Source organism: Nymphaea colorata, chromosome 7 (genome assembly GCF_008831285.2).
Source record: "Nymphaea colorata isolate Beijing-Zhang1983 chromosome 7, ASM883128v2, whole genome shotgun sequence".
NCBI lineage: Eukaryota > Viridiplantae > Streptophyta > Magnoliopsida > Nymphaeales > Nymphaeaceae > Nymphaea > Nymphaea colorata.
Window position 1 is genome coordinate 19,608,140 of NC_045144.1, and position 72,089 is coordinate 19,680,228.

Consider the following 72,089-nt stretch of genomic DNA (forward strand, 5'->3'; position numbering starts at 1 on the left):
GAAATCTTGTTAAGTACTTCTTGACATCTTGTATAGAAGAACATTTTCCATGAATCTACTCCAGCACATATATGTTAGAATGTTAATGTACTTATAAATTGCATTCTCAAAACTTTCAAGTCTAGAAAAGCACCATAATAATTGACAAGTCACAGAGAATTAGTTGTTATCCCAATGATTTGCGGTTACATCAACTAGAAATGAAGAATATACGGGTGAATCTGATGACTGAATCACTAAGAGGCAAATCAAGCACACTATACCTTCCACCATATGTATCCATATCCCACAGCTCCAATGACAAGGATAGGCATGGCATATGTACGAGCACCTGCAAACCAGACACAGTGATTATACTACATTGCACAACCACTTCTATGTGATTAAGATGTAACTTTTTATAAACATGACCATCCAAACATAACAAGGAGTTTGCACAATGAATTGATGGATGGAAAATTGATGAATGGGATCCTTAAGCAATACACGGCACCATAAGAGCAGGAACAGATAACTCTGGAAATGCACAGCCGTAAAGGGCATGAGTGTCTTGTCACAAACATATGTACGGGTTTTAAACGGCGATTTTTTTTTGGTATAATACGGCGAAATTGAAAATCTCGGCAGATTTTAAAAAGATCTTAAAAAAGATAATCTAAAAATAAAATGCAAAAGATGCAGAAAGAAAATGTAGAAATAAAGAAAGTGAATACATGCCCCTCCCCTAGTGCATTTTTTTTTGCATTTTTTGGCTTTTTTTGACATTTTTTCAAAAAGACAGGTTTTTTCGGCTGAGCTATTTTTGGCATATAAAATGGGGTTTCTTCAAAAAAGACTGGTTTTAGGTGACAATGCACGAGACCAACTAAAATATGGGGTGAATTTAAGTGCAGGCAAGATGGAGAATTTCTACCGGAAACCTCCAGGGTCCCAACTCCCGACCTCATTAGATCTGGAAATCTACTAATAAAAAGGTCCATTTTACAAAATTATGATAATCACAAATTGCTGGCACAATGAAAAAAAACTTAATTCTGCTCCTTATCACAATGTACAATCTTTCCTATATTTCATGCATATTGCAAAAGCAATTCTACTGCCCAATATGACTGGGTAAGAATAACAATCTCCTCCACATTTTAAATCAATAAATCCTACTTATAAAAGGTGAATAAGCAGAAATGCAGTTGAGAGTACGTATCATTCATCATTTGATAATTGATAGATGCAGCAAAATTGTTTGGCAGATAGAGGAATCTTCATTCTCAAATCCCTGTCCAGAAAAACCAACCTGATCTAGAACTTCCAGTTATGACCGTGACTGATCTTGAAGATGCAAACTGTTGAAGCTCTGCTCTTAGGCTATTTACCTGTGAAAAGCAGTACAATGGTGACAAGGTCATCCTTTCACTTTTCAGCACAAGTTCAATGACATATATCATAATGTATTTGGTGCAAGTGCAACGTGTTGGAAACCAATAACAAGAAAATTATCATATCAAGTCACCAAGTACAATCTTGGGATATACAGCAAAAAAATCAGAGTTGAATTGCTTAATACATGGAAACTTTCTAACTCCTGTTGCTGGCAAATAGATTTTAATGGTGATGAGGATAAACAGAACAACTATTTGCACCAGCCAACATTTCCCCTATAAGCTGTTTGACAGTAATATAAGTCAAACAATAGTTCTTCACCCGAACATGTTCAAGTCCTTCAATGTCAGATAGTATCACTCATGAAGCACAATCTTCCAGTTTAAGGACATTTTCAAATTTTCTCATGTTACATGTCTATAGTTTCAGAATGATGACTACATTGAGCCAACTTCCCTTATGCCTGCCAGTAGACCATTTTAACTTGGTCACTTGTCACAGTCAGAAAAAGTGTGATATGCACAAGCCAGTTCACTGAACCACTGAAGGAACCAAATTACAACAATTTAATGTGTTGGATTCAGAAAGCTTTGGACTCAATTTTGCATGGATGGTCTATTCAAGGAAACTGGCCAGAAGAGGTCCATGAGTCCATTCCCCATATAAGGATGCAGTAACAAAAGATTCTTCTCCACCCAGCTAAGAAATGCGAGTCCATTGTCCACATTAAAGTGTTACACAATTTCTCAGCAAATATAGAGTCTGTTGCTGCTGTTGGTACTCATGTAAAACATATCCCCAAAGAATTGGTTCAGTTTTGTAGTTGCATATAATTCATTTTCCGTGAAAGTTCATTGTTATTGATTATAGTGCTCAAGAAAAGAAATAATAGAACACCAAGCTCAGCATCAGCAAATTATATTTGGTAGGCAAATCAGCCATCATAATTTCGAGGAACAGCTATCTCAGTTACCAGAGGACCACAACAGCTTTTGTTCACTTAGGTCTACAGAATCGTTTCACCAAAGTTGAGTTGCAACCACATTTCACATAAGCAAGCAAAAATTACAAAACGTCAATGTGGAAAATGCGTATAAGATATAGAGAACTTATATTTTTCACTATTATCCATGGAAAAATATATTTTGGGAGTTCATGAGGCACTAACAAGGCTTCAACAACTATCCGTGCACCAGATATTTCTATTAAGGAACAGACATGTTTATAATGAAATTAAACGGTGTGATGGGTGGGTAGCAAATTGTAATCAAATTCTTAGACACAACAATAGCTCAGATAGGTACTTGTGCCATAAGAGCGTCATTTTGCGGTTTGATCTTTGAAGGTGGATCCTCCTGCTGAAGATGATTGAAGACAATCTGACAGATAAAGCACGAGTTAGAAATGCTGACAAGAAATGTCAGCAGAAGTTTGCTCAAAGTATAACAAAATGAAAACATTCTCATGGATTATGTAACAGATTTTGCAATAAGAAAGATAGATAAGGAAAACATTCTTATAGTCTGCCAGACGCAAGCGTGAGATACACACTGTTCCTGAAACATTTAGCTTAAATGTACAAATAAGATAATGACAAAAGGTTTTGCCTCGAGTATAAAACGATTGCATGAATCCCAAAAAAACATCAATGGACCAAAGAACCTAAATCCAAAAAACAATTAGAACTTGAAACCACCTCATCATTACGACTAAAAGTAGATGGCTGGCTGCATAGTTCTCAAAAGATACCAGTGACTAGGTCAAAGAACAAGGCGATTAAAGCTTCTACGAATCATCTTGCACAACCATAATTAATCCGTGATGGGTTAACTTGTTGACTCCCAAAATAAATGCAAATATAACGCCAAATTGTCTCCACCACCAAAATTTATACCTTCTATTGATGGGCACGCACAGGAATACAGCATATTATACCGATATCGAACCAGAGTACAAAAACCTCAGCCGTATGAACACTCTAAGACTCACGACAATGTCAGAATTTAAGTACTCCAGATCGGGCGCATTTTCTAGATACAAGTAAAAAGTGGTACCTTCAGGGCCCCAGAGAGAAAGTCCGAGACCTTTGAGGCTCCACCATCCTTTGCAAGAACTGATCCAAGAAAACCTACAAAAACAAATATACAGACAGAAGAGTAAGGTTCTTAGTTCAAGAGAGAGAGAAAGACTAACGGACTACGAGACAAACGGACTACTGCTAGTGTAAAAATTCAGCTTTGAAATCGACGAAGCCAACAACTCAATCAATCAAGAAACGAGGGGAAAGAGAAGGAACGGAGTTCCAAGAAACCCATCTCGCCAAAGCACCCCCAAAATCAACTAAAGAAATACATAGCATAGAATCCACGAAACAAGATTCCCCTGCCCGACGCCACGGGCGTCCAATCATAGAGAGAAATGAAAAAGGGCTTCACTGCCCCAATAACGATGGCGCAGAATACTAACAATACCATCGATCGGCCCAATCTCTCTAATGTCTCGTTCCTTCCCAGTACACGAAAAAGGCAGGCACCGGAGAGAGAGAGAGAGAGAGAGAGAGAAACCTGCTCCGACGATGACGGTCAGCTTGCCAAGGGTGATCGCCATTGCACCAATCACAACGCCGCCGCACCGCCCACCGTCTGTCTGCGTTCTGGGAGCATAGATGCGCGAGAAAGTAGAGAGAGACAGAGAGAGCGAGAGAGAGAGGAGGAGGCGCAGGAGCAGGAGCAGGAGCTTTGTCGTAAATATCGGTCTGCCATTCGTATCAGGAACCATGAAATCGATTCGTATCAGCGATATGGATCGTCTCGTGTAGGGATAATACGGTATGCCGGCTATAAAAACCATGGTTTTTAAGTGACCAATAATATTTTATTTTTTCGCTTAGAGAGTCGATTATATGATTAATGATATCAGCCTTTTTGGGTTATAAAACTCAATACTAAATCTTATATTTTTATTGGACATTCTACATTTATTTCTGTAGTAAGACTTTTATTCTACATTTATATAAATCAACATTCTTAATTTGGACCCATTTAGATAATTATTAAAAAACTTAAAAATTGAAAGGTAAATATGGAAAAAGGAATTTGAGGCTGAGTTCAACCTTACATGACCGCATTTGATTTGGAAATAGAAATTAGCATTTTGGTGGAAGTGCAGATCCAGGTATCCAATGCTTATATATTTGATTTATGTATTTTTATATTTTTATATGATTGGATACAGGGATGTCAATCAATCTAATTTGCATTCGCTATCCAACCATATCAACAAACCCGATTTGGATAAATCTGATTTGGATCTGATATCCAACCAATTTTTTTTCAAAAAAAATCAAATATATAAAAAAAAAAAACTCAAAGTAAGAAACAATATCGAATTCAAATTTAAGAAATGACTTCCAGATAAATTTTGGATTAAAGAAATATCCAATCAGATTTAGATTGGAATTAGATCGACTTTAATTTTAGTTGAATATTCTATATCTAATGTCCATACATTTTGAAAGCCTGGTTTTAACATATTGTAATGCAGTTTGGACTCGGTTTAAGAGTCAGATTTAGATACGGACGTGAATTTAAAAGTCGAACTTCCATCTTATTTGGATTGTAAATTTCTATCCAGACTCAATATGTTATAGACTTTTCTTCCTCATACTCAAATCCATATCTGAATTTGAATCCATAAAAACTCATATAGTTAAGAATATATCTGATTTTGAATATGAAATGGGATCCGAATAGAGCCGGATTCAGATTTGGTTTCAAGTAGTATCCACTTGGGATTTGGATATGGATATGGATACAGATTTAGATTCGGTTTTAAATAAATGTCCTACATGGCGAGTACTCCATACATTTTGAGAGTTGGTAATTAAGCAATCCCGATTCAATTGTGAATTTAAAACTAAAAGCCAGATAAGGATTTGGTAGTGAATATAAAAGCCAGATTCAATTGTTAATTTAAAAATTGGATTTGGATACGACACATACTTCATTTTCTACATTTGCATTTGAATCCAGATACATAAACATCCGATTCGTAGGAAATAATAAATGGTATATCCGACTCAAATGCAATCCAAATGAGATCCATCTGGGTTGGACTTAAGACTTTCAAGTTAACCAAATCTCGGGTTTGGGTCATTGACGAAATTGGTGCACATGGATGAAAATTACCATAATACCCTCATTAAAATAATAAAATGATTTTTTTGAAAAGGAATAGAAATTATTTTAAAAAGTGAAAATGTTATAACAAATTTTGAAAATGACCCCATCCTCTTTGGTAAAATACCCTCATGTAAAACAAATTTTAAATTCGATTGCATCAATTTCTTCAAATGTAGACAGTTGAATTAATTTCTACTCAATTGAATTAATTTCTTTAATATAATGTGTTTGATAAATGACTTTTTTCTAAATCAATTCTAGAAAGTTATCTACAAAAAAAATCATATTCTAGCCACAGAGTTTTTTTATAGAGTCAGAGCCAAAAATTTTTCATAAGAAAAGCCAAATTAAAGTTTTTGAATTTGATTAGAGTGAAATATCATTTTTCAAAACTTTATATAAAACAAATAAAATTTTCTAAAATTTATATGTAAATTAAAAAAAAAAATTGAGGTGGCGCCAGGTCCCATGCGATCCCTACCCTAGCTCCGCCCCTACATGAAGAGTATGTCTTGCATAATGAAAACTTGTTTGCTCCTATAACTAAATATTGGTTCTGATTCTTCTAATTGAACCATGCATCTTGTAGGTAACACAGCATTTGCTTGTTATTTTGTTACGAAGCAAATTTTGCTATTTTTAAATTTTTCTTAAGTCTTTTGTTTTTTTTAGTGAATTTTTAATATGTAAAAGTTAAATTTTGTGATTCCATATGTACCGTACAAAAAATTTAATTTGACGTGTATAAAGATTTTGAAAATTACATAATGACTCGACCACTAGTTGGCCTCCCTAATAGAAAGAAGAGGAGGCAAAGGTACATCCAAACACGCCGTTAAGACTGAGAGTGAGTTGTGTGCACCACTCGGTGCATGCAAGACATATACACCAAAAACAAAACAAAAAAAGGTAGGAAGTAGATTATGTCAGAAATTACTATAAATTTAAATGTCCTTTTTATTTTTTTTAAAACTTTTTTTTGATTTGCTCTTTATTTCTATTAATCAAGGGCATTTTAGTCTTTAAACATACTAGCACACAAAAAAATGTGCACCAGGATGTGCATATAACCATCAATCTTATTCATAGGTAGCTCATTGGATTGGTATAGGGGCCATGTCCCTTAAATTTTTAAAAATTAAAAATTATACATATAAATTAATACTGTAACTTATATAACAAAGTTGAAAAATTATATTTCAACTCTTTTGTTAAAATTTTGAAACTATAATTCTGTTCTTGCAACAAAAATTAAGTGTTTTTGGAACACTGCTGGCTATGAGAGGAAGCATTTTATTTATCTCGTTTTTCACTTCTGCCTCGCTTTCGCTTAATTCGCGTTTGCTTTCTTCGTGTGCTTTTGAGTTTTTTCACCATAATATTTCTTTAATGTGGCTTCTTAACTAGCGTGATAATGAAATTATCTGAGAGAGAAAAAAGAACATGGCCTTTGCTACTAGACAGTGTTTTTAGGATGTGTAGTCGAGGCAACATTTAACATTTTCTCATTTGCAAATGCCATCTAAGGTCTTAGTTATGGATCAAACTTATTCATGAAAGATGAGATTTTCCAAAGAAAAATTAAAGTTGAACGGCACTTCACATGCTTGGAAGAAGAAAAAATTGGAAAAGAAAAGAAAAAAAGATCTCCATGACTTCAGACAAGCATATGAATCATATGAAAAGAAGAAAAATTAACCCCAAATCAAACATGTCAAACTCATGCTGGTCGGGCATGTGTTAATAAAAGCTGGTCATCAGTTTGATTTCCATGACCGCTACACTTTTGGACTGCAAACAGTGGTACATACTACTCTCAAGTTGAAGGAAGTAACTATAAGTTTACCTATATTTCAAAGCAGCTCTTGACTCCGGACAAAGGGAGGGAGAGAGATTTCAACTTATTCGTGTATAAAAAACCAGATCAAATGGACTTGGATTTAGGTTTTTATTGAAGTAAATATGCACTTGGATTTGGATGTGAATACAGATTAGTTAGTTTCAGTTTTAAATAAATGTCCCACACCGTCGGTATCCATATACTTTGAAAGTTTTGTTATTAAGAAGGCCGGATTCAATTATGCATGTAAAATCCGGATACATATTTGGTTGTGAATAACAAAACCAGATTCAGTTTTCAATTTAAAAGTTGGATTTGGGATGTGCTATTTAAACCAAGATATATAAACCCCAACTTCTAAAATCAGTTGAATCACATCACATAATCAATTTGATCTTTAGCTTCTCAACCCTTTTTTTTTTTTCTTAAATGTTTACTTAGGAGGAAGCACCTTAAACCCCCTGAAGACCATTCTAAACTCTTATTCTACACAAATTTTGATTTTAAGATGGGTTGTATCCATTTGGTTAGGGGGTTGGATTAAAGACTTTTCAACTTGAAGGAAATCACGGGTTCGATACCTGAGATAACACATTTGACATACTTATTGGGCAGAGGGGTCATCAGGCCTACCAATGTCTAATCGTAGGGTGGTTTGTTCCGTAGGGTTGGCAGTGGTTGAATGAGCCACCTTGGATGTTGCCAGATATCTGATCCAATTTAATAATTTGTGAGATTTCACTATCACATCATCACCACCACCAGCATTTGTCCCACATATCTCAAGTCCCTTCAATACTTTCCTTCCTTCAAGATCCAGAGTATAGGGTTTGGCAAGATTCGAATAGGTGATCCGGTCCATTTTGATCCACTTATTATCGTTTGAGAAAAAAAGAATTATATGTCAGTCCATAATCCATATGCATTTGTTGAGTTTTATATCTAATTTAGAGGCAGAGCTAGAAATCTAAACTAGGGGCGTATGATGGCATTCCAATCCAATACAAAGAAGATAACAGACAGAAAAAAAAATATGGCCCAATACTTTTTTTTTTTCCTCTCTTTTTGTTTTGTATCTCTACGGTGACTAGATTGGATGGCTTAATAAAGAGGTACATGTTAAAATTTTTGTGTTAACTGAATAATACATAATTAGGTATAAAATTTTTTGTACGTTAACAAAATTAATGTACTTAAAAAAAGCATTAATTTTTTTAATATATAGGGCAAAATTTTCATTTCTTTAGGCAAAAGTTTAGACTTAACATAATTTTTTTGATTTACCATATTTGATTTCAAGTGTGTGAACGTACAACCTCAAGGGGCATAGTGTAGCTGGTTGGGTTAGGGACCAGTATAAGGTAGGTCTCTAGTTCGATTCTCGTGAACGCTATGCTCCTGTGCCTTAAGGTTGTAGGATCCAAGACTTAAATGCTAAGGATTGAAGGGGGGGAAAGCTAGTTATGGAGGCCAAAATTTTTTAAAGAAACTTCCAAAATTTTTTCAAAAGAGTTATAGATGCATTTTTTAAAAATTTTTAACGATGTCAAATTAATTTTTTTTTAAAAAAACGTTAACTGTAATGTTTTGTTCTGAAAAATCTAAGGGCCGGACATGGCCCGGCCTCATCTCAATTTAGGATGAGAGCAAACACTAGTTCCACCATATCCATGTCCTCCATTCAGGAAGTCGGTGGGTCATGGTAGGATAGCATCTACAGCCATGTGTAGCTCCGCCACTGGTTTGGTTCTTTTGGATCAACATGGAGTAGTGCTCTTGCTACGTCACCAAACATATTTATAATTGTTATATATCTTTTTACCTGTTTGATATACTTTCTTTTGAGATATTAGGGGTTATTTGGCGATAATAATACTCTATTACTATCTCGTGAACCTAGCCCAAAAAATGGGGTAGATACATAGAACACTATAACAAGTGTTTTATGAATATACTCTATTATTGTTGTCAAACAACATCTTAAAAGATGTTTGGTACTAGTAATAACAAGTGTTTTATGAATATATTTTATTTTTGAGTTAGATTAAGGAGACGATAATAGTATGTTATTGTTGCCAAACAACCTTTTAAAAAATGTTTGGTACCAATAATAAATTATTACCATCTAGTAAAACCGATCCAAAAATTTGGGTATGGAGATTCACGGAATCCTGTAAAATAGTGTTCCATGAATCTACTCAAATTGTAGACAGAATTACTGGATAATAACAATATGTTGTAGAGCTGTGACATCCATAAATTTACTTCAAAGCCTATGTTACAATGTCTCGTGTCTCTGCCCCAATTTTGAAGGTAAACTCATGAAACGTTATGTTACTGTTCCCATAGGCAAAAGACTCTTTAGGTCTCACTTTTTGCTGATTAATTTACTACCATTAGGAGGCTGTCTATTTCCCAAGCTTGGCTTCTTTCTTTCTATCTAAGTTTCCTTTTGTGTGGTACTTTACATTACCAAATTTAAAGCACCTGTAATCAGGAATTTCTTGTTTATTCACCATTGATTAATTTGGTCTTCAGAAAGATATGCTCCTGTTAATGTTGTATGTTTCCTTCATGATGTGTAATATTGTTTCTATATTTCTTCCTTGCCTTTTATTTGTTTGCCTGTCTTCGACTAGTAAAGACTTAGAATTCAAAGAGTTCAAAGTTCTTCATCTGGTCATCTGGCCACGGTATTGGACTTAAGACCTTGAATTTGACGAGGAACAAGAGCTCAGACCTTGAATTTGACCAAGAACAAGTTAAGGTACCTTAGTTATGGATCTCCATTTCCCTTGTTTCTAGTATAATCAGTATTATTTATAACTTGTACAACTATTACACCAATTGCCTCAACTCATCAATTATTCGCTAATAGGTCTTGTCACACACTAGAACCTATTGTTATATATCTTGATAACAGTTAATTATGAAGCTTGGGTAGGTAAGCTTTTTTCAAGGATCTAAATGGGCTGACTTCTGTTCGATCAAATAAATAATCCATATCTGATTACTAATTGGATTGGATTCAATTGCAGCAGCTTTATATTGGACCTTCGTGCACCCTGATTCATCGTACAAAACACTCCCTTCCCCATGCCCATCACTCTCAAGGTTCACAAAGCATGCTTCAGGATGTTTACGGTCTAGAGTAGGAGCGCACTAGGACATGACAACAACCACCACATGATTTGAACCTAAGTCCCTTAACCGTTTTGAAATCGTCTACCCTACGCCCAACGCTTCGATGCGACTACGGCTTGTCTTATGGCGTGCTATGTGCTAGGGGCTGGGAAGTGGGAGGGTGCATTTTCGCACCCCCAAGGGTGGGGCTGCCCACACCCGGGAATGGTGTTGGTCCATAGGACCGTGAACGGATTCGCCTCTGGCCTCTAGGCACGTCGGAACCGCATGAGTTCACCGGGGTGGAGCACGGTCTTGAAAGAAAAGGAGATTATAGAAAGGTTATGGATAATTAATATTAATGACATATAATTTTTGGTCAAGTAGGTACTAATGGCATACAATTGCAATTAGTTCTCACCTTTCAAGAAAGTCATGACCTTGAAGTAGACCGATTTGTTGAAGTGGACCGATTTGCTGCCTACTGCATTACAACCCCTTGAGGGATTAAATGAAATTCAATACAAGTTGAATCTCATACAAATATATATATAAACTATTTAATTACATCCCTAAGCTTACTCGGCCTTGCCATTCTCCTAACGGAAGCAGCAAGAGCACTACTAATATGTCTTGCTTCTTACAAACTATTTGCAGGCCTAATGAACGGCCATTTGCTAGAGTAGTCTCTTTTTCATCCCAAATTCACTTCAAGAAATTGGGTTTGCACCGTTAAGGGAAACATAATTATTTCGGAAAGAAATCTTATAATCAGATCTTTTATATACGTCTTCAGGAACAAAACCGGAAGTGATTTATTAGATTAATCCCAGCCAATAGATCGGCCTTCCTCTCCACATTGCATATGAGTCATTGTTCAATATTATTTTCAAATCAGAACTCATTGGAGCTCGTTGAGAATAGAGGAAGAGAGCTTGCTCATGGATTTTCTAATTTCCAGCAGTTAGGCAACAAATATTACATGGTTTATGTGAATTATACATGTAACTGCGCATACCAACAAGGCTAAATTTGATTGCTTCGATCCATGTTGGTGCAAATTAACAAAATAAAAAGAACAAAAAAATTGCAGGAACTCCGAAAGTGGCTCATTGGCAACAAGAACCAAATTTCAGCCTAACTTTGAAGTATAAGTCGACTCTTATTCCTAGTTACACAGATTTAAAAGATAAATATGCTTTGAGAATTGCATTCATATTGACAACGCTCTTCCACCAAGCTGAGAAGAGAGAACGCCTTTTAATTCTCTTTGTGCATGTTGCTTTTTCAGGAGATTTAGAAGTTGGCAAAGATCTGCATTTGGTTTAGGATGCTGTCGAAGCTGTCCATTGGCTTCTCGATTGGGTGCGTGTGGATTCCCTCATAAGTTGTAACTACGACCCCCTCGTCCTTGGATAGCCGCTGAACTTGCTTCTTCACGTTACACGATTGGTGAGTGCATCTGTAATAGCTTCTGCAAATAGATCAGAGAGAAAACCCACTGTTAGAGAGAGAGAGAGAGAGAGAGAGGGTAGCAATCTCCATGCAAGAATAGCCATTATTCACAATATTGTAGTATTCACAAGGGATTAATATGATGCAATTCAAATCTCTAGAGCTAACTGATACGTTCTTTCAGAATTTTACAAGAAGTCTGAGGTACCCAATTCACACAGAGACTTGAGGAATAGCATTGGAGTGACCTTCTTCAATATCAATACTTGGGCAAGATCAAATACCCAAATACGTTAAAGTAATTAAGCTCTGAGACGACCTTTAATCTGCATCTTGTTTAGTTCATTCAGTGTATGGACTTCTCTTTCAAGTACTTTCTTTTTTGGAAATGGAAGATTATTAGTTCATCAGTAGCAGAAAACATGAACTTTCAGGAGGTTTGCAGACAGTACTTAACAACTAATTGTAAGAGACTTTATTTTCTTTCTTTTTTTCCTCTTTCCTGTTTTTTTCCCTAATGGAATGACCCACGTCCGACTTTTTTTTTCTCACTTTTTCCTAATGGTCAACATTTGAAGTTAATATGTCATTAATGGTGCATAAAATTATTAAAAAAGCATGAAAATGGGGTCTCCTATCACATACTGTAAACATCAGACCTACTATCATCACCAACAAGCATAACCATCGCCCAACCAAGTTCCACATAAGGATGGTGCAATTGCACTTTCACCTCTCCGTCAAGATCAGAACTCAAATAAACTCCCAACACACACACAGATGGAGAGAGAAAAGATGGTAGTGGGAACAAATAACAGTGAAGTTGGTGATCAAAGATCTGACAGTATTTTACTTTTCCTAAAAGAAGAGGAGAATGAATGCCAAAAAAGAAATTATATACCTTGGAAACTTATTGTTCTTCACAGCCTTCTGACCATACTTCCTCCATCTGTACCCATCATCGAGTATGTCCACTTGACTTCTCGTCTGAAACGCATATCTTGGTCTCTTTGCCTTCTTCTCACCTTTCTTCTTCCCCAGTTTCAGATCTCCACTATTATCTGCCTCAACGGCATCGTTAAGCTGATCATCCTGTGAAGCCTTGATCTCCAAATATGGGCTTGGTTGCTCCGGTCTTAACCCCAAACGCCCGCCTGAACTCTGGTTCTGATCGTTCGCCGTGAAATTATGAGAACTCAACATCTGTGAGAAGGCTGGAAAAGGAGAAGGCGTGGCAGCGGCCGAGGCCGAATGAATTGGGAAGAACAGGAGGTTGTGATCAGAAGAAGGGAAGCCGTAGTCCTCCATGTCTCACAGAAGAGAGAGAGAGAGAGAGAGATGGGTGGTGGCGGGGGAGAGGAGAAAATGGGTGTGAAATATATAAATAAATTAAGGTGTGAGGAGGATAAAACTTGACTGAGGGCGGCTGGTTAAGGTTCTATTTCAACGGTCCAATTTCTCCGTTGCCACGACCGGCGAGTAGCGTAGACGGCACGGAGTTCTACAACAATAAAAATGTCTCCCATCAATAAAGAAAGGGATTTTTTTTTTATAAGGACAAAATAAAAATATGAATAAATTAAAAGATTAAAAGAACCTTTTTTTTAAGTTTCTAAATTACCATAATTTTTATTGTATTTCTATAAGGTGCATATTTGTGGATAAATTTAATGCCTAAATGGGCATCTGTGTCTTGTGCAAAATGATCAAAAAGTACCCAATTCTGTGGAAAGGACAACTCTTTTCTTAAGATAGAAAAAAAGAAATTGATTTCTTAAATCTTAAAATATTCATTTCCTTTTTGTAAATGACCTAAATACCCTTCACACAGGAGGTGGGTGTTGAGCATTTATGCAAATGCTATCTACCCAAATACAAGTGCAAAGTGGATACGATGTTGATTGGTAGTATTTTCCTTTTCATTTTAAGCTACATATCTTTTGTTTTATCAAGGGTAGCTTCGTCTTTCACAAAAAGGCAACTTTTTTGTTTTTTTTCCTTTCTTATCCTTATTGGCGGCTTCTTTGGCCCTTTTAATATGATTGACTATAATATTAAATTGGTATTATGAAAAATATAAGAGTGTTTCTAGAATTACATCAAGATTAGCATATATATTGTTGAGACACTTGTTCAACAATATACTTTATTTTGAAGCAGATTCATGAACATTTGTACTTTGTTTTTAATGCTAAATAACCCTTTTAGGTTCTCTTTACTCAAGAGACCGAATCACATCTGTTCTGATACAAGATAGAGCATACTTCATTTTGCTGCCAATTGGATTCAAATCAGCGAATTGTGACAACACTGGTGAAAGCCGGGCCGAGGGCGAAAGCATGCGCAAAAATGGGTTTTTGGATGCTAATATCGAGATAAAACAAGATATTCTCAAAATAGATACACGTTATCAACTTTGTGTTGTTTTAGTTAATGTTTTCCTTTGGAGAAGGTTATTATATTTTTCGACTAATTGATACATAGGAAATAGGGAAGGTTCAATGCTTTTATATATATTACATACTGTTGAGCGAGGCCAGCTTTAGTTCGCCAAGTTAGAGTTAGCTCACAGTGGTCTCTGCCTGTTTTGAAATTCAATATATATATATATATATATATTGTACGTACAAATCTATCTTAGTGATTTTAATTTGTGATGCACTATTGGTGCTTTAGTGGTTGTCTTTTTCGCTTCCTGCGCCACTAAGCCTGCTTTAGTTCGTGAACTTGATCGTGTTTTTAATTGGTGCCTCCAGTCGTGTCAATGCTCTATTACAAAAAGCAGAAGATATTCCCGCTCGCAACAAACAGGTTATGACTTAAGATTTTATATATGTATATATATTATGGGAGTTTAATGTCTTTATGTATCAAATGTTGCGGGATGGCTAAAATTTGTTCTAATCACAAAATCGGTATTAATTATGGTTGATGATGTGGTGATGGTTTGTAGTAGTTTTGGTTTTTTTAACGATAAATTTTTAACTTTTAGCAATCTGACAACTATCTAGCATACATCAGCATCGTCATGGAGCTTTTGGGTTTGCGAAAGAGGATGGTTCTCAACCAGTAAAAAAAATACAAACTTATGTTCATATATGTTCATACACATATACACACACGCACATACACACACAAATATACATACATATATGCATGTTGTATTTGAGATTGAAAGTTGCGGAACTCGACGGCGTGCTGCCGGAGCAACAGGTAGATGAAGTTTGTGACATAATTTGACTTGGATATATATTTATATCAAACTTGATGCATTCAATTTACATGTTCAGTTGGCTTAAACATACGTTTTAAAATCCCATGAAATGGAATATACAAGCTAAGCTTCATATAACTATTCTGATTTGATACTGGAAACCCGATTAATTGTTGTTTAGGTGAATATGAGGAAATCCAGAACCCCAAAAACCTTTGTCCCAAAGAAACGGGATTCCGCAAAGTAGAATAAGATTTTGAATCTAATGTCTTCCTACTAACCGCTTGGATTAATAACTTGAATCTGACTTCTAGCAGTTGATTTCCATGAGAAAAACAACATTTGATTAATCATCAAAACCCGAACATGGTGCATGATTTTCTTGTTGAATCTGATAGATAACTGATTTTGACAAACACTGGAGTCCAATTAGTTGTGAAACTTTCAATTTGTCTGATTACTAATCAAACCTGAACATGGATAGATTTTTCTTACCAAATCTGACCAATCACGCGTGAAAATTTCAATTGATTTTTGTATTTTTCAATACTTGAATCCGAATCGTATAGCGATGTCCGATCCGAAGTCAATCGGTTGACGTCGTTGCTCAATAATACGATTGTTGAATAATACATCTGAGTTGATTTTAGGTACTAACTTAACGTTTTTCTTCTTGAAAAATATGGAGCATGTGATTTGTTCTCGAAATGATGATATCACTGCTATAATGTCAGCCGCTTGCATCATCTGCCGACGTGAAAAAGAAAAGGAAAAAGTATGTCACGCTTTTACGAAATATGGTAAAAATTCCGTGGGAACGGATGGCGCATGCCAAGCATACGAATTATGAGCACTTTGCATGTATTTAGTGACACACAAGCCATTTGAAATGCATGCCGCTAGTGAACAACATGCCTGGCGTTTATTGCGTTCACACTAAGAGAAAGAAAGAGAGGGAGATTTTCCTAGAAGCTTCATAGTTTTGTCCGTTGGAACGAAACAACCGATGCTCTAAATGCATGAGATACTTTTTTGCAGTAAGCTTTTCCGGCAAGTACAAGTTTTACCGATGGTGGCAGACGTCGCTGAAACTTTCACAGTCGGATGTGGGTAAAAGGGGGAATCGTCAGTTTTAGTTTCACCGATGGTGGCGAAGGTTTGTCAGTGTAGTTGACGTCGCTGAAACTTTCACTGTCGGATGACCTATCCACCGGCAAAACCTAAATATTTAGTGATGGAGCCGCCCGTCAGTGAAAACCAACCCATTACTAACAATATACCCACCACCTGATGAGACCAAAGGCCCCTTACCTTTGGGGTCGTGGGTTGCATCAAAACCTAGGTAGAGTTATGATACATCTTTTAACTTGAGTGTTGCTGTCACGAGCTGACTCCTTCAGTTCGTGCGACTAAGACACACAAGGAACAGTTGCAATCATATGTTTTAAGGTTCAGAAGAACAACACCTACGAGAATCAAACAAACAATATGTCTTCTATACACCTGCCTCACAAAGTTTGCAACTTCTCTTGAGGCTTTTCAGTGCAAGCTCAACAACTGGATAGAGCCAAAAAGTTAGGCACAACTGAGTTTGAGTCTGGCTGAAGACCAAGTAGGCCTAGCTTGATCGAGTTCAATTTGGTTCGGAGCTTAAGAAAGCTCGAGCCATGCACCATCTTCTCCTTGTGAACTCAATGAGTTTATACCAGTTGCATGACCCGAGCCAAGACAAGCTAGTGTCGAGATTTTTGACTCGGCCGGCTTTATAGAGACAGTCATGTATCAAACCCCAAGGGTGTCCTCTGAATATATATATATAGAGAGAGATAGAGAGAGAGAGAGAGAGAGAGATTGAAGTCAAGCCGGCTGGAGCCGGCGCAGTCTTTCTTTATCAATGGGCTGTGAGTTATATATATATATATATATATATATATATATATATATATATAATATATATATATATATATATATATATATATATATATATATATATATATATATATATATATATAATATATAGAGAGAGAGAGAGAGAGAGAGAGAGAGAGAGAGAGAGAGATTGAAGTCAAGCCCACCGGAGCCGGCGCAGTCACGGCCCAACTAGCCTGACAAGTTGAATCTTTTTCATCCACTATTGCCTGGAACTCACACTGGCTAATTGAAAATCGGACCAGATCAGACAGACCATGTTCAGGTCAAGTTGGGCCTGACTTCCGTCAGGTGTCCTGCTCCCTAAGTTTGACCCACATGAGCCCGGTGTGGCTCCCAAACCCGATATCTGTACCCGACCCGGCGTTGCACACTCCTATTCCTATATAAAGGTGTAATAAATGGATCTGTAGTTCAGAAAATTTCGGACCTGTTGGATCCGGTTAGATGGGTATCTGTGGAAGGGAGATGGGTATGGCTCAAAATTTGGATCCAAACTAGGAATATGAACCCCAAAAAAGATCCACTGTTATTATGCTGTTATTACTCAAACAAAAAAAGCATTTTGGATATTGGACATGGAACTAGTCCGACTTGGATATAGAGAATTACATATGCGCCCACGTCGGGAACGGGCGAAATCCAATAAAGCCAAGAATCCGACCCAAACGTAACCCAGTTAAGATCACTGTTTGGCGCCACTTGAAACATGATCTAGTTCATGAATACCACCAACTTTTCAGCACTTTGTTTGCGATTTGGTGAGACAAAAAGCCAGACTTCTTTTCACTTTTAGCCATCTTCATGTTAATAAGAAGCCAAGCCAAGAAAGTTCCCGGAAATTGTGAGAAATTGGGTTGGTGGGAACTCTTGAAGAGCTTAAGCGCCACAAATATTAGCCAGATTTTAAAATTTTCTATTTTCTTTTTTTTTCTCTGGGCAACAAAAATCTCAATATTATGGCAGGACACACGCAAATTGTGAACTGTTCAAATTCTTGTTTATCTCCGATATTTTGCGTTATGTATATTTGATCCTGTTTGATAGAATTTATTTCCAATTTCAACATTTTTCAACGGTGTAATTTGCTTCGTAAGTCTAGCAAAATCTAAAATTTGGACAATCAAATCTAATAAATTGTAGTTGCCATATATCTTTTTTCTCCTTCATCAAAAATTATGAAAAGCCACTTAAAATTTAAGCAAATAAGAAATTACCATGAATTTTTAAAGCTAACAAGCGTGCGTTGAACGTTCGAGAAAATTTTTCAAAGATCTGCCTCTCGATAGAACATTAATTTTTCATACAATTTTTTAATACAACAAAATATTTTAGTGTTTTTATTATTTCACATCAAAAAGTAATGTTTCTATCAATAATTTTTTAAAATTTGCTCTCAAAAGTTGAGCGTCTACTTCCCAACTCGAAGTAAGAAACAATTTGATTTTGATTTGTCAAATCATAAGACAACTTACACACAGACATTTTTCCTGATTTTTCTTTTTCCCACAAGACTTGACTATTCCTCTCAAAAAAAAAAAAAAAAAAAAAAAAACCAAAGGAAAGAAATTAAGGAAGAAGATCTAGTGGGGATCTGTGAGCATGTTTGAAAAGTCATGCAGAAAAAGAAAAGGACATAGTAATGGCAACTATCATTGTTGGTGGAATATTCGTTTCCTTGAAGAAGATGACAGGGCATTCAGAAGATGGCATCTCCTTCTCCTTCCATGAAGCTTCCTTTCATGGCTTTATCAGTGCTCCAAAGATCTTCTGGCCTTCTGGATGATGGATCTTTGGACCATGGACTACTCTAGCTGTCTCTCTCTCTCTAGCTCTGCCGTCTCGGACCAGAGGGCATTAGATATCTAGAAACTTTGACCAAAACTAGATCCAGATCCACGGTAAAACTAATTTGTCTGAGATCTAGGTTATGTTCATGAGCATTAAGAGTAAGAGTCACGTCCAATACTGTGGTGCCGGGTCAGATTTTTCAAACATGGCTCGAATCTGAACGGTTAATCTTGGATTTGAATCTATATAGTAAAATCCTCAACATCGCGCAGCATAAGTGTCATGGTGACTACATGTCCTCAGTTCAATTCCTGTAAGTGTTGTTCTTTTGGACTGCAAATATTTACATGCATGACGCTCGAGTTGAAGGGTGTATCGTAAGACCACCTACGTTCCCATGCAAGTCTAGACTCGGTTGAGGATAGGAATAAGTAGGAAGCACTTGGACCTCTCACTCTGGTGGTGTGATCCCCTCCTGCTCATGCTAGATCATCAAAATCTGAATTTTTGTGTCTCGTCCAATACTGCGGAGCCGGGTCAGATTTTTCAAACATCGGCTCGAATCTGAACGGTTAATCTTGGATTTGAATTCATATAGTGAAATCCTCAAAACCTACCCCAAAAGGCATAACATCCCTCAACATAAGTGTCATGCTGACTACATGTCCTCGGTTCAATTCTTGTGAGTGTTGTTCTTTTGGACTACAAATATTGGCATGTATGTCACTCGAGTTGAAGGGTGTATCGTAGGACCACCTAAGTTCCGACGCAAGTTTAGACTAGGCTGAGGATAGGAATAAGTTGGAGGCGCTTGGACCTCTCACTCTGGTGGTGTGATCCGCTCCTGCTCGTGCAAGATCCTCAAAATCTGAATTTTTGTGTCCGATCAAATATTAGACCGATTTTTTGCAGGGGACAAGCTTAATTTTGAAAAGAATGATTAATTTGAATAATTTGCATTTAGCCGCTAGAATTGGAGGCAGAGGAAGAGGAAAATCAAAAGTGTTTTCATGCTTAAGAGGTATTTTGTTATATATCCCTCTAAATTTTGAGCTTTTAATGGGTTAAATTTATATTTTAATCCCCTGCATAGATTTGGATCGTAAATGCTATTTTTTAGGAAGAAAAGGGAGTCTTCTTTTCAGTTATCTTTTACCAATCTCAAATTAATTAGTTAGGCGATTCTTTTCCCATTTATGTTAGAAACTTATGCAAGAAAAGTTGAAACATATTTGCAAGACTAAGTACATCTTTTTTTTTTTCCGTTAAGGATAAAGTCATTGTTTTTATCTTGGACCGGATAGAAATAAACTTGAAGATATTTTTAATTGACCATGGAAAAGCTTAAGCCTACTATTAATAAGGTCTCTGGTCTTTTTATTCCTTTTTTTTTATACATAAATTAGAGTTACGCATAGAGATGTCAGCTGATCACACTGGAACCATATCTACTTTACCATATTCTATTTATTGGATGTTCACGCATTTGGATTCAAAATGAAATGAAGAAAAACCTAAGCTACATCTAAAATCATTTTTTTAATTCACACTCCCAATCCAAATATGACCTTTTAAATACAACCTGAACTGCATTATGATATGTTAAGAGTCCACTTTCAAAATGTTTGGAGATTCAACATAAGATGTTTATTTGAAATTGAATATGAATTTGAAATTCAAATGCAAATCTTACTAGAGGTTTATTCTAAACTGAAACCGAATCTGAATTAGATTGGATGTTATTTCTTAAACAAGAACCTAATCCATTTCTCAATTGGTTGTTAAATTATTTTTCAAATCCCACTTATTTTAAAGCAATTCGACTTGATGTCCAATTCAAATATGATCCATTGACATCTCTAGTTATGCAAACGCCTATCAGCAACAAGATGTCACATGTGTTTGTATTTACCATTAAATAAATTAAACACGAAAGTTAAGCATCCTTTAGCAAGAGTAGTGATGGAATGGGTGTGGAAAGAATTACCTTATGAGCTTTCCTTTTCCCTTGTCCAACAAGTTACAAAAGTCATCTGGCATGCAAAAGATCTTACATCTTCAATAAATGCACAACAATTTGGTATAATCAAATGGCAGTTTTATGTCACAATCTTCTTGTCAATAAGTGAATAGTCATACAACTAGATATCTCTGTCACTATGGGGCATTTGATGGCCTCATATTTGAGATCGGATGTGATTTGAGATCATCGAGAATCTCCATTTTGTGGATCTCAGGTCAGACCCTTTCCTGTCTGACCTCAAATTTGAGGCTTTAGCCATAAATTAAGAATCTCAAATCCTTTTTTTTTCATATAGTGGTAAAATCTGGTGTTTGTTTATTGTGAGTTTTACATAAAAGAGATCTTAGATTAGCCTCAGATCCGAGTTCTGAAGCTATCAAACACAGCCTAAATTATGAACTAATATCAAAGCAATATCATGATCATGTTTTTTTTATGACCATCTTTTCTTTTCCTCCCTAGTCTTTTAAGTTTGAAATTGCAAAAGCAAAAGTCAAACTCAAAAGGCAAAAAAAAAAAAAAACCTAATATTTTGAATGAATTAAGGAGAATAATTCTCCTGTTCCCACACAAATTTCTTTGGCCCCTAGAAACCAAAATGTTGTCATCACATAGTCTGAACAAAAAAAAAAAATGCATTCAACAACTTAACTAAAGAAGAATATCACTATATATAGTCCACGAAGATGTTGACACCAAGTAATTTCTGCCTGCGTGGCTAAGTTATCGATTTATATGTCAAAGTGATGTGAAAAAGTTCAACCAAGCGTGGAGAAGACTAAATGCAACTATGACTTTACAAGAAAGGAAAGCGTGTTTAGTTTTAGTCTAATCTAGCTTTATGAAATGATTTGAAAGGTATAGCATTAGCATAAGCTTAAGGGATCTCAACATGACTTGTTAATTTCAATGATATTTTTTGCCACCTAGAGGTCTGATGGCGCTGATTTGTCTAACGTCCGACATGAGGTTGGTTTGATTCTGGTGGCGTCAACCTTCTTCAGAAGCCAAAGTAGGCATATGCTCTAACAATAGAAGCATTAGTATTCTCAGGGGCTGTTTGACAACAACACATTGTTCCCCGTCCTATGAATCTGCCCAAAATGGATGAAAGATTCATGAAACACTGCAACAAGTGTTTCGTATATCTGTTCTATTTTCTGAAGTAGATTCATGAGACAATAACAATGTGTTACTATTACCAAACAACCTCTCAGGGTTTTATACAATCTGATGAGCTACAAAGTCTCTCGGTTTAGGTGATTCTAGGTGAAATTTTATTGGGAAAAACACTAGGGCCCTTGTAATAATAAGCTATCTCTGCCCAACTAACACAAGAACTATATTTCACATTTTTAGGAGATCAGGAGATGGGTGCCGAAACTGGGGACAGCCTTGATAGGGCTGGATTGAGATGGAGCCGGTCGAGCCGAACCCAGCCTGTTAAAAAATTATATCTTCTATGCCGGCCCAGCCCAGTTCTTAATAAAGGTGCAGAGCCTACCTCCAAGCAAAGGTTTTCGTTGGAACCCTTTTTTCTAGGGACAAGAAAATTAGTCAAAAGTTCATGTTGTCACTGTTTCAACTTATTTTCATTCAATAAATATACATCGTAAATCTTGATGATATACCTAATGTTATGTGTCCCACATTGTGAACAATAAGTTCACTCAGTTGATCGTAGGAAAAGCTTTACTATCATTATCTTGTTTGAAATGATACTTCCGTTCACACTCTTTCATTTTTTTTTTTTAGGCTTTGGTTATCTTAATTATCTACTTTCTTACACGTTAAATAATGCACTTTAGATGTTATTTGTCAAGCAAATTATGTTATTTGCTGAACAAGTGTGTAGGAAATGAGTTCAACTGTTCAACCTCTAATTTTTTCTTAGTCGTTCTCTTACTTTTTCTCTCTTCCTCTCATCTCTTCTTTGCTTTCCTACTCTCTCTATCTCTTCAGATGAAGCCCAAACGATTCACTTTAAATCTTTAATATATGAAGGTCTAGTAGCTACTTATTTATGTATGTATATAAGTGAGTGAATGATGAGTCAAGTTATCCAGAGTCATCCAACCATCTAACAGGGTCGATGTACGATTGAGAAAAAAACAAGGAAAAAAAAAGTGTGAATTAACACTAAATGATAAAAATGTCCAACGCCTTTTTCTTCTTGTTTTTCTCTTAACCATTTATCATGATAGATTAGACGACATTAGTTAGATTGCTGAGTGTATGTATGTATGTATATATATATATATATATATAGTATGTGTGTGAGAGAGAAAGAGTAAACATCATAATGAGGTCTTAGGTTTGGATCTTATAGAAGGGCTTTCCCTCTGCTGCCTTGAGCGCTGCAGACTTTGATATTTCATATCCAACGTTATCCTTGCTGTCTGCTTGCTTAAGCTGACCGAACAAAGTACAGGTAGTCAGAAAAGATAGTCCCTAAACTTATTATCTTTTGTTTTCTTCTTTTCTTTCCTTTTTTTTTTCAAATCAAATGCAGAACACCATGAAATTAATCAATCATTCAATCAGAATTGAGCTAGAGCCATGGGGTTGGAATAATATATTTAAATCCCCAACTACCCGGATCTTCTTTTCTTCCAATTCAAGCAAGCGAGGTGAAGAGAAGTCTCCGCATATTAGACTAGAGTGTTACTCTCAATGTCTAAACCTACTTAATTTCTTATTAAGAAATTAATAACATAAAAAAATATTTACCCTCTCTTAAGTCACAAAACTTTCATTCCAGAGGGTTTTGGTGCACTGATTAGACCAGCTGTTAGTAAGTATTGTCACCGACTCACCTATCGCTAGTGCACGCTGACACACGCCTAGGTTGGGTACTGGGACAATGGCATTGAGGTTTTATGCTCGGGCCAAGCGACTAAGTCTCTGGGCTCGGGCAAGTTAATTACTTGTCCAGTTGCGATGACATTAATGCCTTTTATGGGACTCTAATTGGAATTTTATGTTGGTCATGTCAAAAATATGAACTGTGGAGTGTGATGAAATTAAAGGTTTTACCGGACTATAAAGGCAAGTATTTTATTGGTAATTTTCAATATGACTTGCATTTTGCAAACAATCAATAAAAAGTATATATATTTATAATCAGGCATGTAAGATTTAGATTATACACATTTTAAAAGATGGATTAAGCATATAGATGACAAATTAGATGTCCTGAGTAAATTACATATGCAATATAAATTGACCAATTTTTTTTTTCTTTTTCAAATTAACGGAAGTCCACTCCAGGACCTTCGGTTGCATTTTTACTCTTCAATATTACCTACTATCACTAAGTTACATAATTGCACAAGGGGCATAACATAGCTGGTCGACTTTAGAGTTACAACGCAACCTCAACTCGATTTTAGTGGGTGCTACAAAGAGTGGCATGCAAGAAACTCGAGTTACAAGGTACAACATATAACTATTCAGGTTCTGAAGCAGCCCTAAACCATGGGAGCGGGGGAGAAGGAATATGGTTTTGTCTCTCAAGAACCACTAAATTTCACTCTTATATTTTCGAGTGACTTATTGGAAATCGGCGAGGCTGAAGAAAGATAAATGGCTAACTAATTACTACAAATTGTGATGACTAAAGAAAGGTAAGAAGGTAATCTAGTGGAGAATAATGTTGAAAAACACAATTTGCTGTTATTGCTTTGTTTCTTAAGTAAACTAATTAAACTTTAGTTCAAGCCTTTATTTCAAAAATTTTTCTTTTTATAGAAAAGTCTTAAGTGGTGACTGTTTTACGAAATTATATGCAAAAATAAGGTTGAAAATGCATCGAACTCTCCTCTTCATTCAAGTCTAACTGCTGCTTGCCGTATAAATGTAACTGAAGGTACTTTTTCCCAAGCTTCGCAACATGCATGACAAGCATAAATGCTGTACCATTATAACCACTTAGACTTTTTAATTAATAGGGATATCAATGAATCAGATTCAAAATGTATGTTTTACAATATCTGATTTTTCGAATGTTCATATATTCAGAATGAAAAAAATCTACACCCAAGGGCCAAGCCACGGTAGGGCCTGCTTGGGCTGTGGCCCCACTTCATTTTTTCTTTAAGTTTATATGTAAATTTTTTAAAATTTCTCTTGTTTTATTTATAAATTTTGAAAAATGATATTTCAGCCCTAATCAAAATTTAGAAACACCATATATAAATTCACAATCTGAATCAAACTGAGGGGAGCATACCTCCTAGCCGACTTGCACCAGAGATTTGTTGAAACACACGCGGCACCAGAGATATGTTGAAACACACGCGACTTTCGAAAGATACTAATATGAGATATTATAGGATATTAATTTGAAATTACTAAATCTAAATCGGAATTATAAGATCAATATGAATCTGACCATATATTTATTCAAAAACAAGTCCAAATCTGAGAGGATGCCCTTTTTTTTTAATCCGATCAAATCTTTTCCGGTTCTTATGGATGTTAAATTTTTTTCTTTTTTGTATCACGCTTTTTTTAAGCATTTCAATCAGGCATCTGATCTGAATCCTATCTGTTAACATCCCTATGAATTAGTATGCCTTCATGATCTCATTCATACACGATCTCGATCACACTTTCGCCATATGCATCCTTATTGCTTCTTGAAGAAGTTAAAAACATGTTTTTATCAACAATTAAGACTTAATGGGCCTGCATGCTGCTTGAAATACAGAAAAAAACACATTGAGCACAACTTTTATGTGCTTTCCTTCGCTTGGTCAGTATTTATGCAACTTTAGACTTCTTATTCCCCATAATGTAGAAAAGAGAGCAATCTGTTGTGTCCCTTTTGTAGAACTTGTCTCCATAGTGATATCAAATAATTGAGAGGTTTCTCTTCCACGGCGTGCCACCGAATCAACGCCATGATCGTGCATCTTTACCTCACTTTAAAGCCCCTTTCGGCAACCACTTTCGTGGAAAAAAGCTGAAAAGAATTGAGGTTTCTTATGAAAAATGTGAATAAGGATTTAAAAAGCATCCTGCAGTAGTCACATGATTTTCAAATTCTTGACGATTATCGGTAATAATTTGTTACCATTTTCTTCAGTTTCTGACTTTTATGAACCCTGTCATTCTATTGCCTAAGTTTTGGTTGGTGTCTTGACAGGTGTCACGTTAGAGCTTGCTCAGTGCCTTGAGTATTGATTGTCCAACTTGTTCGCATTCCTAAGGCTATGTTTGTTTACCGCCGATAGGGCTGTCCAACGAGTCGAGCTCGTTTCTTAAACGAGTTTAACTTAACTCGTTTCTTAAACGAGTCGAGTTCGAGTTAAGAAATGAACTCGATAACCTAAACGAGTCGAGCTTGAGTTAGGTGGCCTTGGCTCAGATAAAATCTGTTAAGCTTGAGAAAGAAAATATATAAAATATCTCATAAAATTATCAAGAAAAGTAGATTGCTCAAAAGGATATACACGTGACTGGTATATGTGGGAGGTTCCATGTTCAAGTCTATGTGCCGAGTTCGAGTTTTAAGAACTCGAGCCCAGTCGAGCTCGAGATATTGAAATCGAACTCCAGTCGAGCTCGAGTTTCATTCAAGACATGCGAGCCAAGTTCGAGCTGGCTCAACTCGGCTCGAACTCGCTCATGAACAGCCCTAACCGTGGACCTCAGCTGGATTTCAGGCTTAACCCTGAAATGTCATTTAACTTTGGCACATGTTAAGTCACATGTTTTCGTGATGAAACACCACTTGCTTAATTAACTTGAAGGTCCTTTTGGGGCCGTTTGACATTAGAAACATGTGGGTGTTCTATATATCTGCTCTAAAATTTATGTAGATTCATGGAATGCTTGTTCAAATATTCCATGAATCTATCCAATTTTAGAGCAGATTCTTGTAATACTCGCATCTTGTTCCTAATCCTAAATGGCCCTTGAAGGTCAACTCTTTTGCAGACTCCACTTAGGTTTGGACTATTAGACAGACAATCATGGTACACCAAATATGTATGGCCTTTTAAGTGAGGGTACTAGCCATGGGGTCTGCCGACTAAGTCCCTCGACCTGAGTGCAGTTTTGGAATGTAATAAATTGAAATGGTACTCCTAACCTTGCACCTCTAATGAGACTTAACGTTGGGTGCCTATGAATTCTTGATTATTAAATAAAACATTGATAATCAGTAGTAGGCTCATATCTGAATCTCCAAAGGATCTACATAAGCGCTCTAAGTTTTTACTCTAGTTGCTTTTGCATGTAAAGAGTTATTGTGATTCTTTTCCATGTCTTTGTAAATAAATTAAGAACAAAGAAATGTGAAAACTATGGACATATGCGTCCGTTTCACTTCCACAGCCACAACATTCTTAAAAAACACCTTTAGGCTGTAAAACCTCATAAGCAGAAATTGGTACCTCTGAATGAGACATGGGTTAGTTCGTATCTGTATATCATCACTCACCTTTCTCAATCTGTTCTTATCAATTACCTCATTGAGAGAAAGTGATTGTGGGTTACCCCATCATCAACCATGTAAAGCAATGAGACTTTATGGTATACCTACAGAACCATATATGTCAGCAAATTAATGGATGTCTGAGACGTGGGCGTTCAGCAAATTTCATGGAATTCACAATGTGAGTTTTATGTCAGGAGAATGCAGTGTGGTGCAAAGTAGTGAATCCATGTGTTATTTTTGTTGTTTCAATTAGTTGCAGCTGTTTTCTCTGTTCATCAGTTGATTCTGCAACTCGCGGAGGATATCTTTCTTATAGATGAGGTTTATAACCTATTCGAAGCTCGTCTTCTTGTAATCAGAATGTATGCATTGCCCAAAAGATCATGGTCAGTTTCCATTGGCATATCCTCAAATAATAATTAAATTTACCAACGCAAGTATGCTTTCTTTTCAGAAACTTCAGCAATCTATTCCTTTACATTCAGCAGAAATCAACCATACATGATTAAGTTTTCAATTAATTAAATACCAATCTTATCTACATGTAGCATGACAACTCCATCTGCAAGTTCCAATTTGATCAAGGATGTCCATGTCTAGAGTTCAGAACAGGTCCAAACTTAAAGAATATGACTTAGGATATATCAGGGGAGTTCTCTCTGCCCTAATAAATTATCCACTGAACGAGGAAGATATGAATATGCTCAGGCACCCATTGAACCATTTTGAATTTGGCAGTTCGGCAGTCTGTTGGAATAACTCTGCAGATCCTGACACTAGTCATAAACCATCTACTTCTTTCTAACAAAGTTCAGTGAACTAATGAACTCCTGCTTGGGTTTTGAAGGCATGAGAGATTCCAGAAACTCATCTGAGAAGCTCTTGTCTCCACAACCATACAGAATGAAGTTGGCGTATGCGGATCGGAACTAGTCATAATTAGCTCTGTATTCGCTTCCATCAGTTGCCCAGTCTGAGGCATCCCAGATGCTTGCGTACAAAGACATGGGCCTTGCAGGATGCTCCACACCTAGTGATTTTGATCTGGGGATGTGCCTTAGGGGGATGGCATCCGCCAGGAAGCTGTGGAAAGCAAAACCTGGAAGAAAAGGAAGTAATTAAGAAGAAGCCATTGTCTGATTGATACATATGCGACCAATATGCATGCATTGTTTAGCTTTTCTTTTCCTGCTGGTAATTTTATTTCTTGTTTCAAATGAGTGTTGGTAACAGCAGGAATTGAATACTATACTTCATACTGTAAACATGTATCAAATTTACTGACATAAGCTTTGTTGTGCAAGGTCATTCGGTGCATATAAATCGATCAAGTTTATGCCCTTACATGATCTAAGGATCTATCTCTCTCTCTCATGGCTTTTCTTAGCTTTCCTTTCCCTGATGGGAATTGTATTTCCTGTTTCAAATTGGTAACAACAGGAATTGAATTCCAAACTTCATACTGTAAACATGAGTCAGATTTACTGATATACGCTTTATTGTGCAAGGTCATTCGATGCATAAAAATTAATCGATCATGTTTGTGTTCTTACTTGATCTAAGAATCTCTATCTCCTTCTCTGTCTCTCATGAATTTTCTTCGCTTTTCTTTTCCAGATGGGCATTTTATTTCCCGTTTCAAATGAGTATGTTGGTAACAGCAGGAACTGAATTCCAAACCTTTATATTGCAACGATGTATGTCGGATCAACTGACATAAGGTTTGTTGTGCAAGGTCATTAAGTGCATATAAATCGATCGTGCTTGTGCTCTTCCTTGTATTTTTTCAGCTCCCTCTCACTCTCACTCTCACTCTCCCTCTCTCTCTCTTTCTCTCGTCTGTTATGAAGCATTAGCTCTTTTACAGCATGGAGAGCTGTTCGGCCTTTACGGATTCTAACTTTCAGACAGTTATGGATGTCACAAATCCTATTTGGATCCAACATACAACCGAATTGCATAAAGAAAATAGATATGAAGACTATTTAATGTTGTTCAATTAAAAAATCATATTAGATTTGGATTTAAAAAATAGCATCCAAGCAAATTCATATTTAAATCAAATCCAACAGGAGTCGGATTTACTGTTAAACAAATATATTTTATCTAAGTGGTCTCGTATATATATATATATATATAATAATAATAATAATAATAATAATAATAATGATGAAAAATTGATAGGTGTCAGATCCTTAGGTCTAGATTAGTAAGGAATCATCTTGGTTTGATATTTTCAAAATAGATGGTTGAGGGAAAATTTAAAAAGAAAAATTGGTAAGAAAGGCTAGTAGCTAGATGACTAAAATGATTAATCTTCGTTTTCTCGGAGAAATTATCCATTGTGCAGACGCCTCAGACAAATTATCCAGACATGCAAACAAAGGTAACCAAGTTGGTGTCGGCAAATGATTTACGGGACTCAAAAACCTTTTCATTAAGAACTCTAATCCGATACTGGAAACTCAAACCTTAGAGGCAAATAAACACTAGAAATTAATATAAAGTATTTGAGAATTACAAATGTTAAAGGTAGACATTAATTTGATGTGATTGAGAGAATGCAATTAGACAAAAGCACGGATACTAATATTTAATAGCCCTTGGAAGATATGTTTTATACTGTATCATATTTGACCAGTCATGTCCCAAGTTGACGAATTTTTCAGAAATTATTAGCACTTGTCTGACCCATGTTTGGATATGATTGGAGTCAAGTGTATATTATGGACATACGGATAAGTTCATGGGGAATGATAAATTCGTGACCCACTTAAGATTTTTAAAGTATGGAAAGCCGTAATTGCTTGAAATAAAGGTTAGTGTAGCTATAATTGTGTCTCAGACATTCGCTTAGTTTTGGGCTAATTAGTGAACTGGACAGCATGCTGTTTTGGCCCGCTCATGTACATGCACGCACACACATACATACAAAAATACATACTAATACAAAAATACATACTAAATGTGAGTGAATGATGATTGTAGAGTCACCCAACCATCTAATTAAAACTGTTCATATGAAACGGATGATGTTCATATGAAGCGGATGATTGAGAGAAAAAAAAATGTAAGTTAATATTAGATAACAAAAATATACATAACTTTTTCCCTTGTTTTTTTCTTAACAGTACGTTATGTTTTATCGAATGGTACTGATTACATGGCTAGGTGAGTCTAAAAAACTAGAGTCACCATTCGATCTTCTATCATATATATATATACCATTAAACTAATAAGAAAGAGAGCAACATGCCCGTAGGTGCCAAACACGACAGTGCTAAAAAAAAATATGAATTAATAGTAAATGATTAAAATGCCATACCTTTTTTTCTTTTCTCCCAACTGTTCATCTGGACTAAAGTAATGGCCAAGATTATTCTCTTAGATGGGTCTAGTTTTTAAGCATTAAGACATACTTATTTCTCATATGTTTTTTTGAAAAGATAATTAGGGGTGGAGCTAGAAATTGTTTATGAAGAGGCCAATTTAAAGTTTCTAAATTTTGACAAGAGCCAAAATATCATTTTTCAAAATTTTTGTATGTCTAATACAATTTTTTTGCCAGTGTATAGTTTTTTTCGTGTCAGTTAATGACGAAAAATGCTCTTGGTAAATATAAAAAAATAACTTTTTTTGCAAGAACAGCAAAAAAAAAAAGTTAAAAGACTATATCGAAAGAAGAGAGAGCTCGTGTCCCATCATTCCCCTCGTTCTCTATCATTCACCACATCCGGTCTTCCATTAGAATCCACCACTGTCCTTTCTTCTTCTTCTTAAAAAAGGCCAGAAAGAAGAAGAATGCTTTAAGGAGGAGGAGGGGGCGCACTGGTGCCCATTTTTGCCTTAAGAAGAAGAAGAAGCGTGCCCCTTTTTAACAGGAAGAAGAAGGGCAAGCCCTCTTTCGCCTTTAACAAGACCAAGAAGAAGGCTCGTTCCCTTTTCTGGTGAAAAGAAGAAGAAACTAAAAGGAAGATGCCAAATGGTCGATGCACAGGATTATATAATTATATGAGAGAACCTTACCATATCTGGACAGGATTATATAATTATATGAGGAAGCTACTTTCCGTGAATTATAAAGCTCATGTGAAATCCTATTAATCCATTAGGTTTTTGTAATTTTTTTAAACCTATAGATTTAATTTGGGTATTTTTACATTCATTGATACATGTAAATTAATAAAACCTAAAACAACCATTAGATAAAGTAAACAGCACCATTTAAGGGGGAGAATGAGAGAGAGAGATATAGCAACAATTAACTATATTTAGATCATTCCATAACAGCATAGATGACTGTCATTGACAAATCTCTGTAGTCATTGCTGAAAAACCCAAAACCACACACTGGCACACACACACACACACAGATAGGGACAGGCAGCAAACGCATGCAATCGCATAATCGATACTTCATCAACTAATTAGTTCTTCATATATATATTCATCACCAAACTCTGCAACATTCATTCATCTTCCTTGTCCTCTTAGAGCTCCAACACAAGATCTACACAATACCAACAATGAATCACAAAGCAAAAACCATTAGAAATGTTATTTTAATCACCACTCAATCATGTCCATAAATTGAAAACAGGGACAACTAAAATGATATAGAATAAATATCTACTAAATATAAATCGAAAAAAAAAACAAACTAATGAAGAAAAAGGATGCCAATTGTTATTATTTTTTTATTTTAGCAGAAACTGCCTTCCATGTAAAACCTTCGAGGCCATACCCTTATGTCTCCAAGGTTTTGGCTTGTTTCAAGACTTGGGTAGACTTACGGAACACCCTGCAACTTGAATGTTGCGCTTAACATTGTTTGCAATGCAGAGTAATAATGCACTCGAATGTGACAACGGCTACAGGATTCAAACCTTGAACCCCTTACACATAAACCACCTTACCAGTGGTTGCGCCATGCCGCTTGAAGCAAGGATGCCAAAGTTAAACTATCGTCTTTTGTAGCATTTTTATTATTTTCACAAATAAAGTTTGTTAACATTTTCTACAAAACTTGAGGTCTCTCTTAACATTTTAGTAACTATTTAAATTTTTTATGAATACCTTTGGTAAGAAAGACAAAAAATTAAGAAACTCAAATGTTCATAATTTCCATGGAAGTACAAATTTCTCATCTAATATACGAGAAAAAGGATCCAAAAACAAATGAATTCCCAAAGAAAAGAATAAGAATTTTTTACTGAATATATATGTACTTACAATCTGCGTCTGTTTTGATCCAATATTCTCTGTTTCCATTGGAGTCACTGCTACAGAGAGCGAAATCAGGGGGATTTGGCTGTCCCTTGTATTGCCGGATTTTGCCTTTTCCGGTGACCGGATCGACGTGTATGAACGTATCCTTATCATCCAGTATATCGCTGTCCTTCATGTGCTTGATGTCTTCCTTGCTACACTTCTTCACAGTGGTTGGACAACATTCAGATGGATGAACTTTCCGGTTGAACATGTGAAACAGCTGCAGAGATCATTACCAAACGCCTCATTAATGGTAATCCCTAACTTCAAACTAAGATATTGCATCGTATAAATTTTCATGGACTTTAAAAAAATTCATTGACCATCTCTTTTTTCTTGTGTATGATGAATAGGCACTGCTATGAACTTGAAGTTTTCTTATTTAGTATTGTAAAATAAATTGAAAATATAGATCTTTCTTTTATATTCGTTCCTCAATAAAAACTAGTTTTCTCGAGACATTTTGAAAACAGTTCATCTCTCTTCATTCACATACAAAAAAATTATCAGCAATTGGTTGCATGCCTCGTGTAAAATTAATTTTGACAAACTGAATGAGCTTTGACTTTATAAAAATTATTTAACATGCAGTAAACTGTAAATAAGTTTTGATAGGAGGCTATACATAGCCGGTTGTTCGGATGCTCGGACCTCTCAAACATACAACCTGGTAAGTATGGGGCAGCATGTATGAGAGGTGGAACATATAACCTGCCAAAGGATTTCAGATTTCCTTTCTCTCTCTCGCACATATAAGAAAATTAAATGGGGACTCTAGCTTTTGAGAGTCACCCAATCGTCTAATCAAAATTGCTTGATCGAACATGATAAGTGGTTAATAGAAAACAAAACAAAATAGTTATTGAAATTTCCATATCAGGTTCACATTTTTTTCATTGTTTTTTTCTTAACCATTCATCGGTTTCAGAGATGAACGACTAATATTAAATGGTTGGGTGACTCTCGATGACCAACGTAATTATTCCCTCACTTCTATACATGTAGCTAGTCAAAGAATTTCAGCTTCTCTCTCTCTCTCTTTCTCTCTCTCTCTCTCTCTCTCTATATATATATATATATATATATATATATATATATATATATATAAGAAACTGAAATCAGTATGCTATTTCTATGGTTGAATAATTATTTTTTATTTTGCATTATTAAAAACCATCACAAAAGTGTTTTCTATCACACAAAACTATGCAAAGCAAGTGATCATCGCAAAACAATTTTTAACTAACACAAAATAAAACAATAGTCATTTAGCAACATATAGAGATGGCTTATTTCAATACATCTATTAAAAGTATCCCAACCAAGAAAGAGGAAGCGGACAAAGGCCGTACTGCCATCCATACCCGCAGGGCATCACTTCTCTTTAATATTATTTTATGCAGCATGCTGTATTGAGTTGTCCGTCCAAAGATGGGCAAGCTCGTGAACTCTCTCTCTCTCTCTCTTCCTATATATATATATATATATATATATATATATATATATATATATATATATATATATATATATATAGCCAAATTGCATCCATGCTCGGATGCATGGCCCACCGCGCAGGTAAGCTGCAGAAAAAGGAAGCTAGAAGGAAAAAACAAGAAGAAGAAGAGCTTACTTTGTGGATCTTGTTTTCAGCACCAACAGCTTCATTTGGCCCGGAGTTCTTCCCGGTCCCAGTTTTCCGTTTCAGGATCTTCTTCACCAGGTGGACGGCCTTGGCGCCGTCGGCCCTCCCGGCCTTGCCGTCGGCATGCTCGCCATCGTCGGCCGTCTTGGTCTTAGAGAACAGCTCGCCGAGGGACACCCTGTGCTCCTTCTTGGCCGCGGGAGCCTTGTCCGAGTACTCGGCCTGATGCCCACATGCATCGACCTGGAGGTTGGTCTGGTGTGCAGCTGGCTCAGCCAGGGCTGGACCGACTGGCTTGGCATCCACATGGCAGCCACCAGACTGGGCGTCCTCGTTGGCCTCTTCCTCCGCAACCTTTTCCAGGTGACCGGTGGCATCTAGGCCGTGTGGGGCCTGGTGACCGGTCTCTTTCTCGAGGGCCGGGATGGGCTCGACCGGGTCCGCGCCGAGTGTGCCGATGGCTAGAAGACCATGGTGCAGATGGGTGAAGATGTCGGACAGGCTCTCTTCTTCCTCCTCCTTGTTATTGTTGATACCGTCGTCCAGGCCGAGGCCGGGGAATGGCTTCAGATAGAGAGCGTAGTGATCCTTTTGGATGCTTCCGGCTCTTGTAAACTGCGGCTTGCACTCATCTAGAGAAGCACGGCCTGTACAAGTTATTAAGAACAAAATTAAGTAGGTAAGATTTTGGCATACTAATAACCTTGCTTGATACCAAATGCTAATTGGTACACGTATATAATAAGCACAAACTGTGGTTGTTTGGGAGCGTGCGCTTGTATATATATATATATATATAAGGAGAGATGAACACAGAGAATTGACCTTCTACCTTCCTCAAAGATGAGAACAATTTTTAATTTGATGTTGAAAGTGTTTCCCTCAATCGGAACACACACACACACATGAGAGAGAAAGACAGAGAGACAGAGTGAGAAGTGTTGAATTCACGGTAACCAACATCTTGAATTGATAACAAAGCTTCCAAGAGCCAATATGATGTCAAGGCAAATTTCAATACAAAACAAAGAAAAAAAAAAAACCACCATTGCTGAAAGCTTTGAATGTGCTCAATTCAATGAGAAGACCTCGTATTCTACTAAGAGAGAGAGAGAGAGAGAGAGAGTACCAATATTGAAATCCTTGAGAGGGTCTGCATTATTCTGCCGGAGTTTGCGGTGCATCCAACCGAGTATCTGTTCAACAACAGAAGAAACGCGGGAAGCTTCATCATCCATCAACCAAAAAGACCAAGAGAATCACATTGTTCTCTATTTGCTTTCTTCAAGAAAAAGGGAAAGAAAGAGAAAGAGGAAACAATTGAATAAACTACTGCAATCAGGGGCGATCTGATCACCATCCGAACAGAATGATGACCCACTTACCCTCATTGAGCTCTGCTCTTCTTTCTCAGGTCACAGAATAAAGATCGGAGGAGAAGTGGGGAGCAGGAATAAGAGGAGGAGAGGGAGGTAACAGAAGTTGGTAGCAATGGAGGGAGGCAATGGAACGTGCTATGAAGGGGAGAGAGAGGGACTAGGCCTTTGGAAAGCTAGGGGGTGCAGAGGAGGGGTAGGCTAATAAGGGGAGGGTGTGGGGAAGATGGTGGTGGAATGAGGAGGAAGAAGCTAAGCGAGGAGAGACAACACAGAGAAGGCTCCAAAGAATGGTGCTGGAGTCGCCCTTGTCAGCATCAAATCATGTGTTTCAACAGGAGGGTAGAGAGAGAAGATGACTCCGCCAGTGGCCATTCCCTATGCAATATTGAGTCTTTTCACACGCATTATGCTTCATGCACGTGTGAGAAACACCCCTTAAACTTGATCATTCCTCCATTGGGTAGACTGAGAGAGATTGTTCTATAGGGTAGAGAGAGAGAGAGAGAAAGAGAGAGAGAGAGAGAGAGGATTAAACAAGGGGATTGTGCATGAATATGCACTATTATTTGTTGGCATATGAACTGAGAATATATGTCATACATTATGTGCCCGGATGTACTTAGTTGTCTTCTAAAAAAGTTAATTATTTTCATGCTTTTGGAAGCTTGAAGCACTTAATCTTGCAACTCCTGCACTTGGGCAAGGTTTTGTTTGTGGTATAGGTTTGCCGGGCAGTGCATGGAACGGTCCTACTAATTTTATCAATCGGATGACGTGATTAGCCTCCAAATCTTTACTATTGGTCTGATGATTACAAGAAAAATCACATTTAATCATTTGGGTAGGGATATAAATGGCTCTTATTAGGGTTAGATCCAGCCTTTTGTCGAATTTAACTTAGTAAAAAATTTTGAAGAACTTATAAATGAGGTTGTTAAGTAATTAGTTATCATAGTTCCTAACCATTTTGAGAAGAACCGAAGTAGCTAAGAGGCGGATTGGGGTCCACTAAACCAGGAGCCCGAACCAAGTGGCTAGATCATGACAACTGGGATCAAATTTTTATTGGGTCCTTACTGGATATAGGACTTAGATTCACATTTGGCTGTGGAACGGCATACAAAATCTGAATCTGATTGATATATAGTTGTCTAAATTTCATTACAAGATCTCATTAATTAGTTCATATATAATTCGGGTCATTGGTAGGTCTGCAGACTATACACATCGTCTCAACCTTATCTAATTCATACTATGGACATATATATTTATGTCCAATCATATCTTGTGTCCTTGTTTACATCTTTTTTTTAGTTGCAAACATGTCAATGAATAGATTGGGATTCATCAAGTCCAGTGGTCAATGAGATCTAGGCCTTAACGATCTAGGCCCTTACATTCTAGGACCCCATTCTAATATCTCAATTGCTCAAGTACGTCTAAAACAAGTTACAAACAAAAAGTTTTCAAATTTATGTATCTAGTACTGTTTATATTTTAAATTTATCATGACAAATTTGTTCTTAAGGGCTTTTTTGAGGGCTTGGAGGCTATGCTTGAAGTACAAAGAGGCAATCAAGCATGTAGGACAAAAAAGAAGTATATTACCGACGGCCAGAAAACGTCGGTAAAGGTGATCTAACTATATTACAATAGTGAACATTAATCACCTATACATGCCAATGGCGCAGCCAAACGATTGTTTCCGATGGGCACTAATGCAAGAAATTGTAAATTTGAGGGGGCACCATTGCATGATAATTATCTAAATTGTGTGGAGGAACTAATATGTAAATAAAATAAATCAAGTGGGTATGTGTGGGCAACTGCCCGCCTAATCCTACACCCAGCTAGGCCACTGCTTTGTGCTCAAAATGTGTGTAGGTACTATCAAAATCAAGGGGTTGGACTTCTTTTTCCTCTGTTCTATACACCTTGGATAGATTCACTAGGATGTGCCCTAGCTGATCTTCCTGTCTATCAAACATCTGCTAATTATTTCCAACAAAAGTTCCATAGATCACGTGTCTAAGCAGAGGCAGAGCCACATGTTGGCAGGTGTGGGCAGTTGCCCGCACCAGCCCCCACAAGTGGGCAGTTGCCCGCACCAGCCCCACAAATTTTCTTTGTTTTCATATAAAGGCCTTCAAATACTTTTTGATTTATATATGTTACTGCCCTTTAAAGTATGAAAGCTTATGAATTAGTGTTGTTCATCCCAAAATTTCTGGCTCAGCCACTGGTTCCGAGGGGTTGAATTGTTGAATTTAAGACTTCAAGTTGAAAAAGATCACAAGTTTAACAGCCCACGGGATTCTCCTGGCATAAACTGGCGGAGCTCGGCCTAAACCCGACTAAAATGCCAGAAGGAAAAAGGGAAGTTCATAAAGAAGCTGATGAGATCATTAATCAAGTAATAATCCCAAATTTCCGGTCGCTTTCGGCAAATGAATTACATACTTCCATTTTTTCGCCCATAATTTGAAGGATTTGAGATTGATTATCAATTGGTTAAGCCACAATGATTCTCGTTTCCTTCCTTGTCTAGCAACTGAATGAACTACGTGTTCAGATGGACTTCCACATACTATGGAGGACAAGAGGATGCATCACAACAAAAGTTTGTTGGTAATGCAAAACCAGCTAAGTGCATGGATCGGAGGTGATTCAATCCATTTGTGCTTTGTTACATCCTTTGAACAGAAGCAGTATTGAGATTTGCCGTCCAAAAGTCCTCAATGATCACATCACTCACATCACAATATCTACATATAATACTTTTTGATCTCCAAATTTCTAAGTTTCTAAAAGCGCCATTTTCCATATGCAGAAAAAAGATATTTATGAGTTAAATGATTTTGCAGGTACCTGAAGATCTTTTTGCCCCTGGTTGTCATGTGGGCAGCAGCCATGGTTCCAATCTTGTGGGTATCACTCTGCACAAGCTCTACATATGTGATCTTGTGTAAGCAGTTGCCTACACGGGTGGAGATAGGTTTTTTTTTTCCAAAGGGGAGCCACTATGTAATTTCTAAAATTTTCAGCAGGGCCAAATGAAAATTTATGTAGTAAACCTTTAATTTTACAGTCCCACAATTTTTATTGATTTACATATTTGGTTGGCTATAATCATTTGCTTATTTGTACATTGGTGCCCCTGGCTCGGTCTGTCAATCATCCATTTATTTGTTTATATATGGAAGAGTTTGATATATCTAAGATCATGGAATATTTTCACAATCAAAATGCTTAGTTTTTAAGAAATTGAAATGATTAAACAAAGAGGTATTTTGTTTTCGGAATTAGGAAACTGAAACCTAGAATTTTGATTTCATTTCAGTTTGAGGAGAAATTATGATTATGGAATTTTCATTCTTAGACCAAAATTCCAAACCATCAAACACTGTATTTGAAAGGTTGAGTTGCTGCCCCTTAACTAAAACTTTCTTAGTCCGCCACTAGTACAACAAATTTCAGACGTTATTCCCAATAGAGTTCAAGGATGGGTTTAATGCTCTTCTGCTTGTTTATCTTTTTTTTTTTTTTTTATAATGTGATAAGCAATTCATAATTAAGATGAAATCCCAAGTTGCCCGACTCTCTATTGATGAAACTTATGAAAACGGACTCATCACATGGTATTGCTTTATTAACTGTCTAAATTATTGTGTGCCAATAAGGAATTAACTCTGAGTTACAGGAAGTCATGACTAACAGTACATTAGAGTAAGACCTCTGTCTCTTTCTCATCTGTTTATGTACACACACACAAACATATATAGATATATATATCCCTATATATGAGCTAAAATCCTTTGGCCATTTTGAGCATTGTGCAATTATGCTGTCAGATGCATTGTATTGGATCGTGTGCAGGAAGAAGCCAGAAGATTTCTCTATCTAAACCAAGATTGAGAATCCATAAATTATATATATATATATATTCAGTAAAATTCATGTGTGTTTACTAGGGATGTCGGAAAAGATCCCCATCAAAGTGTCAAATCTCAATGAAACAGGTGCTCCCATTTTCTGTAACAAAATAGAAAGAAGCCAAACCTCCTTCACCTAAAAAGATCACTACCTATATTTAGTGGGCTAACCCTATCGATCTGGTCCGTGTTCTTTGTCACGTCTTGATGCTCATCACCCCCTGTGGATTTCACAGTTGTGGGGACACTACTCTGTTGGACTTACAGTGCACACCTGCACAAGGGAAGGATCGGGTGGTTCATATGCATCCCAAATCACAGATTCCTGGTGCTCTCACATCCTCACCATCGATTTCCATCGCCCCCCCCCCGGCACGCCCACCATGGACGGTCAGGGCCGCCAACGACGTTCATGGTGACACCATCAACAGCCAGCAGATGGCAGCCATTGATTGCTCGAATGCACTGCAAGTTGTGGCCAAACACCACTGTTTATAAGAAGACTCATGGTTCAACTATGGTAGGCAAGGGGAAAAGATCTTGTTGATCAACCTACATTGCTAATGGCCTTTTAGGACTAGGGAAGCCTTTCAGTTATGCATAGGAAGGCCTGATTGTAAAGCAGTGGGGAGAGACACATAAGAACAGTCTATGTTGTGCTTTCGGGGGTCGAACACACCACATTTTGTCTAATGCCCTCGCTTACCTGTTCTTGCAATTAGGATTCTTTTTCTTTCTTTCGGGATGCATGAAAATATAACGAACGACACGTGCCTCCCTTGCCCGACAGAGTATACTCCAAGATCAATTCCACTCATTACAGGCACAAAAAAACATCAGTGACAATGTAAAAGTAGCTGTCTTGTCCCCTTTAGAGAGAAATTTATACATTTTTTTCCTCATCCTACATTTCTAGCGACGGTGAAGTTCCGTCACCGTCGCAAGGTACCGAATTTCAGCCGATGACCGTTTTTTCTTTACTATATTAATATATAGGAAATACATACTAGAAGGTTGGTATGTTCTGCTGGCGGAACCATGAGTGAGGGCACATCCACCTTACCTTACTTTAAGTTCACAATTTGGCCATGGATATCCTTGAGACAGTGACTTATGTTAGTCGTAAAAATCCCTAAGGTGGTGGTTGGTCCAACAGTTGGCAGGCGATCAGTCTCTATTTTGATTTTTTAAGAGTTAACTTTTTGTGCTGTAAATGATGGGCCACCAAGAATGGTGGGGGCAGCATCTCGAGGTACCAACATCAAGTTGTTGGATTGAGTGGGGGCTTCGGCCTTCTATGGCATGAATCAAACTGCATTCACCCCAAGATTAGCTGTAAAGGAAGCTTTTTGGTGAAGAGATATAAGCCCTTTCACTTTTGCACCAATTGGAAATTACCCTTTCTTATTGGGATTGCAACTTTGTACGATCGAGGATCTAGCCATGGTATAGAGATTAATAAAGGACAATGTTGGTGATAAACAATTTCCCATCAACTGCAGTGATTTGGGGACCTCCATGGAATTTTTGATGATTTTGCATTCAAAGTTGAAATTTCTTGAGATTAGCTAGATGGGCTTAGTTTGTATTATAGAGAGCACAAGGGTTTGGACTCTTCAGAAAATCCAAAAGAATGAAAAAACTATGAAAACAAACCAACCATGCACATAAAAAAGCACCCACTTGAATAAGGAAGCCGCTAAGTGAAAAATTTTTGTAACTTCTGTCTTGTACGTTTTTCATTATCTCATCAGCAGCTAAGTGTTCTTATCTGAATGTTGCTCTAAAGACGTACATGGCGAGGGAATTTGAGAAGAAATATATTGTGTTTCTTAAAATGCAGATTTATAGAACATATGTTCCTAGAATCCCATGTTCTTGCTCCAAATTTAGATTCAACAAGTCATTACTAGATATAACGGCACCTTATTTTCTAGAGTAAGAAACATCGCATTCTGAAATATACGTTCTAATAATATAATGTTTTTTTTTATAGAAACGCTTTCTTATCGGATATGTGAGTTCCAATAGAGATCAAGAAAGCAGAAAAGCAAACAAATGATCGGAGCTAGTGTGTGTGTACGCAAGAACTCATTCTCATGTGCATATCTACGTGCTTGAATGTGAGAAGAACATGTCGGTGTAAAGGCATCATATATATATATATATATATATGAAGATGCACTTTTTAGTGTGGGGTGGAACACTTAGAACGGTCTGTTAAACAAACTCGAACTAGTGGAAAGTTGATATGATGTGCAATTGAAGTAGGTAAAACAGCGACCTTTTTGTTTTCATTTCACAATATTTTCCTTTTGGTCAAAGGTAATTTAGTCTTTCACACACAAAAAGGGCAACTTTTTCTGTTTTTTCCATTCCATCCTTATAAAGGGGCTTCTTTTGTCCTTGTTATTAAGTTCAATCAAAGTTCAATCTCACGGACCGTTCAATCTTGCGGACCTTCCGAATAAATATTCTTTCAAAACGAGAACATCCAGCACACACTCCACATTCAGGACCCCATAAGAGTACAGGGTATGAAATGACCAGAAAGTCTCTATTTTCAGAAAAAGGAAAACCCCCTCTTATAAAGGTCAAAACAATAAATTAATTTTTTTTTTTTTTGTAAAATACCTAAATGTCCATTCTTTTCTAGCCAAGTAGGATGAGCGTCTCATTCTACTGCCTGGTCGAAGGCCTCACTTTTTTTGGTACTTTTTAGACACTAGGTGAAATAATCCAACTTACTTTTACGCTCACTCTTAGTTCAAGCAGATCACAACTCGATCACAACTCGCCCTTTAGTAGATTTTTTTGACCACTTTAATAGCTCTTTTTATAAGTCATTGAAGTTCTCTAATAAGTTTCAATACAAAATTAAAGTGAAGAATTATAATCCACTCTTCTTAAGCCACATGCATCTGCTTATATGGGACCTTAGGTCTGAATGTTAGACTGTACCCTGACACCACTAGAACAAATCGACTCACTCGCGCAAGTGCTCAATCTTTTAATCAGAGAGATCCCAATTTGTCCATTTGCTGCTTCTGTTTTAACCCGAAAAAGGGCTACAAACCAAAGCACTTTAACAACGCCTTTATAAGTCATTGAATAAACTTCACTACAACACTAAAATTTTCAAAGTTGAGCTTTTAGGCTTATTTTTTAAAAAAATAAAAATTATTAAACAAACATAGCATTTTGTATCAAAAATTTAAAAACTAAAACGGATTCCATTTCAGCTTGATAAGAAATTAAAATTCCAGAAATTTCATTTTTAAACCAAAATTCCAAATAGTCAAACGCCCCCTGTTTTAAGGTGCAGCGCTCCAAGACACTTCACCTTATGCATTAGTAGCTTCTCTTTTGTGCATTAGCAGCATCTCTTCTGCAACAAAGGATTTTCAAGAATTATCAGCCCTCGACCCCTCAGTCTATTTCTTACTTGTAAATGATGAAAATAACCCTCTCGCAAAGCCAATATGGGGGGGTCGACCTGCATCTGCGTGCGTGCAACAGGCTCTAAACTCTCAAGGTGATTGCCATTGATAATTGCTGGTTGATGATTGCCTTTCTTGTCACGGCAGTGCCAAGCATGGGCGTGCGTGCATGCACCTGAAACCGTACATGGGGAGCAAGGCCGCCCATCAGAACACGTGATGCCTTGAGAAAAGAAGAAGTCCGGAGGCAGAATTTTGTTCTCACATCGCGCCATTTTCAGTGCCACGCTTATCTGAAAGAAGGAGAAGGCCGGGGAATCGAATTCCTTTGCGGCCATGGATGGAGCTTGGTGGGCTGCAGCATTCAGCATTAAAACCCTTAATGCTTGTCGCCATGCGATCGGCAGACGTGCCCACATGCAACTGCGTAAGCTTTCAGTGGGAAAAGAACAAAGGAAAGCTAATGACTTGAATCCAAAAGGCAGTGTCTCCGTGGGCTCCACCTTCATATGCCAAACAGAGAGATAGAGAGAGATATTATATTGTTAGAAGCTGTATACGAAGCTATACACTGAATAGAGAGAAAGAGAAAAAAACAGAGAGGATATGTATCATAAACCAGAGGAGTTGGTGCAGTGGGTTGGAGTTTGGCTGTCATTTGAGTATAAATTTTTGCAGGTGGAGGTTTTATTCCTCCACTTGTAGAGGCATGTATCATGTATGAGCTTGTGTGGGCACTTGCCACATAGACTTATGCAGTTTGTTCATTACATATTAGTGTCTTTCAGTCATTTTACAGTGTATCAAGGGCGGAGCCCAAATCTAAAACTTTGAACTTACATATTGGATCTCATTCAACTTGAGTCGAGTTATATAATACAGCCCCACGCCACCGCCCTAAGATCAGTTGAAAATTTATTACTATATATTTAGTGTCCTATGAAAAAAAAAAAAAAAAAGTCTGGTTCCAACCCTACTATGTATTTGAAGGAATTGAGATTTTTTAAATGTTTTACTATTAGTGCCCTTAGTCAAAAATATCTAGCTCTACTGGCACAAATAAATTTGTTTTAACACAAAAAAAGAAGTGTGAGCACTGTGTTTTCTTCTTCTCACACACACATATATATATATATATATACATATATATATATATATATATATATATATAGAGAGAGAGAGAGAGAGAGAAAGAGGAGGTAAGACCCAGCGACATTAGCCTACAACACCCTCCAGAATCAAACCGAGAATATGGTTAATACGCGGCACAGGGTTCGATCAGTTGTGCTAGAAAGAGATGCCATTTTAGCTTATGAGAAATCAATTTAAAGGAGAGATTTAGGGTGCATATGGACACCAATGAAATGTGATGGGGTCATTTCCATGCATGCCTAAAGTGGGTCACCCCGACACACAGTCCAGAAAAAAGCTGTCCTAGTGAAATGGGTGATGGGAACACTGCATCGAGAGGCGTAGTTCAATGGCAGATAGTAGTGTTTCTTTGAAGGCCGTGTCCAAAGGTGGATGCTCCTGTTGTTTCCCCATGAAAGATCACAAATTTTTGGCATGAGAGAGAGACAGAAAGCAACATGATGATTCTTCTAGAATACTGGGGAATATCTGGCAAATTGATTTTTGTATTTGGAAATTGCTTATAGAAAAATGTCCCTTAAAAATATCTACCAAGTGGAAACACATACTAGCAACAATGATAAAAATATATGAAAAAAAGTACTCTGATCACAAAAAGTTCCGGCTTATGAGCTATTTAGCAACAATAACAAACTGTTAACACTTTGAGGGATATATATATATATATATATATATATATATATATATATATAAAGCGAGAGGGAGAGAGAGAGATTAGTAGAAACCTTAAGCTTAAGTCAGGGATAAAAACTAACCATTTTAATGTTCATAAACACAGATGCTTAGGTCAGGGATAAAAACTAGCCATTTTAATGTTGATGTTTAAAATGTACTTTTGCAGTCTAACTTTATTAATATGTTCTTAAGAATATGCTGATGCAAAACATACATTAAGTTGATCATTTGTGAGATTTTAGTAATGTTTTATAAAAAAATGGCCCACATAGCATAAATATTTTGATAGTAAAAAAATGTTTTTTTAATAAAAACAACTTGAAATATATTAAAATGTTTATATCTTATTTAAAATAAAATTTTTAACAAAATAGTAAAGGGTTTGGTTTTTATCCCTCACATAAGTGTCTGGTTTCTATATATATATATATATATATATATATATATATATATGAGTTGGAATGAGCTAAGATTTTGATTGTTTCCAAAAATAGAACCATGACAGCACATACGTTCTAGGCTTACTCATCTGGTATTGTTTAACAGCAAAACCAAAAGCTGGAGTAGCTAGAATTTGAATTCAAAGATGCTTTCTCTTTTCTCATGAAGCTTTTCTTTTAATGAGTCAAAACCTTATCTGTATGTTTAAAAAGATTTTCCATCTAATCAACAAATATTCAATTGTCCAAAAAGTTCCGGCACTATTTCATAATAACTTATATAACGTGTTCGTATACAACACTGCCGGAAGATTGGGCTTCCATCTCATTTCATTAAAGAATCAAAGAGTTAGAACAAATAACAGGAAAGGAAGAAAAAAGAACATGTCCTGTCTGAGCCTGCACAGTGAAGCAACAGGACCCAGCTACAGCAACTATCGAGAAGGTCTTTCTTACAAGAAAGAGCTTTTAAAACTTCCTTATTAGGATTAAAGCCACTTAGAACAAAATCAATTCTGTAACTTGACATAACGTGTTAGTATAAGTTTTTATATTAATTAGTCGCCAATTGCAACGTCATATTCTTATGGAAACTTAACCAAACATTAAAATCCATTTAGCTTTCAAAACTAATATAAAAATTGAAGTTACTTTTGAATTACTTTGTCGTATGTGGTATAAAAAAAAGTATGTGCTTTTTGAACTGGAGTGGTTTTAAGGTCCAAAAACTTCATAATATCTGCTTGAAAATCTTTATGGACTCATATTTAGGCATATATGTTTTCATTCCTACATTTTCAGACAAGACAACCACGTTGGTATAATTTCTTTAGGGAAAACCATGGTAGCAATTAAGGTATTTAATTAAATTACAAGCATTCCGTTGCACAAGCATATGTCGCCAGGTTATTAAAAATTAAAATTCTGTCATTAAAAAAATTATCAAAGGAGCATTAGTGATAATTTATAATGCACAATGGTCTATTATGTTTTTAACATAGTTTATATCAACACATTTTTACTTTTAACTAGTTAGAATATTCAGCACACGTTTTGGGTGAGCAAGAGGTCCTTCTTGTACTTCAACTTACACGTCAATGTCTCTTTACAACACAATTGATGTCTTGAAATATATATATATATATATATATATATATATATATATATATATATATATATATATATATATATATATAGAGAGAGAGAGAGAGAGAGAGAGAGAGAGAGAGAGAGAGAGAGAGAGAGAGATTTGTTTTCTAATGCAACGTGTAAAAAGTCTTGCCAGTAAAAAATAACATTTTTATTTTTATATCATTCAGTCGAGATTAGATATGCTTTTATTATGAAAACCGACAAGATCGAGGAAAAGCATCGTTTTATGGCAACGTGTACAAGGCAATGCCTCTCACTATCAAGTTTTTAATGAGATTCAAGTGGTGATTAGATTTTCTCATATTGTTAATGATTAGTCAATAAACAACCATTAAATAAATAAATTATGCCAATGTGGTTAGCAACAAAGTTCCAAAAAACAGCTGCAAAATTTTTTTTTCTTTCCAGTTATGGGCCTCGATTTTATAGCAATTGCAGAACAAATGCCCAAATAATTTAGCTTTACAAGGTTCAAAGGCAAAATGCCCAATCAGAAAATGAAATAATGCTAATAATACTCTTTTTGATAAAAGTGAACAATGAAGGTAGACATGAAAAGAGAAGATATGACCGCTGTTGATAGGCAGTCAACAGCGGAGGTTTCGGTCTTACTTGTACTTCCATGATAATAGATGGAGAGAAATAGTTGTGGAGTTCTACAAGCGATTAAGTCTTCCAAACACAAGATAATTTTATAAAAAAAAATTATCAAAATAAATAGTTCAACCTCAAAAGCCATTTACCGAGGGATTGTATGACATTGAGCTAGTCCAACTCCTTGTGATACTTGTGTATAAATTATAGAGTAGTCACTGTCATTAGGGACGGAGTCAGAAATTTTTCATGAGAGGAACCGAATTAAAGTTTCTAAATTTTGATAGAGGTGACATATCATTTTTCAAAATTTTAATATACGACAAGTAAAGTTTTTTAAAATTTGAGTGTAAATTAAAAAAAAAATTGAGGTAAGGTCAGAGCCCATACAGACTCCTTTTAGCTCCACCCCTGACTGTCACGTCTCAATGTACTTTTCTTCTGAACCATAATAAGTCTCCAAGGCAAGCTTTGAAGGAGGAGAGCACATAGGACGGTAACCTCTCTTAAGGTTAGTGATTTACGAACAATCCACTGTGTTGACATTAGCTATTATTTACGCTACAACCATAATTTTTGGTAATTCTAGCGAGGCTTTTCCTTGTTCTCGATAATTAGCTTTCAATTTTAGGCAACCATCTGGCATTGACATTGGCAGCAATTAAGTTTTTATATGTTAGAATTCTTCTAGCTGGCTGACCGGAAATATTCGGATCTTGCTGTAAAAGGAAGAGTGAAGAGTGACTGAAGTAACCTGTGTACCAGTTGTATGGTACGGCAGACCATACTGTGTATCAGGAGCTATGACATAGCTAGGTCTGCATTGTCTCCTGCCTCAGGTAGGATCAAAGCCTAACTTTATTAAATAATTTGATTTGACGGCTAGGATTAAGGGCACCGAATATATATATATATATAATTTTTTGGAATATTTTATAAATAAAAAATTTCTTAACATTGTACAAGATGTATCAGCAAGAACTGTTTAGATATGTGGCCCGTACGATGCTGATAGGACCAATTTTGTCTTGATCTTAAAGCCGAGCTGCTCATGATTCCTTTCACTCATTTTACTAACATTTTAAAGGACATTTAACAGAAAGAACATTATGTTTGTTATGTTCTCAAACTATATTCTTATTATAGGAAACGTTGTCGGATTATACAAAAATAACATTTATAACCACATCGCATGTAAATTGAAAAAGATTTATAAAAAATTTGAAACATTATATTTTTAGCCTTTGTTAAACTTTTGAAACTATAGTTCTTGATCTGCGAAAACTTGAGACACCCCCTGCAAATGTCTTTCTATCAAACAAACGCTCTTTTAGATCTTGAATGACAACGAAAAAATATAGTGATATGTCGAAAACTTATTCGGTTTAATTTCATCAATCCTTAAAAATACAAAATGTAAGACAATAAGTATTAAACATTTGGCCTCTGGTTTGGTTTCGTCACAGCTAATATCAGAAGCCCGCAGGCGCAGGGATCTGTCAGGTCCTTCTCTGCAGAGAGGGAGACAGTCTGCCCTCTTCACATGGTCGCTACGTTCTCCAAACAGTGCAGAAACACTATGTTGTCATGCTATGAATATCGATCATGCAAATTTCTGTGATTATGAAAATATCTTAACATTCTCTGCACATGGAATTGGAATGTAAGCTTTCTATCATTGAACATGTCCATATTGATATAACAATAATTCTGACATTAAGAGGCACTTTTATAAAAAAGTAAGTTGAATTCCATTATATATATATATATATACCCAATTTTTAAAAACAATATACTGTACTAAAAGCAATATCCTCGGTGTGTGTCGTATGTATAGTTTATTCACGTCTGTGCACACGCAAGAATTGGCTCTTCATAATATATGATGTTGAATGCATCTATATAAGTCCTATCAAGTGAGTACAACTTGTATCATATATGTAAAACACGCGCCAATAGCGCAAACAGCTTACGTTTAGCTTCATCTTGGGGAACGGCGCATGCCCCACTTGACAAAACGAGATGGAGTGGAAACTTGTCACAAATGGGTATGTTTGGTAGTCTTGGATTTTAGATTTAACTCTGATTTATCATTCATATCTTGTGAAATTTACAATTCAAACGAACAATAAATTTTGGTATTGTAGATTCCATATTGACATTAAGTATCAAATATAATTGGATATGTCGAGGGAGCTGGTAGAAACTAAGGTTGTGTCTGATAGCCTAGAACTTAGATTCAAGGCTGCATAAAAAGGCGTGTGTTTTTGGAGATCCACCTCTATAGCATGAATTGTACATCCATATAACATGTTAAAAATCATAAATTCAAGATCAGATGGGAGGAGGTCCAACCTCAAATCCATCGATCTAAAATCCTAAGGATCTCAAATCACTCCTCGGTGAAACAAACACAACCTCACTTAGCATTTATGCCTCTAATATGAGATGAAAGGTTTTGTATGCATCCTTAATATCTCATGCCCATGATTGCGAACAAGAATTAGAAAGATGCATGGATTGCATTCTTCCATGCATCTTTAATGGAGATCTAAGTCAGCTCCTAGACTTCTAACATATCCCGGGCCCGGTAAACGCCGGGAAAGGTCTTCCCTCCCACTTGTTTACATATTAATTGGCCCAAAAATTTACTTATTTATTTATTGGTGCCCCCCAATCATTTATTGATATATGGTGCTCTTCAAATTTTATTTTTAACATATTTGAATGGTGTAGGATTTTTGAATTAAATTATGGCTCCGCCACTAAGGACGTGGCCCATCATACTTTTTTGCCAAAGTAATCAAACACCCCTTAAGAAAACAAGAGTGCAAGGCTTTGAAAGAAACCAGGAAAGAAGAAGACAGATTTTTGGGTACTGTGCAGGGCAAGAGGATCCCACTACTACCAGGGGCTGTACCAGTCGCCCTTTAATGTTGGCTGCCCATTGCTTGCCCTCCTCCATATTAGCAACAAACAGCAAAATAGCATGAAGGAAATAATGAAGACAAGGGGAAAGCAACTAAAAGGATAAGTTTGAGGGATGCATACGAGGTATTTATGTATGGGCTCATCTTCTCAACATGGCCCCATTGATCGCTGCAACCTGTAGAACAATTATGGTCGAACCAGTGGCAGAGTCAGAAAAATTTTTTGGAAGAATCACTCTTTAGAGATTTTCATGTCTGAAGGAACACTGACATACATAACATAGCAAATATTTAAAGATATTAATCTGAAAATGAAGAAACCTTTAAGGCCTGGTGCGGGCATCTGTGGCTCCGCCTTTGGGTCGAGCGTCCAAGATGGTTCGGCCTTCATTGCGAGTTTGTGGGTCTTGAAGATTAGGCTGCATTGATGGAGCTCCAGGGCTAGTCAGAAGTGGTCACAAAACATGGAACATGACCATTAACGGTCCACAGCTAAAGTACCCAGCAGTAGATGAAAGTTGTGCATCATTTTCTCATGTTTGTTAGGGATGTAAATGGATTGGATTTGGTTCCGCTTTAGTGATTGTAACATCCAGCCAAAATGTTGATGCCTTTAGCTAATTCCAAAGTGACTCAAAATTAGGGTGTATATCTTGGACCCTTATATACTACACTTCATGGAAATCATCTTCGACATCGATTCTAATGAGATCAAACAGTAAAGATTAAGTTGAAATTTTGAAAACCAAACTTTTTTTTTAGAAATATCTGAAGTAACCCTTCAAAGAGGCAAGAAATAATGTCGGTGAAGATTACTAGACTAAGATGTCAGTAAAAGTAGCCTTCACCAACGTGTGCTACTATGATGTCAACCGACGTCCCACTCGAAAAAACGTCAATAAACATGCCACTTGTACTGACGCAACAAAAAAAAAGCATCGTGAAAAGTAACATTCTCCGACGCCTGACGCTAAGATGTCATTGAAGTTGAGCTTATACAAACATCCAGCTCAGAAACATCGCTAAACATATTACTTTTACCGATGTTCAAAAAACTTTTTGCTGACATCCACTTAATTGACATTGATAAAAAGAAGTAAGTTTTACCAACACATAGTCATTCTCACATTGCTAAAGTCGTTTTCACTGACACACGTCAAACGTCAGTAAAAGTTACCACAAAACTTTTACTGACATTTTTAAATAAACCTTTATTGATGCTTGCACGTTGTCGATAAAGGTTTTCCGAACTCTATTACTCTCCTGAGTCCTTCTTCTCCTTTCTTCTTCTATTTTTTCCCTTTCTCATCTCTCTTCTTCCACCCACGTTTACCGAAGTTTTTGGGTGATTGCAGACATTCTTCATTAATTTTTGACTTCTAAATTATAGAAAGGTAGGGTGCCTGAACTTAATATTAAGTTTTTTTCTATTTGTGAATTATTTTAGATTATGATGTTGTTTTAGGGTAATGGTTTTAGGTTTTTTGCTCAAGTTTTTATGCTTTTGCATTACAGTCTTCTTTCCCAAGTGGCAGAAGCAGTGCTGCCAAAGCAGAAAAAGCCATTAGCTGCTAATGAGGTAATTGCTTTATTCTATTTAGTTCATGTGTTCTCTATCTTCTTGTTGTTTATTCTATTCAGGTCCTATCTTCTTCTTCTTTATTATATTTGGTTCATGTCTTCTCTATCTTCGTGTTCTTTTTGTATACTTGAGGTAATCATTTTACATTTTCTGTTTCATGCATTTTTTTAGTTTCGTTGCAACTATTTATGTTCGATATAAATTCAATGCACATGAATATGGGTCGATAAAAAAAAATAAACAAATCTTTACTGACGCCTGAAATTCTGTTGACAAATATATTACTGACGTCCAGCTATATGTCGATAAAAAGTTTTATCAACAGCCACCACGTGTCCATAAAATTTTTACCGACGTGTTGGTAAAAGTTTTATTGTCGACGTCAACTTACATCGGTAATAGTTTCATTTATCTATGCACATGACGCGGTGTAGAATTCTAAACTGACGCGTGCACTGGAATCTGCAGTGATAGTTTTCACTGACATCTTTTTCACCGTGGACCACTTCGAACTTTTACCAACACGTCACCATGTTTTACCGACGTTTTTCAGCTGTCGGTATAACTTGGTTTTTCTGTAATCTCTCTCTCCCCCTCCCCACCCCCCCTCTTTTCATCTTCTTAAAAATAGACAGTTTAGCTTATTTTCATTAAGTTTAATAATATATATAATGTCTAGTGTATTATCTAGCCCTTAATCAATTGATATGTAATTGAGACGTTCTCAACAAAATGAAAAATCTTGTTTTTTCATGATATTCTTTGTTTATACATTATCTAAAGTCCTGACCTTCTTTCTAATAGCGTCCTATAAGACACGCGTTTCATATGCACCTAATGACATAATTAGATGATATAATTAATACCATTAAATAATTGATTCAGTACTAAGAGAGAGAAAGAGAAAAAGAGAGAGAGAGTTGTATATGGTTATATATGCATACTCAAAATGTGTCCCAAAATTTCCTTCTTTGAGGTACTAAGGAAATGATTTAGCATTCTATGTGAAGACATATTCCGATTTGATTAAGCCAGAACTGGAAAACCATGATATTGATTCAGCTTGTATACGTGCATGTGCCATTGAAGGATATTTGTCGACAGAATCAATAAAAAATTGAATTATGAGATATTGAAGTAACATTTATTGGTACAATCAATAAAAAATTGCTTTTCAATAATTTTTAAATGGTCTGGACACATTAGACAAAAGCCCGACAAACTCTATCAAGGAATAAACTTGAATGATTCAAATAAAGTGGAATAAAAAAGAAAAGAAAAGTGAAGTATAATTGAGAATTTGGAAGGACATTGAAGAAAGCGTACCAAAAATGGCAATCATGTTATGAGAGAAAGGGCTGAGATCAAGCAGTTCGGTGGATAAGGTTTGATAATGCCCACAGTCAGCTTGCATCAATCCTCTAATCAAAAGGTCCTTTGAATAGAAAGGTGCGTATAATTCTTTCAATTTTACAAACAAATAAAATGAACAAATTTCTCTATTAAATTAGCAATTATTTCATGCATAAACCTTTTTTTCTATTAAAATGGCAACTTTTTCCTATGGAGCCATAAGAGACTTGGTAGGCTACAATTACCGATTCATTATGAACCGAATCAGTGAGGCTGCTGAATCGGCAGTATTAAACTGAATCAGGTGTTGAAACTCTAGTATCGGCTGCCAAATTGAATTGGTTTGCTATGCATTAGTGAGAGAAGAGATATCTCACCAGGCCGAAACCCCTCTCCCTTTTCCCTTGCTTTTAGGGTCTGTTTCAAAACGTGGGTAGGCAATAGGATACCTTACAACTAAGCATCACACATCCACCATTTGCAGCTCAGAAGAGTAATGCTTACGAGAATCAAACTGAAGACCAGTCTTACACCTCTCCACTGATCAGCTATACTACGTATACCCCTTGAAACAATTTGCTATACATTAGTGATTCAAGCCGATTTGACGACATCGGTCACCGCAGATGTTGCCAGTGTTGGCCATACCAGTACTGGTCTTTCAACCTATACGAAACCGGATGCTATACATCAATATGTATGGACCTATTTTCTACTTCTAAATTCACATGCAGTTTTATAACTGAGTTCAAATCCAAGTCCAAGACTGACTGTCCATTGTCAATGATTGAGAAAAACTGGATGCTGGCTGGTCGGGTTGATATTATCAGTTCGATTCCTACAAGCATTAGGTCTCTAGGGACACTTAGCTTTAGCCCATGGGGCATTGTTAGACATATCGAGCACCCGCTTTTCTCGAGAGGAAGGGAGAAACTTTTCAAGGTCCGGCCCTTATGGGCCCATTCCTGAAAAGACACTTCAATGGGCTTTGTCTACAACACTAGGGAAAAGCTCAAGCTATGAGAATGATAGGATTGAGACTTGATCTAGGGTTTTCAACTTAATACCCTCCTTAGCTATATATCGTCCCCGCACTTATTGGTGAATCCAGAGCCATCAGTTGGTCCCATCAATATAGCTTATTTTTGAAGCACATAAAGAGATTAGGGATGTACAATGAGTGAGCCGAGGTCAACCAGCTTGAACTCGACTTGACTTGCATATAGCTCGACTCGAGCACAACTCGCTTAACCAAGTCCGAGCTCGACTCATTTAAGCTTTTGTCCCTTAATATATATTTTATGCTTAAAATTTTCACTTTTTTATTTAAGCCTAAGTTTTTTAGATTACAAAAATAGTATTATTGTTAAATGAGCCTAGTTGAGTTTACTCGAGTCGTCGTTTGCAAACTGAAGTTATCAATTAAGCTCAAACTCGAGTCATTTAACTTGCCAGTTGAGCTCAAGTTAAGTTTAACTGAACGAGTTCAAGTTGAGCCCGAGTTAGCTCTATGTGTTGAACATCCCTAGTAGAGATTGCTATAGGTAGGAGAATATATTATGCTAAACTAACAACTAGAAAATTTCTATAGCGAAAGGCCAGAAATAAATTTTTTTTTAACATTTGTAAAGTGTTTTAACTTCTCTTGCTTGGCCCTTATGAGCTGCCACTGGATTATATAGCATATAAAAATCTTGAGATTGGGGAGGACTTCTAGAAGTCGTTTGGTAGTAGGAACACTTTGTAAGCATTTGAATCTGCCTTAAATATTGGGTCAGATTCATGAAGTACTAAAACATGTGTTTTATGAATTTACCCAACCTTTAAGTTAAATTCATGAAACACTTGTAAAATATACTTGCTGCCAAACAACCGGTGGGGTTTTACTGCTGCTTTTCTGAGAACTCGTTACTGGACTCTTCTTGTTCTGGAAAAGAAATGAGAAAACGATAGAAGACATTCAACCCTTTACTAAGAAAAGTCCTACCTTGGAACCAGGTCAAAGGTATAAAAGTGCACATGATGTAGAAAGTTGGGAGATGAGAGCCACTCAAACAAGAAAAGAGTATGTGAAGTCTTCATCACGTAAACAAGACGGCTCATCAAGAGAAACCAATTCCCAAGGGCAGCATTCACTTTCCCTTATGTGTGGGAAAAACATGACTTTTCATAAGAACATGAGCAAGCTTTCCCATGAATCTTGTCTGCTTAATGTCAGGCTGTACATGAGCTGAGTCAAGCTCGAGTGACTCGACTCATATATTGCTAGGCTTGAGCTGTACAATGTCAGCTCGAGCTCTACTCGATAGACCGAGTCCCGAGCTCGACTTGTTTAAGCTCGTTTACCAACTCCCCATTTAACTTAATCTCTTTCCTCGGTTTTAAGTTTGAAAATTACCAAAAAATAACATAGATTAAATGAGCTTACTTACTTTAATTGAGTGACTTTGTATAACTTGAACTCGACTCCTTTATAAGCTCGAGTTTTCAGTTAAGCTTGAGTTCGACTCATTTACAAATGAGTCGAACTCAAGCTGGCACGACTAATTGTACAGTCCTAGCTTAATGCAGGTTGGGCAGCAGCGTGCAAATCTAGTGGATTTGATTCGATTTCCCATATTCACATTCTTGACTCCAAACACTCTTGTTCCAACAAAATCAAGGTTTTACATTCCCATGTTCATTCTTCAGTGGTCACACACTCTCACCATTGGTACATCTCCAAAAGGGATGATGGAGGATATATACCTTGTTTAGAATAAATCTGATGGATTAATTATATGAACTGCTGACTTTTCAGCAATCAAGAAATCGATGATTTTTCCAGCTCATTTGCATAAGAAAATATGCAAAAAGTTCAATCCCAAGCAGACCAAACCGCACAAACCCGGGCCCGGGCGACCCATGCGGCGGACCTAACCTGGACCCAGCTGGATTACCAAAGAAACCATCAGGATAATGACATGAACATGGACCTAAAGCTGAGTGAGCTCAGTTGAGCTGAACTGACTGGTTATGAATCTGCAGCTCCATGGTGACCATTACTTTGCAGACCAGACCAGATCCATCAAGACTAGTGCATCTTATAAACATGTACAAGAACAAAGTGCCATAGCAAGGGAAAAAAGTTCCCCAATGATGCTACTTTGCTCTGTGCAAGTCAAAGATCCTCTACTGTTCGATCAGATCATGTCGGATCCGTGAAACTGGATGAATCCTGGACCCATTTGAGGTACATTTTATGGCACTTTTTTCTGTCAACAACTCTAGCTTATCCCAACTATGTGGCTAGGATTTTGCAGATGGACCTACTCATAGAGTACTAATAGATCAAATTTGGATCAAAATGCAGAATATGGAAAAGAAATCCTATTAAGAAATTGTATCGGATTCATATTTAAGGAATGACATCCAATCTTGGTTTCGGTTTTAAATAAATATCCAACCATAAATTGAGTTTGAGTTCGGCGTCGAATTTGGATCCAGTTTCAAAGAAATATCCTATACACCTTATATTTTAAAATCCGGTTCTTTACATATCATAATTCATGTTTGGATTCGGTTGTGTATTTAAAAGTTAATTCAGATGTGAACATCAAAGTCAGATTCAAGTTGGACTGGATTGCCAATGTGAAAATTGGATTTGGACATGGCATGGATTTTCTTCATTTTTTGTTTTAACTAAATTCGGATCTAAATATGTGAACGTCAGACAAATCAAATATGGTAAAGGTGCATATGGTTCGAATCTAATCCACAATATCCCACCTACTGGTTGTGAGGTTATTATCCCAAGGGGTTGTAGCATACTGGGTGGAAAGGCAGTCCTCCTCTTAAGGGACTTGGGTTCAAATTCTGAGGTGGTCGGTGTCGCATCTCAGTGCTCTCTTCCTCTAGATGGCAATAGGTCCTGGCAATAAGTCCTGAAGCAAGTTTTGTAAAACTCTAGGGGTAGAGGGGTGATGGAATGAACCCTTCACCCTCTATATTGTTTGTAATAGGTCCTGAAGCAAGCTATGTAAAAGCACTATTAAACCTACAATCTTTTTAACATTGCAATGATCCCAGAAATCCCAACACAGAATTTGACTTCTCTTTTGGTCCAAACAATAAAAGAGTTCCATAAAAACTTCCAAAAGTCTAGCTTGATCATGCTTTGACCAAATCAATTAAGGACCCGGCGAATCCACGTTGATCGAGTGGTCACGACACACGTTCAGCACCCTCCTCCATACGTGGTCCCTAATTGGGTAATTTAATGTCCAAATGAATGTGATAATTCACATACTTTTGATGCTGTTTGGACACATAATATAAAGTGCCCTATTGTGGGTTTCAGGTTTCAGGACCTATATGTATGCATTGAAAGACCTCCCCATGGATGTAAGGTGATAAGGCCCTACAAGACCCTTCACCCTTGAAGTAGGAAGGCAGATCTTGAAGAAGGTGGCATGTGAATGACTCCATGAACAAAATGGTTTCTATCTCTTGGAATCTTCTTCTAAATTTGTAAAAGTGATTCTTATGGTCTACTACAAATTTGCACCACCCACTTTTGTCCTGGACCTTGCTTTTGACCTGCATTATTGAGGAGAATACATTGTTTAAGAGTAGTCTTAAGCCCTTGATAATAGAGCCCCAGTTGTTTCTCCCAAGCAGAGAAGACTCACACGGACAGAGTTTTTCTGGTCCTGACCACATTGGTAGGCTCCATGTTCGGCCCCATAAGAAAGAATAATAGATGATGATCTCAGGTCCAAACAATGCTGAGTAAGTAAGCTTCAGCGTTAGATTTCAAAGAAACATACCTTATATCGAATTGCGTTTGTGTGCATTTTCATTAACCAATCTTAAATGGATTATATCCAGTGTTTACATACTTTTAAACATTTTGCATTTTTATCAAAAATATTAGATAAGATATCAACCGGCATATAAGACATTCCTAATTTTATTTAGCCGCATATAAGACATTCCTAATTTTACTTTACGTTTATCGAAAAAACATTGAATTGAATAAAAAATACTGAAAGGCAAGATAAACGATTATATAACCATTTATTATGCTAAGAGGATGTTTGATTAGAAGAACTTTATTTTCTTGAAACATATGCTCTTAGAATACATGATCTAAAGAAACCATATATGGCAGTTCAATTTCACAAGAAACAAAAGCATACCAACATTCTCCAAACCTCTTGCACTCTTAACTTCCTGCCGTCTTCCTGGTAGCCTTTAAAATTTCACTTGCACACAATTCTTTACCCGCCTTATCTTCTTCCAAAATAGCTTGGCTGAGTCGCTATTGAAGTTCAAACTTCAAACTATGTAGCTGTTGAATCTACTCATGAACACTTCACAAGCTTGAGAAATCTCTTTATCTTGCTTGCACTAAACTAAGATTTACCTCAACTATAGAACTACCCATAATCACCACTACCTTTATCAGATCGATCAGCACAGAGTTACTGCATTTATCGAGCCAAAAAAAAAAACCTATTTTATCTTTGTTGTTGACACTCTCCTAGTCTTTAACAGTCTACATGTTTCACGAGGTCAATAGACTGCTTCCTTTAGAAAACTATATTTGCTGCAACCACTGCCAAAATCTAGTCATTGACATTTATCAAATGACAGATCTTACTAGCCAACGTCAAATTATCCACTCTTCCAAGTTCCAAGGGCGTTATACACATTCCATCTTCTTTAGTAAGCTTGTAGAGAGACTTCCAGGCAATTAAGTCAAGTGTAGTTATCGCCCACAAATCTATCCATCATTAACAGCCTGCTCTTCCACCATATTACCAACAAATAATAGAAGGCCAAGGTAGGAAATTGGCAATCTTGTTGTGCCTCATTATACCATTTGAGTAGGGGTGCACAACTCGAGCTCGACTCGTAGGCGAGTTCGAGCTGCTTCATTAGTTAAACGAGTCAAGCTCGATTTCACGAGCCGACTAATCGAGTCGAGTTCGAGTTCACTCAAGTGGACTCGTTAAAGCTCGACTCGGCTCGTCATTAAAATATCGGTTAAAAAAAACCGGTTCGAGCCTTAGTCGAGCCTTAATCGAGCTCATGTATTCGAGCCTTAGTCGAGCTCACGTATTCGAGCCTTAATCGAGCTCACGTATTCGAGCCTTAGTCGAGCTCACGTATTCGAGCCTTAGTCGAGCTCGAGCTCGACAAGTGACTATCGAGTCGAGTTCGAGCCAGGATAGTCGATCTATATTCGAGCTCGAGCCGAGTCGAGCTCGTGTCTTACTTAGTCGAGCCGAGTTCGAGCTGACCTAGCTCGGGCTCGACTCGGCTCGTGTTCAGCCCTACATTTGAGCCAAACTACTTCGCTCATCTTGAGACAGGCCGAGGGCAATCAGCTCAGACTTCTCTCTGTTCACCTTCAACCTAACTTTATGCTCTATTTCCTATAACAATTACTTGGCAAATTTTATAGATCTTATTGGCCCTATACTAAAGACCATCACAACATCAGCAAACATTATGGCGCCTCAAAACATTTGATTATTGGGAGTTTTGGGGCTACATGTTCTCTTATCCTTAACCCGTGCTTTGAAGCTGCTAAACATGGACCCTCATAACAATAATGAAGAGGTAAGGGAACATATGCCTGCCTGCCTCAATCCTCTAAATTCCTTAAATCTTCTTTCTCCTTCCCACTAATATAAATGGACAAGGATACCAAATAACATATTTCATAATTCTCTTGACCCATTCATAATGAAATACCAACCATGTTATACTGCCCTTTAGAAACTTCCAGAATGTTGTTCTGAGTCTTCATAAATCTATCTTCAAGTACAACATTTCTTGCTTCCTTCTACTAAACCAATTAATAAAGTCTTGGGGCCAGTAATTATTGATCACAGATTATTCTTTCAAAATTCCTTGATGGTCCACTTCCATCATGAAGACTTATTTTTTTACGTAACCTTGTAGGTACAATTGCACATTCAGTACGTCTAGAATCTTCAATTTTCATAGTACTTATAAATTTCGATAGCAACTTGCAGCTATTGATATTTTCCACCATCTTTTCAAACTGGAAAAAAAGAGGTGCCAATTTTCTTACTCATATCTATCACTTTCCACATCTATCAAAGAAATTGGGGTGCCCAATGGGCAATGCTGGTTATATACGTCACGTCGGTATATGTAATTTCATGTGTCATTTTAAAAGTATGACAAAAAGAGCTCATGAGAAACTTTTTATAGGGATAAAAACAAAAATTGTAAAAAAAGATTTAAGGATTCGATAAAAATAAAATTTGTCGGTTTATATATGCATATCGTTAAGACAAATATATTCCAAGCAATAAAAAAACATTTTCATTTTTTTTGACCCGCTTATAACGTTATTTTTATCTCAAAACATTATCTCATACTTACGTTTAGTGTTATCTCATGCATGCATCCATCTGTTATCTCACTACCTTATAAACTTTTTGTTATCTTATAAACATTATCGCATACTTTTATTATCTCATACATTTGTCGGTTGTTATCTCGTTATCTTATAAATTTTTGGTATCTCATAAACATTATCTTATATTTATTTGTTATTTCATACTTATGTCTCATGTACATTATATAATGTATATATAATGTCTGGCATGAAAAGAGATTGATAGTATCATGAAATGGCGTACAGAACTGTCTTTCCCTATTGGCCCCTCGGTGCTTTTTTGGCACCAGTTATAGCAACATCTTCTTCTCCAAGTCTGTCTTCCTACCCCGAGACATCATACAAAAAAGGATCTCACTATACTTATCGTGATTAAGAAACGACTCAAAGTACTGGCTTGACACCTCAAAAACGTCCTCCTCTTCCCACATATCCTTCATTCTTCTTCCAGCCTCCCAAGTTTCTAGGAACCAAGCCTCCTTAGTCCTTCCTACCGTTCTTCTTCCCCTTCCTATTTACCACCATCCACCCATCATCAGGATCCCTTTAATCTCCCAACATAAATCTGCCACCGGATCCCTCGTTGCCACCCTTTATATGAATCTCCCATTGTAGCCCTTTACGCCTTGCCCCCATCGAAACTGATGACACCGTAAATGGAGATCGTTTGTTTGGCACCTTGTTTGCGATTCTTGCAAGCCCTAGATTTTCCAAAACCCTTGTACAAGGATCTTCAGCAAGATAGACTCCACCCATGACCTTGACGACTCCAACAAATGTCTATTCGTTGTATGACTCTACCCATAAGCTTGGAAGTTGAATCCATCTCAACGGATTGGTCCGTCTTAATCTTTGCTTTTTTCTTTCCCCGATTCCATCGTGTTGCGTTGAGAAATAATTTCCCCTGTAGTCTTTTCCTCTCAATCGAGCACATCTCCTCTCTATCAACTCTTATTAGAAACCTACCATTGTCAATCTCCGGGAACTTTCGATTCACCACTTCATCTCATTGATTATAGAGGGCCTCAAAGAAATCAGAAGTCCATCCCTGGCTGACGTTTTCCACCATAGAGCCTTGCTACCGCAGCATATATGAAGGGTGGTATGATCTTCTCATATATTGCAGGGTGAATGGCAATCGTCGTCATTCTCTGTTTCCTCTACCATCGCTTCAGGGGTACCAGCCATGGTAGTAGCTTTTCCAAATGTTTCGTGATGTTCGCCCAAGAATGCTGCTCAACAACATCACCCCGACTCCCAGAATCCAATGACCACGGATCGTCTGCCACCAGCCACCTAGGGTTACCAATGCACACCAGAGCATCCTCACACTCCATTCATTTATTTTTCCAATAAATTTTCACTCACTCACGCTGGATGTTATAATCATTTAGAAAAATTGCATTCTAAAATGAATCGACTTTCTCGAATCAGTTTCTCATCACTCTCTCTCTCTCTTGCGTTCCCATTTTATCGGTGTTCATTTAACAAAAATCAAAAATATGTTAGAGTTGGTTCATATATATATATATATATAAAAGGATTTAACTTAGTCAAATCCACATTATTTACGTTAAAAGAATAAAGGAAGTATATGAAAAGATTATAAATGGCTAAAATGTCCTACTTTCTTTCTTGTTTTAATCATAAATATGAACGCTTTCTAGTGCTGGTATCTTTCTTAAAAAGTCTGTCCCTTAACTCTCCCTCTCTTTAATATGAAAGTTATCTAACTTGATTATGAGTCATCCCATCAAATAATCAAAATATCATAAAGTAAGTTTCTTCTGAAAAAAAGAAGTAAATAATAACTGGAATTTAATTTACATAAAATAACTGTGTATATGACATTATATGAGCTATCACTGAACTTGATCCAACTGTCCGAAAAGGCAAAGCATAGGCGGTTGAGCTGGTGCCAATTGTACTGGTTGTCATGAACTCATGACAAGAAGAAGGAACATGTTTCGTCTTTCATTTGAGCTAGTGGAATAAAAAATTCCTCTTGCTCATCAGAATTTGCTTGGAGAGAAGAAGAATATAATTTTTTACTAAAAAACACACACAAGTTTGTCAATTATATATGCATACCTATATTCTCGGTGAATGGGAGGTTAACAATCATCACCAGGAAAGAGGCCGGAAGGCCTCCTATTCTCCTCTGGTCCTTAAGCTGCGTGGAAGTTTGGATGACAGCACGTTGCTTTCAACTCTACGGACCACCCACATCTTTTGCGCAAGCAAAAATGCACATTCCAACTCGACGGAGCACCACATTTTTTTGCTTACTGCAAAGAAGCACACAGTTTCGTGAAGCATCACATCAAATCAAAGATGGCGCTGAGAAACAGGGGATGGAAACCTTTCACATGCCATCGGTTTCACGCTTACCTCCCGTCCAAGTCGTCGCGCCATGAAAGATTACATCACGGTCCCATTAAAACAAGCACAACAGTGTCAACCTCCATGTAATTTGTCCCTGTTGTTTAGCCCTTGTTTTGGCATATTTCCAGAAACAGAGCTAAATGAAGAGATTTTTTTGCTCCTTTTGGGGACAGCAGGCACGGTGACTATGTCACGAAAAGTTGGTACTGTTGTCCTGATGCTATCTAGAGCTTCCCCTGCTCTGCATGTCGACGCTAGAGGCCGGAATTGATTTGGGGACTCCCCATCTCCGACCTGTCTATCTGTCTTAATCAGAATCTGACTTTTTCTGTAAGGAATTACCTGTGATGGTCTTTAGAGACGACCGATGCACTGTTGCTTGTAAGATGAGCATGAGCCATTGGGCAGCAGCAGAGAATCAGTTCAATGTGAAAGATTTAGTGCCAATTTGGATTACATTTAAGGAAAGATCTTTCCTTTTAGTTATATTAGGTGCTAAAACCTGTCTTCTAACACTGTTCTAGCATTATTGGTATCTGGTTTCCCTGACGTGTGCTCGTCTAAATGAATTATTTCACTGATTATGTCTCTTTCTTTGTAAGAACTTGTATGCCATAATTTTTTATACGAAAAATGTGCATGAAGTGGAAGAAACACGGTGATATTTTACTGTACTTTTTCTATTATTTATATTTGTATATGATGAGAGAGAGAGAGAGAGAGAGATTGACCTTTTTTCTTTATCTTTTTTGAGTATCATTTTGCAAACCAAGTTTACCAAATTGCTTTTCAACTACAAAAATTTTTTGATGTGATGTGTTTCGCACCCCTTAGCGAGTCTTAATTAGTGGCACGAATGAGTGGGTGAAGCAATCAATTGTCCAAGAACCTTGGCGTTGTATGAAAACTGCATCATTTCAGGAAGCATAAGAAGATTTAAATGAATCAGAAGACCATCAGTTCCTGAACCAAATTGGCAGCACCTGAATCAGTTGTGAATGGGCTAAAAATATTAAAAGAATCCGTTCTGAAAAAATGTTAATCAGAAACATGGTTAAAACCTGAAATGTGGCACCCTTTAATCGGCCACTGATGCCACCGATTTGATTCTTTTTGGTCAATTCCGATGACATGAGAAGAGTGCAGCATTACATACATTACAGGTAAAGGTAAACTTACATTTTGAATACAATACATCCTTCTGCATTTTTGCTTAAAAGTGCTTTCATTTTATACGCTTAAAGAGCAAAAATCCTATGCTTTCATCTTTCAGTAAATGCATGATTTGATCTTGAAAGAAGCAAACTCCCAATGAAATTTTAGAAAGTGGGGACCAGGAGCATGATTTTTGTGTCTGCAAAATATTTATAGAAGCTTTCAATAACTATTAGCCAAGAACCTTTATGTTCATAACAGGATTAAGAGCCTACCTTACTAATAAATGCTCAGACTGGTGAATTTATCCTTGATTCGGATATATCTTCCAGAGTTGTTAGAAGCTTCTCATAACTATGGCCAGGACGCTGAAGTTCACATGAGAACAAGAGACTAGCCAAATTCACTAAATATTAACACTAGTTAAAGTATTCTAAATATGAGAGAAAATGATGCCCAGCATAAAACTTTTATCAACTAAACTATTATTCTGCTACTTCATGTCCTAAAGGCTATAGTAGAGAAACTATAGAAATAAAAAAAAATGAAGTTCTCAAATGTTTATGCAGCCATTTGCAGAAAAACTCAGGGAAGGAGAGGATAAATTAGCACTTTCTCAATCTGATTTCCCTTTTGCAGAAAAATGGTACAGTATAGAACAATCTTTCCAGCACTGGATTGCTTCAATCTGAATTTGCATCAATTCCAAGTTTCCATGTTTCAATTCCTTCAATATTACTACAGACCTTACTCTCTCTAGAAATAGAAGAAAGACAGCCTTACTATCTGATTCAATGTGGATTCGCATCAGTAGGAAGTTTATATGCTTCAAGTCATAGTAGATTACTACAGTTCTTGCCTTCTCTAGAAATGAAGAAAAAGAAAGAGATAGAATCTGCCTCTATCTTGTCAGCAAGCTGCACAATAATTCGGTTTTATTTCTGGATTTAAACAGTGTGATAGCTTTATTAATGGTTTCCAGTGAGCTCTCTCTGACCCGACAATAGCTCAGAGCCTCACCAGAAGTACTCTCGGAAAGAGGGACACTCATGAGGCAATTATGGTTAGGTATGAAATAACTATCATACCTGGAACTAGACCAATGCCAGATAACACTGACATACAAACTCAGATCAAGGTAACTTGTCTAATTTCATCAGTGTAGTGTGCATCTCAGATGTTCATCTTGGATCCGTAGTCTGTCAAAATTGTACCGGACCACCTGGATCCAATCAGCAGCAATGGAATACCAGGACAGTGACCTTGGAGCTGCCATGTCCCCCGTTACATGGCTTGATGACAGACAAGTTTCACATTGCTTAAGCACTAACCACACTAAATCACTTTCAAGCTAAGTGGAAGTGAGGTGAGAAAATAAGAAAGTTCAAGAGCTGAATTATTGAGGCTGGCTTCATAGGGTGGTTAGATTGGTCCTACCTGCTCATGGACCCTCAGCATCAGCAAGGTAGGGGAGGGGGACAAATTGGTAAATAATTTCACGTGAAAATTGATCTCTGTAGGTGAATAATTTCTAGGCAGACAATGACATCTCTGGAGCTAGATGGTCATCAATTAGTGTTCTTTGTCCTTGATCGCCTCCGTGGGTAAGTTTGGATGAGCAGTGGGGCTAGCAGATCGACTAATTACTTGAGCAGAAGAATAACATTTATCGGGCCTGGCCAGGTTGTAGATTTGAGACCAACTTGAAGGAGGTCAGGATCATTTCGAGACTGAAATAGGTGAGATCTGCAAAATTTTAGTTTGCCAACCCAGGAAAAAGAAAAGCAACAATTATGTCTTCTTTGTTCTGAGCTGCCCAAGAATGGGTGAGTTTTGATCAGCAACAAGATCAGAAACTGGAAACACTTTTCCTGAAAATCTCCTCTTTCTGCTAGAACCACCTCCCAATCTATCTTTACTGTCCCCTCACTGAGACGAGTAGTCCTGGTACTTTACTTTTGGACCTTCTCATCCAAACCAGAGAGGCCTTCCATAAAGATTGTGGCTTACTCAATCCAGTTTGCCTTGAAATGTGCTCTCCACATGATGGATCTTAATACACAAGATCTGAAAGCTCATTGGCATCGGTAAGCTAAGCAAGTCTTGTAGCAGAGATCATGAGTCCTTAGTCAGCACAGCCATACAGTTCAAGAATATTAATTTGGGTTGAGCTTGTCAAGATTTCATCAAGAGTAGCCACCTTCAGTCCAAATTTGCAGCTTTTTTGTTGAAAATCGGTCTCGGAAACGAGCCAGATTAGCTGCTGTCGTCGAGCTCAAGCACAGTTTACGCCAAGTATGTTTGAACTTTGAACTCGTTACAGAATCTTGGTTCAACAGGTCTAGAGTCCAAAATCCTGTTACTTGGACGTTGAAACAATTTCACTTTTTGTTAAAAAGTCTGCTTAAATCTTTGCTCATGAGCCCAAACATATGCCAACCACAAGTTTATCCTCCTTAATTGAAATCATCTCCATGAAACGTTTTCTTTCAGTCAAATAAAAGTGCCTTCATTGGGCATAACGACTTACTACAACAACCGACCTAAACCATCATCAGACCATGTGCTCTCAACATCAGAGGACCTGCAGAGATTCGATTTCACTGCTGAATTTAGTGACTGACAGCATCAAGACTCTGTCGTGTACATCTGAATGGAGGGTTCTCACTCACAACCATGTGGTTCACAACAGAGGGTGGTGTGTCCCAAGCATCTACATCACCTTTCTCCAAGCTTACACATCACATCAGGTCCATTAATATCCACACACTGATCATACGGAATTTCCTTGTACTGTCAATCTTTGTCTTCTGATTTTACAGCCTTGATCCTCACATTCCCTCGTTAGTGTCCGCATCAGTCATTGTCTAATCTACAAAGGTAAGCTAGCATTCTTGAGCCCACTCCATTGATGGTTGTCTCAAGAAGCCAAGAGGAGCTTCCAAGGCACTAACTAGGTGGCTGCTTCCATCACCAACCAAATGCTAAAGTTAGGTTCTGCTGTTGCTCGCTTTGTGGAGGAGTGGAGCTCCCCTACCTTCTTGTGGTGGAACCTTTGAAGAAACTACGTGCTTGGAGGGAAGCCACATGTGACATTGATATGGAATAGATCCATGGAAGCCCTGAAAATTACATTGAGAAAAGGCTTCTACAATTTTGTGTAGAAAAAATGGGTTGTTTCTGAGAATTGTTCTGCTGCTTATCCGCAAGGGGAATGTGGTACGTTGAGCTTTCGCAGTCAGGAAATCAGCCAGAGTTCGAATCCCATCGACACCATTTTGGGCAACCATAAGCAGGCATATATAGGGCTTGACGATAATGTTATTAGGGATGTAAAGTCAACTCAAACTCGACCATGTAAGCTCGACTCCAGCTTGAGCTTGAGTTAAAACTCTAATTATATACAAGTTGATTTAGCTCGTGTCTTCTTGTTAATTTTAAAGGGTGTGTCGACAATTTTTTGACTAAATTAATACCTTCTTTGAGCTTTTCATTTTCATTGAAAGAAAACAAAAAAAAAAAAGATATATGAATCAAATAACACAAGATTAAACAAGTCGACCTCACCTCGTAAAGCTCCACTCGAGCTCGATGAGCTCATGGTACATTCCGAGCTCATAGTACAGCCCTAAATGTTGCTAGGCATCAAGTTCTGCACTACATCCGAAGTTCAAATACCATGGACACCATTTTTTGCAAAACTAAGCAGGCATAGGCCCTGAGAGTAATGTTGACTTCACACCGCTGAACCTGCAACTGACTCTTGTGTTTCCGATGTAGTTCCTTTGTGTCAAGAAAATTAACTGAAAAGATGCTGGAAATGATTCATTTTCATATAAAAACAGACCATGATAATAATTACCTTTTTTTCAGACTGATAGACGAACTTATAAAGATGTTGTGCATGGGCTGGCTGCCTCATATTAGGTCCTTTGGGGGTTCGTTTCCTTAGAATCTGCAAGCTGTTTCTTTGAATCACAAAAGTTCTCCCCATGCATTTGCCGTTCTGCTCATGAGGTCCCTTTTTATTCTCTCTCCTCTTTTCGTTCATCTTTTCTTCAGTAAAATAGTCAGTGCCCAAGTTAGGATAAAATAAGGCCCAACATGATCTCTAGCTGCAGTTGAGTGAAAAGATAAAATTGTATGAATAGATTATCCATGTGCCAAGATAATCGTGTCATGCCAACAATCTCTGTACATTCCAGGAACTGGTCTATCCAAACCGAGTGCTTAGAAACTTGGTTGAGTCAACTCGTTCAGTTGGCTGACTTGGTCTTCCACCTGGTCAAAAAAAATGGAGAAACCATGAATTGTCAAGACTTGACCGAGTCATCTGAGTTTCAGCCGCATCAGCAAGTTTTGGCTAAGTCAGACGAGTCACAGGTTGGCTTGATTGAGTCATTTATGTTTATAATGTAAGTGTGAATTATATAAAAAATTGTGTGTATGTGTATGTGTGTGTGTGTATTAATAATTGCTTCTCAAAATCAAATTTCTAATTGTCATTCACTTTTTTTTAATATTTGTAAAATTGAACTTATTTGTTATTCTGTTCTTTGATTATATGGCCTACATTGGTTCTTATCAGCTCTCATATACTAGCAGCCCACACTCAAGAGGAAGAAAGGAAACAACATAGCCATACGGTAGCTGAGACTGCTACGCGGTGCACTGAGTAGACTAATAAGAACATTGAGCAGTTTGCTGCCATTGGCCTGTCAACAATATTTAGTATCCAAAATCCAATTTTCATGTGATTATCCAACCATTTCCTTCACACAAGGACCCTCATTTAGTGTGCGCTTCTACTTTTTATCCTCTTCAAACATAGATTAAAGAGGAACTACTATAAAACGTCTACAGGCCACAGCCGCAGATGCTGTTTTCAATGGCTTAACGACTTCAAGAAACTCAGTCATCGGTCATTCTGCTGTCCTTCTGAAGATCTTAATGTAAATAATGTTTCTGCAGTCCACAGCAGTAGGCAGACAATAACAAAGAAAAAAGGCAAGGGACAGTAAATGGAGGGAAAGAATTCCTTGCACACGATTTAACTTACTTGTCTAGCTCCTTGTAGCATGATGCCTTACTGTGGTGTTCTTTTTTTTTTTTTTGTCCAATTTCATATGGAAAAATAATGTTTTGCAGCTTGTAAAATTTTAAAAGAAAAAAAGAAGACACAACTACAACTCGCAAGCATGCATGACGCAACAATTTGCGAGTAAAACCTACGACAGTTAAAAACCAGAATTGTATATCTTCATGTTCGATCGCCATATCTGGTATGTGCTCCATCATACAAACACATTTATGAAAACTGATCCAAGTATGCAACTTATGATCCCATTAATCAAGAACCCTCATGGCAGATGTGCACCCAAGACAACCTGCTTCATTCACAAGTTACCCACTTCTGTGCCAGTATAGGAGAAATTATGGCTGGGGAGTCATTGCATCCAGAGAATCAAAACAATGACCATCTTCTTGCAACCGTTTATGTGGTATGCTAACAAAATAAATAATTTCTCTAAGTACCACAGTGAGAAACCCACATGGAACAACCTCACTTGTTTCACATCAAAAGCCTGGAAGTAAATCTGTTAGAAACTCTCGCAGCTTGCTTGTAGTAGTTGAAATAGGAAACTAACTGTGTTCAGCATAATGAATCAGCTATAGTTTGAAAGACCAGTAAAATTGTTCTAAATTTTTGCCAACGGTAGTTAGATATGCAAGAACACGATGCTATCATTTCTGAATAGGACTTAAGTGGCCTAAAGCAAAGATAAGAGAAATGATTGGTGATACAGTTTAAAAATTAAAAAGGGTGAACTTCCAACCGATGAAATAAGAACGTTTCCAGTTATTTCAAAAGAGTGCAGGCAAAGGAAGATGAAAATAAAATTGGTAAAATATTGAAAAGCAAGAACCTATGCTCAAGGATGCACACTCGCGGTAGAGTAAGAGAAATATAACATACTTAACAAGTCATGAATCTTAATAGTTAAGAAAAATACATATCAAAATTGTACAAGTGTCCTCCAATGCAAACCCAATTTTGGAAACATTTGAGCCGTTTAAGAGGCCTCAGATGCCTGCCGAATCATTCCAAACTTTACAAACGACTTATTAACTGATTCTGGTGAGCAAACTTGGTAATTCTAACCGCCACTAGGAGATAGAAATATCTCAGCCATTTCAAGTTTATTTGAGCTGAGGCTTGTGCTACTTATGGTTTAGCTAAGGACTTTCAACACAAGCTGAATAGCCTCTTCTCATGTAATGTCATCCTTGTATTCCTGTTGAAGCATCGACTGAGCAGCCTAACTATTTGTTCCAAACGAGGCAGCCTTCCAACCCCCATAGTTTCCATTTAGATCACTCAAATACAACTGAAAGCCAAAGTTCTTGTCCTAGCCAGCAAAAAAGAATGACACACCAAATGGTCGAAGGCCACCAAATTTGTGCATATTGCTTTGTGTCACATAGGGATTGCACCAGTTGCTCCACAGGTATAGGTTCTTAATAAGCATATGCATGTCGTTGAGCTTGAACTCGTGCAGCCTTAATCAGAATGTTAGCATCAGACATGATACTGCCACAGCACATGCGAAATGATCATCAATCTTGTATATCTTCTCTGTAGATTTTGAAGTTTGAAGAAGCTTTGACGTGACCTTCTTCTCCCCAGCCCAGACAAGTACAACCCCATCCTTGGCTAAAACTCCAAATGCAGATCCAGCATTTCCTATAGCTTCTACTGCAAACTCAACCTGGTATAGTCTACCTTCAGAAGAAAAGATGATTGTTCTACTAGTATACCGTCTAGACATCTTAGAAGAAGAAGAAACACTAAATTTCTCATCAGACAAAGAACATATCCTCGAGTTGAACAAACAGGAGCACATGTAAGCAGAATTTGCCAATTGGCGGACACCCACATGAACCACCAAAAAAACACCTACTGAAAAGCGACCAGAAAGCCTAAGGCAGACTAAAGTTCAACTAAAGCAACTAAAGCACTTCACTGCATTAAAATAAGCACGGACCAAATACAAGGAGCACCATACCTTTGAACGTATGTAACATAGGCGCGGTTACTGAAGTACGGTGTGAATGGTTGAAGTCGGCATGAAACTGCCGCTTCCAAAAGGGAAGGTGCAAGCATGCAACTGGCATGGGCAATGTAGCAAAGTACGTGCAGGCGTTTTGCTGCAGGTAGAAATTTACCAAAATAATCGACCTCTCTATACTCTGGAATTATGCACTGTGTCCTTAAATAAGCACAAAGCAAACATATCACCAAGCAATTGGTGGGCATGCATATTCACCCTACATTTCTGCAGCTACGAGTAATCTCAGCACCAAAAGCTTACTGATTAACTACGCCGTAAGAGAAGCAAGATACCAACCAGCATTTTCCGGCAAAACAGTAAACAAAAAGGTACCATTAGGCCTTCCAGTTCCTGATATTTCCGATGTAATAGCTACGCAGAGACCATCCCAGAATTCTAGAATCAAAATTCCAGCCTATCAAACCTGGAAGGAAACTGGAAGAAAAATGTTCATTCCAATTCCAATTTGAGGTGAATTTTGAATCAAAATTCCAAGTCATTGACGCCCCCCAAGAGGGAGAGGAAGAGAGATTACTATGAACATGTCGATCGACCCCGTCCATGTAACAAGTATGCAATGAACATGTCGGATGGATCATGAATAATCAAGTAATTCTATCTCATTCAAACAATGTTCTAAGTAGAGATCAGTTAAAATTCAATTCACATCTGACCATCTTAAAGTCTAACTATGACATCTTTGGAATTGGATCCAACACTCCGATTCAAGTGCAGAAGGTTGCTAAACCAACCAGTTTAGTCACTAATGAAACTGAAACATGGGCTCAGTTCCATCAAGTCTTGGACCTCGAAGCCAAAAGCTATTTGGGGTCCCTGGTTACAACTTACAACGACTCCGCAGCGTACTCTTTGGTCGGACCAGTGACCGAGTCCTAAGATCTGCATCAAACCTTCAACACCACACAACAACCACTCAGTCGGGCCGACGACACTTGTCAAAATGTTCGTGGACCAGATATGATATTTAAGTCGCTCCTCTGACACACTTCGAAGAGAAAAGGAAGGCAACAAGACCAACATGTCTCAACAATCAAGCCAAATGTTCAGGGATGATGAAGCCAAGGACCAGGCTCAGG

At 37.1% G+C, this 72,089-nt stretch overlaps 3 protein-coding genes and 1 pseudogene across 3 annotated transcripts in view; all 4 read right to left on the bottom strand.

Moving 5' to 3' along the window:
* The window catches only part of LOC116258161 (uncharacterized), an 8,433-nt gene extending 4,333 nt beyond the window's left edge, over positions 1–4,100 (bottom strand). Inside the window, exons 1-5 of the mRNA XM_031635311.2 lie at positions 3,942–4,100; positions 3,432–3,505; positions 2,682–2,756; positions 1,292–1,370; positions 264–331 (exon numbers count right to left, since the gene is read on the bottom strand). Coding sequence (XP_031491171.1) covers positions 264–331; positions 1,292–1,370; positions 2,682–2,756; positions 3,432–3,505; positions 3,942–3,984 — 339 coding nt within the window. The 5' untranslated portion in view covers positions 3,985–4,100. The remainder of the gene's footprint in view (positions 1–263; positions 332–1,291; positions 1,371–2,681; positions 2,757–3,431; positions 3,506–3,941) is intronic.
* A 7,358-nt stretch (positions 4,101–11,458) lies between these two features.
* On the bottom strand, positions 11,459–13,337 carry LOC116257731 (probable WRKY transcription factor 43). Its single transcript, XM_031634697.2, has 2 exons — positions 12,878–13,337; positions 11,459–11,995 (listed from the first exon to the last, which is right to left on the bottom strand). Exons 1-2 carry the CDS (start codon positions 13,282–13,284, stop codon positions 11,818–11,820), a joined length of 585 nt encoding a protein of 194 aa, XP_031490557.1. The 5' UTR covers positions 13,285–13,337; the 3' UTR covers positions 11,459–11,817.
* Positions 13,338–31,628: 18,291 nt separating this feature from the next.
* LOC116257814 (protein LAZY 1) lies at positions 31,629–35,955 on the bottom strand. The gene is made up of 5 exons (XM_031634808.2): positions 35,677–35,955; positions 35,421–35,487; positions 34,280–34,938; positions 32,611–32,869; positions 31,629–31,888 (listed from the first exon to the last, which is right to left on the bottom strand). The coding sequence occupies exons 1-5, from the start codon at positions 35,680–35,682 to the stop codon at positions 31,869–31,871; spliced, it is 1,011 nt and encodes a 336-aa protein (XP_031490668.1). The 5' UTR covers positions 35,683–35,955; the 3' UTR covers positions 31,629–31,868.
* Positions 35,956–69,849: 33,894 nt separating this feature from the next.
* LOC116257822 (proteasome subunit alpha type-4-like) lies at positions 69,850–71,841 on the bottom strand (annotated as a pseudogene).
* Between the last annotated feature and the right edge of the window lie 248 nt (positions 71,842–72,089).

What these genes read in the sequence shown, in the direction of transcription:
- LOC116257731 (XM_031634697.2), bottom strand. Translation starts at nt 13,284, where the DNA reads ATGGAGGACTACGGCTTCCCTTCTTCTGATCACAACCTCCTGTTCTTC. An exon ending in AAGAACAATAAGTTTCCAAG is followed by an intron (nt 11,996 to 12,877) that starts GTATATAATTTC and finishes ATCTATTTGCAG; the next exon opens with AAGCTATTACAGATGCACTC.
- LOC116257814 (XM_031634808.2), bottom strand. An exon ending in TCTCAAGGATTTCAATATTG is followed by an intron (nt 34,939 to 35,420) that starts GTACTCTCTCTC and finishes TAACTTGTACAG; the next exon opens with GCCGTGCTTCTCTAGATGAG. An exon ending in CTGAAAACAAGATCCACAAA is followed by an intron (nt 32,870 to 34,279) that starts GTAAGCTCTTCT and finishes TGATCTCTGCAG; the next exon opens with CTGTTTCACATGTTCAACCG.